Consider the following 72,089-nt stretch of genomic DNA (forward strand, 5'->3'; position numbering starts at 1 on the left):
AATTCTGGATAGTGTGTGTGTGTGTGTGTGTGTGTGTGTGAGAGAGAGAGAGAGAGAGAGAGAGAGAGAGAGAGAGAGAGAGAGGAGAGACACAGTTTATTAAGCCTTTAGTCTCTTATGATTACTGGACCCGATAGGAACTTTGAGGCTTCCTATGAGTACAATATTACTTGATATCAATTGGGATCAAATCATGTAAAAGCTCTGCCTCTCCTCCTTTTTGGAGGGAAGAATTGGTCCAAGAAGAAAGTTGTCATGATAAAAATTACTGATCGTAATCAATTTCTATTACAGCAAATTAATATTTGTACAAAAGCTGAAAAGTATTTCATCAACCAGAAACCAAAAAAAAAAAAAAAAGCTTTATTATAGCCTAGTAGTGAGCTAACCCTTTTATACCCAAGGGACCAGGCAAGGTAATCAATCCATGCGAATTCACTGCCCAAAAACGGCAGCTTAGAGGGCAGAAGCTTAGCCCCAGGGAGGCACTCTGCAAGTCTTCACTTCCTGATAGAACTCCTGGCCCACACCAGCATTCCCCTGGCCTTTTAGCTATTGAGGTTGTGTTTTGACTTATAAAAACAAAACAAACCAAAAAGAACAACTATTAAACCAAACTTTTGTTACTGAGACCTGCAAATTCGTTTGGTCAGAAGTATTTTTTTATGTGTTCTGATTTGAAACTGTATTTCATGTTGTTTCTCTTGTTCTCTTTCCCTTTTCTGCTCTTCCTACAGTTTCTGGTAATCATGGGAACCTGGGACATTATCATTCCACAGCCTCTCTCTCTCTCTCTCTTTTTTTTTTTTTTTTGCCAATTCCAATTTGTTCTGAGTCCTGAAGTAAATTAAATAAATAATAAATGAAAAGGCCAGAGGCAATGGCACCATCACTCCACACACCCAGGGGAGAACCCAGAGGTTGTAGGGAGCTCTCTGCAGAGAAAATGGAAAACAGTGTCTCCGGAGCCCAATTATTTACTGTAGCTGCTGAAATGAGATGATTTATGTCGATGACAAGGCTGTCCTGGAAATCGTAACCAACTGGTATAAATTTAGATCAATTATTTAAAAAAATGATCCTTGGACCAAAAAGAGCCCAACATAAATAGAAATTAAATGACTCCGGATTGTACATATACACACTGCACTTTATATGTATAGACGGGTACTGGCTGTTGAATGACTTCTGGATATTCTGATATTTAATTGGTAGAAGGTCAAGGAACTAAGAATATACATATTCTGTGTCTCAAATTCAGAAGGGCACACAGAATACCTTGAGTTAGACCATAGGTGGAAGAGGGCATCAGGTTGCTGTAAGGTCAAGATGATAATAAAAAATTTCTGGAGGTGTAGACAATCAGTTAAAGAAAAGGGAGCAATGTATTACATGAATGTATGTATGATCATTTACAAATATATATGTTGTACTATCTATCATATACACGATAAAGCACATGCAAAACTTAGAAAGCAACAATGAATACATATATGTTTCTTTATATTTTTCCAACATCTCACCACTGATTACAAAGATTGGGAAATGAAGGTTATAGAAATAGGACTGGGATAGGGGTGGCAGACAAGAAGTAGGAGGCATCAGGGACTGCAGACAATTTATGCTTGCTAGTACCTAATGCTCAAGCAAATAGTGAGTGGATATTAAGTACACCAGTGTAATTTCCACCCCTTCAAATAATACTTTATTGCTTTCGTTGTGATTGTCGAAGACTGTACCCACAGGGAGTACCATCCTGATTCACCCCCATTCCACCACTCCTTCGGCTCCACTTTCCTGCTAGCCACATGGCAGCCGGGAGGCCAATCACTAAAGTGAATAAACAAAGAAATAAAGCCAATTAACCCTCCCCTTGATTGTGGCACTAGCAGGACGGCTACCAGGATTTTCTCACAGACTGTCTGCCCATCTGGGAAGCCTGGTTCTCAGACTCAAACCACCTACTCAGAGTAATTGTTTAAAGTGCAGGTGTCAGAAATTCTGCCTTGGTTGGTCTGCTGTAGGCCTGGAATTCTGCATTTTAGACTTTTCACACAGTGCTGAGGCAAGTGACTGGCAGTAACAATAAGAAAGAGGCTAGACTTCTGGATCCTAAATCCTTGGGCATCCATTTCATCACACCCATTTTTCTAAAGACAGCAGATCAGAAGATGCTGACTTTGAGGTGTGGTCAGAGACCTTCCAGGGAGAGAGCATAGGTTGAGTAAGCCCCAATGTCCAGCGTTATTAAGGTTCACGCATGCCCTTTGGCACCACTGTAGCAATCTCCTCTACTGACCAATCTGTGGGTGCCGAGCTCAGCCATCTTACCCTTCAGCTCCATCCCTGACCAGGGGCATTTCTACACAACAACTGCAGCCCAGGAGGCACGCTGGGTGAGGAATTCTGGACAGCCTCGAGATACTGTGAAGAAGTGGCAGTATGAGGAGCATGGAGGGGCATGTGCGACTGAGAGAGGACTCAGGACTTTGGGTCTGTGGTGAGGAACAATAGGGGTGCTATTGACAGGATTAGAAATCTACATAGGAGAGACGTAGAGAGCATTGAAATGCAACTATGAAGCTGCATGTAATTTAGTAAGCAATGGGAGCCCCTAGAGGTGTTCCCAAGCGGGTACATGGGTACAATAAGATGAGATTGGGGAAATTACCAGAGCAACATGAATGATGTATAGGAGGCGTGGATTTTGAATGGGGGAAAAAAGGCACACGTACAGGTTCAATAATTCACTATTTTTGACATCTTATTAAGGAATTAACTGAAGAATTAATAAGGCCTTTAGCACCAAGCAACCTAGTGATAGGAATTATTTGCTTTCATATTTGCCTTCCCCATCAACTTGAACTCCTCAGGGTTCAGGAAGTTTGTATCTTCAGGGCCTAAAAGAATTGTCAACTCATAGCAGGCACACCATGTGCTACCAAACAAGTTGCTGATGCTTCCTCCATTGTGCCCCTTGTAGCATCTGTCAACACCACCTTCACAGCACTTAGCAAACTGCACTGCAATTTGTGTTATGTGTTCCCATGACTCTTTGGCTACTAAATTAAGGCAGGAATAATAGCTTATGTGCCAAATGCCTACCATATATTTGTCCGTATGCTCAAATCCCAACTTGTTCCAAAAATGATTTTATATGCTTTGTACCATATATAGTACAAACGGATAAAAAATAGATAATGAACAAAATAATCGCAAAGGATAAATAGGGATAGGAAAAATTATGTAAAGAGGACAAGGGTGAGACGAGTACATAAAATGACCGGCAGAACATCCTATCCTGTATCTGTGAGAAGTGAACCATGAACTTGGCTCTGAGCTTTCCAGTAGTCAAAACAAAGATGACCACATTCTACATTACAAAATGTAGTGTCTGAGACATTCAAGCAAACTGTTTTCTTGAGGCAATGGTGGTTTGTTCTTGTGCTTTGAATTTTTATTCATGTTTTTCAATTACCCATCAGATTTCTGTTTTGTTTTGTTGTTTTCTTTTGTTTTGTCAAAGCAGGTATGATCACCATGGGCACATGTTTGCTGGAACATTTACATATAAAACCAGGAACTGTGATTAAAAAGATGAAGTTCCAAGAGATTCACAGCCGACAGTGGATATCCACATGAATTACAATAGCCTTCCAGGGATCTCTTTCCTCTCAGTCCCCTGATGTCACCACTACAAAAGTGAGGGCACATGGACCCAAAGATGCCTTCAATGAAGATCCAATTAAGGAGGAAGTTATCTCTCCTACCTGGTCCAGAATGTCTCCCTAATAATGGCATTCAGACATCAACCACCAACTGGAGTGTATGCCACTGCTTCTCACATACTGGTATCAGACCAGCTACATACAAATTACCAAATGGAATGCATTTTTATTAGAAAATACCAGGAAATTATCATTTATTCTATCCCGTTGGGAGCTCAGAAATCTATATTATTATAAAACTCTTGATCAAGTGATTTTGATCAAGGCTAAGTTTGGGGGAAAAAAACCCATCAGCATATTCATTGATATAAGAATACAGGCAAGATTTCTACCAGAATTATTTTTTAAGTTTCATAGGTTCTGTAGTTTAGTACATTTGTTCCTAGAGCTACAGCTATAAGAAGTAACCCTTCCAGTCTTCAATGGGGGGATGGAGGGCCCATCGATTCTATAGCTCCGCCCTTCAGCTTTAGAAATAGTTAACTCATGGTCCCTAGATTACCCAAACAAACATCATGTGCCATATTAGTGAAAATATAATTTTCTACAAGAGACTATCCAATATGCTAGCAAATCAGTATAGAAATCAAAGACTCGGCTTGCATTATACAACACCAACAAAAACGGACAACTATCAAAGTACTTCATGTAGTCAAATATGGTTCAGGTGCTGTACTATGCATTTTTATAGGGCCTTCATTTAGTACCCAGAAGAGCCCTGTGAGTCAGATATAATCGTTCACACTTTATAGACAATAAAATTGAGATGTAAAAGAGCTCAGTAACTTGCCTAAAGTTATACAGATTGAAAGTGGCTGAGCCAGAGTTTGGATCCAGGCAGTCTGACTTCAGAGCCCGTGTTCTTAACTTTCTAATGATCCTGCCAGCAGCCAGGAGCAACATTTTAAACATATCAGATATTAGAACAGAAACCCCAACCCTACTTGGCTAAGATTTTTTTTACCTTTAACAGACTTGGGGAAAAATATTTGAAACCTTTAATAAAAGTGAATGAGTCTACTGGAATTTTGCAGACATATAATACTGAAAAACTACCCAGAAAATAATACTCATCAGGATATCTATTTCATCGATCCCAACTGGACATGTTTCAGGAAAGGAATTTTATAGAGCTTTAAATACTATAGGCTTCTAACTCACTCTTTTTTTATGTATGTTTTTATTGATTTCAGAGAGGAAGGGAGAGGGAGAGAGAGACAAGACAAAAACATAAGTGATGAGAGAGAATCATTGATCGGCTGCCTCCTGCACACCCCTTAGTGTGGATCGAGCCCACAACCCGGGCATGTGCCCTTGACTGGAATCAAACCCTGGACCCTTCAGTCCCCAGGCTGATGCTCTATCCACTAAGCCAAACCAGCTATGGCTAACTCACTCTTAGTAGTAAATGAATGTGTGAAAGAATGAATGAATGAATGAAAGATTAGTCATGTCAAACTGATAAGGGAGAAAATAAAAAGGATAGGGGGAAGAGATGTGAAATATACTGTATCCTAATCCAGTGGTCGGCAAACTCATTAGTCAACAGAGCCAAATATCAACAGTACAATGATTGAAATTTCTTTTGAGAGCCAAATTTTTTAAACTTAAACTTCTTCTAATGCCACTTCTTCAAAATAGACTCGCCCAGGCCGTGGTATTTTGTGGAAGAGCCACACTCAAGGGGCCAAAGAGCTGCATGTGGCTCGCGAGCCGCAGTTTGCTGACCACGGTCCTAATCAAATTGCTTTATATTTGCATACAAACAATCCAAAGCTTAGGATATCCATTTCATCACTCTAGACCTTCTCCATGAAGGGAAGGATTTGGCTCTTATGATTATTATGTTTTCTTGTAGCTTTTTTTACAGATGGGTTCTATTCCACTTAAACCTTGCATCAAAGCAATTTCCAGGAAAGTTAGTAATTTTTTCCCCTATTTTACTTACATCATCAAAACAAGTTGAAAGGGCAGTTGCAGTATGATAAATCCTTAGAACATTTTTGTTACACACACACACACATGTTCTCTAAGAATTGCTTTCACATAAGGCCAGAAAATTAAAGTTGCTAAAGAGAAATAATGATATTGGGGAACTATACTAGTGGGTTTATTTATACTGGGACTCCTGGGCTTTGGACACACAGAAAGTTCCATGTGTTTCACTCGGCAAGCATCTGAAATGCATGCAGTTTGTTCAGCTGATGCATTTAACTCAGAAATTTTCATCTGGACAGGTGCACTTCCATATGCTGGAGTTCTAGCTCCAGAGAATGTTTCTAGCATCTGGGATTCTCTAGGATCCCAGAGAAACACCACACATTCCATGAGACTCCAAGGGAATGAGTATGAATGAAAGAGGAACATGGAAAAGTTTGCACCAGGTGAAAGTACCTGGGAATCCTGCATCCTCATGTCTATCTCTGGGCACATTCACACCCATTCTCACACATGCGTAAACGTATAAAAACACACATCTGGCAAGAGTATGGGAGTGTCCCCAGAGTTAGGTGGAGACCTTGGGTCTGGTGGAAGAATCCAAGTCTGGGGTACTCCTAGCCTAAATCCAGATAGCACATTTGTCTCCTTCCCCAGTTAGCATCATGAGCTAGAGCGTGCTTATTCATTTGTATCCTGCACTGCTTGCATAGCCTGAGCACATAATCAGTTTTCAACACAAATTCACTGAAATATCGAATAAGTAAGTCAATGAATGAATGAACATTGGATTAGAACAGTCCACTGTAGGCTACAGCCCCCATACGAATGACTATCCCGGTCTCCTAATTGCGCTTGTAGCCTGGAGAGGAACCAGATGATAACAATGTCCTTCACTATAGACTGCTTTAAACATTACTGTGGAAGCCCACGTCTGTTAAGCTCAGCCCCGTAACAATCTCTTATGAAGGGGACAGACATCTTGACCTTAATTTTTACATGTTAGAAAACTATGGGCACAGAGGTAAAGCCATTTGTCTGAGTTCACACATGGAGCCTAGCGATTCTTTAATTAGGAACGGAGATCCCAAAGATAAATAAAAACAGAGACTTTGTCCTCAAACAGCTCAAAATGTAGTGGGTGATCCAGGCAAGTAGACGCAGACATTGGATGCGATACGCACAACACTTGAGTGAACATGCAGCACTATGGGACAGGGACACTGTGAGCCCTGGGCAAACAGTGAAGAGGGTTCCCAGGATGGCTGACCTCGAGCTGAGTCTTAAAAAGTGGGCAGACTTTGCCGAGTAGACAGAAGAGAAGGGTGTTCCCGAGAGAGAGAATGGCAGGTTCAAAAGCCCAGAGATGGAAGAGAATGCTCCCCCTCTAGGAACCCATCTGTTTCAGTATAACTAAAATGTAGGGGACTAGATGGAGGGAAATGAAAAAAATAAAGTCAGTGGGGGAAAAACAAGGTGGTTTTTTATGCTAAAGGGTTTGGGGTTCTCCTGAAGACAATGGAGAGACCATGAAAAGTATGAGCCCTAACCTGTTTGGCTCAGTGGTTAGAGCATCGGCCTGCAGATTGAAGGGTCCCAGGTTCTATTCAGGTCAAGGGCATGTACCTTGGTTGTGGGCACATCCCCAGTAGGGGGTATGCAGAAGGCAGCTGATCGATGTTTCTAACTCTCTATCCCTCTCCCTTCCTCTCTGTAAAAAATCAATAAAATATATATTAAAAAGAAAATAAAAGTGTGAGGCTGAGAAATAACAGATTTCATCTGTGTTTCAGAAAGGTTATTCTGGGATGAGTTTGAAGGCATGAGGTTAGAGTCAAGAAGGTCTGTTCAGGAATTGGACCTGCAGATATCTGTCACCGTTAAACTGGCTCTGCCGAGAGAATTAGCGGGGACCCTGCCCTCGGTGATCCCAGTGTCCAAGTTATAGAGCCCCAAATCACAATGGACAGAGAAATGCTCTTTCTTGAGATAAATGTGTTGTTTGCCAGCACTTTGACACAAAAAAAGAAGTGTTGGCTTCATAGAAATCATTAATCCTCTTTTTCTGCCACTGGGATAAAAAAAAAAAGAAGAAGAAGGAAAAAAAGGAATAGATGTTATAAAAAATAAAATCCAAGGCAGATCAAAGGGGAACTGTCACCCTCAAGTTGCAGAATAATCAAATTAAGAAACCCTCAAATAAATTGACTTCATTAGTCAGTGCTGTGCTCCAGAATATGAAAAAGGTACATATATTATGTACATTTACCTTTTTTCTTCTGTCCTCACAGGAGGATTTGTTTATTGATTTTTGTGTGAGAGAGAGAGAGAGAGACCTCAATGTGAGAGAGAAACATGGATCAGCTGCCTCCCATACGTGTCCTAACTGGGATCAAACCTGAAACCTAGGTATGTGCCCTGACTGGGATCAAACCCCAAGCCTTTCAGTGTATGGGAGATGCTTCAATCAATTGAGCCACCCAACTAGGACCATTTGTTCCCCTTTTATAAAAATATTAAACTATCTTTTTGATTTTGATACTCCCAACATTGGTTAAATCTGCCATCTGATTTCTGAAACCTTAGCCTCCATCTTCCTTACTTCAGCCTCTCCACTCCAGTTACTGATCCCACCGAAGAGAAAGACGATTTCTACCGGCTCCCTGAACATCAGGGTAAAGGGGCATCCACCAGGAAAGCTGCCTTTCACCACCAGTGGGCAAGGTGGCGACCGCCGCAGCCAGTGTCCCCAGGGATCTTGTCTTGTGGTCTGGCCACAGGGAGGGTTTTGTCTGCTTTCTGGGAGAGCGGGGCCCTGACCCTCCTGACCCCGAGCTTGCTGCTGGGAACTAATTACTAATGTGCGGAAAAAAGAGACTCGGCTCAGGTCAATGTTTCCTCCAACACTGTTTGTATTTGATTTTAACAATAGCAGAATTGACATTTGCAGCTCGCTGCCACATTCATTTACAAGGTTTTAGGTTATTTTATTCTCAGGTTAGAAATGTTTGAGGAGGCATTTATCATTAAAGCCGTGGCCTTTGCTCCTACAGCTTTGCCTCTCGAGTACAATAACAAAAACTGCTCATTAAAAGAGGGGGAACAACCCCGAGCGATCACAATGGGGCGTCGCTTCCTATGGGCGCAGAACAGCAGACCAGCTCCTTGCAGCGCTCCGTGAGGCTTAGCGCTGGGAAGCCCCTTCTATCCACCCAGGGCATCCGCCTAATTCTACTGTTTTAAGAACAGGAGCAGAAGGAAAGGCATTATTCTCTTATATAATAATAATCCAGGGCAGGCTAGGTGTTGCACAAAAGCAAACAACTCCTAAATCTCTGTGATTGAATCCTGCGCAAGTTCATTTCTCACAGTCACAACATCCACTGTAGGTCCAGGCAACACTCCGGAGCCACTTGCCCCCAGAGAGTGATCGGACTCTAGGCTGACACAGATGCCACTCTCTTGTCAATGTCTCATCGGGACTATTGTCCCCTTGTTCTGTCCAGCGGGGAAGAAAGCGTTAGTCTCACAAGTCATTCCATGCTTCATCCAGCAAGACAGACATGGCACAGCTCAACAGCCAAACTAGTCACATGATCCCAACTAACTGGAAGAGGGCAAGAAAACAGCACCCTCCCGGAAATTAGATGAAGAGACTCAGATAAAGGAGAGTGCAAGAGTCTATACACAACACCTACCTACATGTACGGTCTTTCTCAGTTTATATAACACTCATATACAGTGTGGGATAATCGTTTTAAAGAGGGATCCCTTTTCGTTTGTTTTTTAAATCGAATTTGTTGGGGGTGGCATTGGTTAATAAAACCACACAGGTTTCAAGTGTGCAACTCAATAAAACATGATTTCAGCCCTGGCCGGTGTTGCCCAGTGATTAGTGTCTGCCTATACATGGAAAGGTCTCGAGTTCGATTCCTGGTCAAGGGCATGCACCTGGTTGTAGGTAGCGGAGGCAACCAATACCTGGTTCTCTCTCACATCAATGTTTTTCTTTCTCTCTCTCTCTCTCTCTCTCTCTCTCTCTCTCTCTCTCTCCCCCCCACTTCCTCTTTTCCACTGTCTCTAAAAATCAATGAAAATAATATCCTTGGGTTTCAGAAAAACAAAGATGGTCACTGGAGAGAGACTGCCAGTACTCCAGAGGGAAAGTGAGGAGATCTGCGGGAGCGGTGAGTGGCCAGGAGTCACTGAATACGACTGAAAACTGTGAGAAGGGGTTGGAAGTGGGCCAAGAGGAGAGTGGCCGAGGATGGAATGCATAGTGGCTTGGCATGAGTGTGAAAGATCTCAGAACCAAGGAAGTCCCACCAAATAGTGCAAGTCTATGTCAGAAATGCAAACGGAGAGAGAGAGAGGCCAGAGTCACCTCCACCCGGCATGGCCCTACCCGTGATGAAATGCCAACTCACCTGGCTGCCACGATTCAGACACATGATTTAACGACACGTTTCTTCTTTAGAAGTGTTTCCTCCATTCCGTAGAACAAATCAAAGAGACAATGAAATTTGTCTGAGTTCTCTTTTTTTCCCCTGGGCCTAAGAAGTTTTAAACAATACTTAGTCCCCTTTCTGCTTTCTCTTCTTCAGATGAAATAGAAGCTCTTTGTTTTGGCCTTTACAACCTGTCAAGACTATTCTTTTTATTCTAAACTTTCATATGATAACAAAGAGTTGCAAACTCTGGCATCTAGCTTAAAGGGCATAAATCTGCTGGTCCGCCAATCCGGTGCTATTTAGAAGGGCAGATGGTATACTGACTGTAAAAATACTTGCCGGGTGTGCTGTACATGTGAGTGTTTGGGGGTTTCCTGGTCTGGTCTTTATAATTTTTGGCTTACTGAGTATTTTATTATTTCTAGCTAATATTAGAGTTGTTTCTGGTTGCACTTAGAGGTAATAGTGAGTTTGATTTTAAAAAAAAAAAAAAGGTTACTTCCCCTAGAAACTGGTGATCAGGTCTCAGCTAGCAGTTCTACAGAGCCTCCTATAAAAGAATTTAATAAGGGCTTTTTCCCCCCCTTTTGCAAGAGGTGAGGCATATTTTATTCCTTCTCCTCACCCCATCATAATAGCTTTTTTTAAGTTATTAAGAAATCGCCAACATGTGCATTATTCAAGAGCTGTGACAGATCACTCTCCCACCAATTAGTGCCACTAGAATGAGTGTTAGAAACCACGGAGGATAGGAGAGAGAGGAAGGGGAGTTTTCTTGGAACCGTTGTTGTCTGCATCTGAGAAGTGACAGATGAGAGCCGCCACACAGGCCATCTCCCCTCCCTCCCGCCAGGGTCCCTGGTAGTGATAGCATTGTTATTACCCTGGGTGACAAAGGGAAGGTACTTGTCTGTCAGTCACACCTGGGAACAGGCCATTGGCCAGGGTAGGTGTGGCCACTGCGCGAGCAGGCAGATTTGAGAGACTGAAGTTCCTAAACAAAGGAGTGAGGGCTCTTGCCTCTTGGCACATCGCCCTTAACTCCTGGCTTTCGGGGCTCTCATGCTCCTGCATTTGCCCACAGGGATCATGGCCATGCTGCACCCCACACACAACGGACTAATGGACCGCAACTAGCCTGATGCTCTACTGGATGCAGCCTGCAGGTATTACTTAAAGCATTGTCTAAAACCCGAAAGCGTTATCTCGGCACCCTTCCCAGCTCTCTGCAGAGGCACTGCAAACACTGACAAGCAAATTGGGAGAGCCGGATCCATTCAAAATTGAAATAAATCCAAGAGAATCTTCAAAGATTGCCTCGCAGAGTGGTTCGTGAAGAGCCAAGTGTAGGCCCTGGGAAACTCTGGTTTTGCGTCCAGCTCTGCTGAGTCCCCAGCTGTGCACCTTCCAGGACTGGATGAAGGGAAATGGGCCTTTGGAGACGGAGGGATATAATCCTATAAAAATAAAGCTTTCTACCACAGCTCATCCTTCTGTGAGGGCCTCCAGACATTCTTATTCCAGCGGTACCCCAAGAGCCCCACTCCCATTAGCAACAGAGAAAGACCATCCACATATTTCCCTGCTAACAGTAGGGCATCCAGGGGTCTACCTCAGTCATGAAGCCTGGAGATGGGTTCAACTGGCTGGTGCTCCATCTCAGCCACTTCGGGCCTGGATTGTCCCTACCTGCTCCTTGCACGAGCAACAGTTACAGAAGATGGTAGAAGGTATAGCTGGTCACCCGGGAGTAAGTTCCCACCTGCTGAAATGTGGGAGAGCATGGAGATTAGTTTTCTAGGGTTGCTGTCACAAGGTCTCACAAATTGGGTGGCCTAGAATAGCAGAAATGTATTGTCTTACAGTTCTGGAGGCCAAGAGTCTAAAATCAAGAAGAAGGCAGGGCCATGAACCTTCTGAAGGCACCAGTGAGAGTCTGTTCCAGGCCTCTCTCCTTATGGATGATTTGTAGCTTTGGCTTATCAATGTAACTGGACAATCAATGGGTCCAGGCTGCCTGTCACTACTTGAGCCAATTAAGCAGAGACAGGGTTGCATCCTATATAAGCATTTTTTTCCCAAATACTGCTGGCGGTATGGGAGAGCAGCAGGTCATCCACAAAAATCTGCTCTGCTCCCCACCATAAGCCAGCTGCTTATATTGGGACGAAGATTACATGGGGAAGCAGGCAAAAGGGTATGCCAAATGGGCGGTTTACAGTTAATGCGGGCTGGGGATTTGCAAAGGCCTGTGGGTATGCAAAGGGTTGGGCATCTTCAAAGGGCTGACAGCTCTGGTTTCTACAACAAGGTTGCTAATATTTCCATGATAATAGGCAGCTCCCAGATGGGGAAGATGGGTCACATTTCCAGGTGAGTCCCTAGGTCCTGTGTGCAACTCCCAGCCAGGTTAGAATGTGCCTTCTTTAATCAGAACAAAACAATCAGAGTTAACAGAGTGTGATTAATATTTCTTACAATTATAGCTGATCCCCAATATTCTATTTCTGTCCCATCATAGATAGTCATCTTCTTTCTGTGTCCAAATTTTCCCTCTTAATGAAAGGCATTTTTAGGGGTAAAATAGGCAGGTTTAGGAAGTTTTAGGAATTGGGGGTCCATGGGAGAGAACTATCAGGCTGCAAAGCTGGGAGATGCCCAAATACATTCACAGAATAAGGGAGCTGCCAGAAGGTAACATTTACAGAATAAAGGAAAGGAAGCCGCTCATTCAGAGAGGGAAGGGGAAGGCCAAAGGGAATAGAAAAATAAAAGGGAGAAGAGGGGAACCTCACATGAGGTTTGAGCTCTGAAGTTGCTATAGTGACCAATCAGAGGGGATATCAGGACACAAAGACCTGCAGCCTTTATCAACCTTAGAAAAGGGGGACTTAGTGGGACTCTCTCCTGCTCCCCACGTGGGAGTCTGTGCTTGTTTCTCAATAAATTTCCACCTTTTCCTGTACCACCTTTCATCCGTACTTTCATTCTTCAACTCCACCTGAACAAGAACCTGAAAAGCCATCATTGCATCCTTCCCAGGAGAACACCATGTGTTCCAGTTCCATTTTCGCAGTTCAGTAATAAGAACACCAGTCATATTAGCATAGGACCCGCACTAATGACCTCATTTAGCTTGATTACCCCTTATAAAACCCTATTTCCATATAAGGCCACATTCTTAGGTATTGGGGGTTAAGACTTCCACATATTGTTTGAGGGGGAACATAATTCATCCCACAGCAGTACACAAATGTTCCGGTTCTCATAATTGGGTAGTTGGTTTTCCATGGAGAAAATCCATTCAATATTGAGAAAAATCCAAGAGAATTTTCAAAGATCGCCTAGCAGAGTGGTTAGTTAAGAGCCAAGTGTAGGCCCTGGGAACCAAACAAAACTGTCTGCAAATCACAGGTCTGTGAGTTCCTGGTGAGCTCACCTCTCCCAGCCTCAGTATACCCAAAGGTATACATTCACAGAATACCCAACACACTGCACACTGGGGTGGATTATGGTTTACATTTTTCATAGAACTGTTGTCGTAGTAAAGTTGAAGTGAGAAAATATAAGTAAAGCTTTGGTATAAAGGTCTGGGCCCACGTTCTAGGGCAGATTAGCTCTTTTCAAACATAAAGGTGTTACCCTCTCTATAGAAGGAAAGACCTTCTAGGAGAACGACCTGCAGGTATTACTTAAAGCATTATCTAAAACCCACAAGAATTATCTAGGCATCCTTCTCAGCTCCCTGCAGAGGCACTGCAAACAATGGCAAGCAACTGGGTAGAGTTGGATCTTACCTCCCAGCCAATCTAAAGATCTATTGGTTCCAAGTCCGTCCACATTTCTATATTCCAAAGGTATACATTCCTTTAATTAAAAAAAAAGTCACTATATGAGTCAATAGATTAGAGGGTTATGGAAACAAATTACAGAGCTAATACAATGGATCAGAGAAATTGCTAATGTAATGAGATTTGAACAAGCTTTGGAAATGGTTCCTTATTTCACAACACCTAAGGTATTTTTCTAAACCATTGGTTGTTTTCAATAACCCCATTGTAAAATGAACTAAAAGTGAGAAAAAGCAAATTCAGCAGCAACTTATCATGTCAGGACAAATACGCCTTCCTCACCAGGAAGCTGTTTTCAGAGAAATATTCAATCTGGAATAATCCTATTTGGATTTTGCCACTCCTACAAGTCTTAGAAAGAGGGACTTGTGAAAGGAATTGAGCCAGGAGGGGTGATGGAGAGTGGAAGGGAGACAAGCAGATAGCCTTCATTGCTACCTACCTAGATACACAGAAAATATTTCTGGAGTTTTCATTGTAATGAAAATTATGGGAGACCCCACACCTCTGACTTTTAATAAAATATTTAACCCTCTTATAATAAAATATCACTGAAGACTTTACCTGCCCAACTAGTAAAGAGATACTACCGTATGGAAATCCCTAAGGCAGTGGTTCTCAACCTTTTTAATGCTGCGACCCTTTAATACAGTTCCTCATGTTGTGGTGACCCCCAACCATAAAATTATTTTCGTTGCTACTTCATAACTGTAATTTTGCTAGTGTTAATGAATCGTAATGTAAATATGTGTTTTCTGATGGTCTTAGGTGACCCTGATAGCGGTTCTCAACCTGTGGGTCATGACCCACAGGTTGAGAACCGCTGCTGTAGAGCCTAAGACCATCGGAAAACACAGATATTTACATTACAATTCATTAACAGTAGCAAAATTACAGTTATGCAGTAGCAACGAAAATAATTTTATGGTTGGGGGTCACCACAACATGAGGAACTGTATTAAAGGGTCACGGCATTAAAAAAGTTGAGAACCACTGCCCTAAGGTCTTGCTTAGCACATAATAAATACTCAGTTAATGTAAACATGTTATCATTTCCTATGTAAGGTGATTCCTATGTCCTAGTTGTCCTAGAAAGTCCAAGTTTACATTTGTTGCCTCAAGAAAAATATTTATAACTAGAGGCCCGATGCACAAAGATTCGTGCAAGAATGGGCCTTCCTTCCCTTGGCTGCTGGCAGCGCCTTTGCTCTGGCCGGAGCCGCCTTCCTGCCTTCCCATGCTGCCCAGAGGCCCAGAGCAGCCCCCAGCCACTTGGTGCTTGTGTATGCAAATTAACCCGCCATCTTTGTTGGGTTAATTTGCATACTCACTCCTGATTGGCTGTTGGACATCACGAAGGTACGTTCAATTAGCATATTACTCTTTTATTAGATAGATGTTTGCTTCCACTTTCAAAAATGACCCAGTTTGGATAATAAATCATATGGCCTACCCCTAGTGATAAGCAACCTCAGAAATGTCTGTGAATATCTCACCACTTAGGTTTCTTTTTATTTTTGGAAAGGATACCTGAAATTGTATTTAGGATTTTCTTTTCTTTGGGGAATAATTTCCTTTGATATTAGACATAAGCATTTTTCCTTATGGGATATTAAATGTGTATTTAGGGATTTTTTTGAATTACCATTACTGAGACGTTCTATCAATCTGCTCTGCAAATATTTACTGTCTACTATGCTACTATGTGCAAAATACCTTTACATCCAGTACCAGTCAATATTCAGAAACATACTGCCCTAGCTGGTTTGGCTCAGTGAATAGAGCGTCAGCCTACAGACTGAAGGGTTCTGGGTTCGATTCCAGTCAAGTGCACATGCCCGGGTTGCAGGCTTAATTCTTTCTCATCATTGATGTTTCTATCTCTCTCTTCCACTCCCTGCCTCTCTAAAATCAATCAAAAATGTATTAAAAAGAAAAAAAAAAAAGAAAGAAAGAAAGAAAGATACTGATACCCCAAATGGCAAGCTGGATTCCGGGTTCTTGCCCTATGAAGTCTGAAGAATAAAAATTCGCAGGCAAAAGGATTTTAAGTGAAAGTGTGGAAATTTATTGCAAGCTTATACAAATTCACCCCTGGGAAAGGATCCCCAAACAGGAATCCCCCCGCCCTGAGGAGGGGTCCCCAAAATGGAAAAAATCCAGTGAGTCTCTTTGTCTAAGTGTTTGTAAATGCTGGCAGCTTCTTTGTCTATACGTGCTGCTTTCTAATTGGATCCTTCCTCATTTTATGTCCCCCATGTTTTTTTCCAAATTGGCCGGTTTTCCCCTTCCCTAGCTGGTATCAATTTCAAAGTTTCAAAGCTCCCTGGGTGCTGCCCCCTCCTCTTGTAAGACTCTGCTTTTTTCTGTGCCTGAAAAATAAACATTCTAGCGGTTTGGAGCTGTCTCCGCCCATCACGTATGCATTCCTTTCCGATGGACCCTTCCCTAACTGCCTCTTCTTTTCTCTAAATCCTTTCAATACTTGAGAGCTCTCATTGGATTCAAAAAATATATTCTTCCTCTGCTAAGTTAATTTTATAAGCCTTTTTAAATTTGGAACAATATAAAGACTTTAAATCGGTATGAAGATGAAGCAGCCATCCAGACTAGAAAAAATACCAGGTTGGCCCTTTGGAGACCTGGTTCTCTGCCCAGCTGCTAATTAGCAATGGGAGTCTAGGAAGGCATCTTCACCTCGCTGGGGCCCCGTTTCCTCATCCATAAAACAAGAGAGTTGGATAAGATGATCTCTGAGACTCCTTTCAGCGCTAAAATTCTGTGATCTGATGAACCATCTCTTTCCAATTGATTAAAATGAGTGGTAAGAGATTTCCTAAAGTAAACAAGCCAGGCATGACTTCAATTTGTTTTCCCATTTTTACTTTTCATTCAGTTTTCCACCTCAGAGTATTTGCAGGGACGCAAAGGACATGTTTCTGAACTGTCATTAAGAAATGGCACCTGAAATCCCCATTTATGATGCCTAACACATTGCCATTTTTAAAGTCATTTAGACAGAAAATGTAAAAGGAAATAGAGTCTGTACAAAAGTTGACTTTGTTTTAGACATGTAGAGATTCAACGACCTTTTAATTAGTTATCTGAAAACTTGTAAGTTGGAAGAATATCAAAGCAAAGAGGGGTTGATGGAAAAATAAACCCTACTGTTTCTGCCACCAACTAAGGAATGGATCAGTCCAAACCAGTTTAATGTAACTGGTGAGCGGGCACCTTTGCGGATGGTCAGAATCACTCAGCATCAAATGACCTCATTTGTTGACTTAGTGGTTTAAAAGAAGCATTCTATTTCCCATGGTTGTGCTTCAGTGTACTCTCCTCCATAGGGATTGCTGTGGCATAAGATTTCAAACCAGTAGCTTTCGGGCACAATTTTCATCAGAAAAAACTCAGAGTCGATGATGGCCCACCAGAGAACAAATTATTAAAGTTGTATGTTGTATGATGAGTGGCAAAGTGAAGTGATCTCAGTGATTTAGTTTTCTTTTTAAAAATAATTTACATTTTTTAAAGTATTTTAACAGCATAAAAAAACAACTCAAATTTTGATGGAATAAAAAACAAATTTGTGCCCAGCCAGCATGGCTCTGTGGTTGAGCGTAGACCTATGAACTAGGAGGTCATAGTTAGATTCCCTATCAAATATGCACAGGTTGTCGATCCCCACTGTGGGGCATGCAGGAGTAAGCCAATCAATGATTCTCTCTCATCATTGATGTTTCTATCTCTCTCTCTCCCTTCTGCTCTGAAATCAATAAAAATATGTATTTTTTAAAATTTGTGGATTTTTTGTTTTGTTGTTTTGTTTTGTTTTTAAAGCATGGTATGGAAAGGGAGCAGAGGGTAGGGAATAAAAAAAAGATAGAAGAATGATCTGTGTATGAAAGTTTAAAATAAATGAGATAAAGTGGATGGCAGAATTAAAAATCTATGTACCCCACAGGAAGCAGGTATGGGAGCAGAAGAAGGAGCAATAGTCCCCCTTCAGTGGAAGGACCATGTGCAGATATTCTCAAAGACATTCATTACAAGTGGCCCCTCATTTCCACTTGTAATCTCAAATTAAAAATTTAGGGTTCTTTTAAGAGCACTAATACGTGCCTATTTTTGTCAGACACAACTGGCTACATATTTTAAGGGGTCCAGAGCAAAATGAAATTGCAAGGCGCCTGGTTCAATAATTACGAAGAGTTTCAAGATGACAACGGCAGAGCATTAACCCTTTGCACTCACTTGCTTTTTTCTCGAGCTGCTACCTATGCTAACCGTGTTGAGTCACATCGACATCCGAGTGCAAAAGGTTAAACCGAGGGCAGGACCCTGTGCAACTGTACAGGTCACAGGCTCATGAAGTTGACCCTGATGCTAGGCATATTCACAGGCATATTAGCTCCCATTCTCTGACTGAACTGTACAATAGCCCAGGAGTTGTGTACCATTATCTAGGCTTTATAGATGGCCATTGAAGTTGAGAGTTTTACTGAGGTCAATAGCTTGCTAGAGCTCAAAGTTCCTCCCAATAGGCCTAGTGCTTCTCACCACCCCAGCCACACATAGCCTCTCCACAAAATACGGAGGCCAGTGAAACAATTAATATTGTACTTGAATTTTTAGTCCTCCTTAAATCAGATAAGACTCTTAATCATGCCCTACCTCTTCTATTTGTGTTTGGCTCATGGTTTTTGCACAGAATATTAGCTAAATAAATAAGTAGATAAACATGGCATTCATTAAACTAATTCTATACTTTGGTAATTCATTTTCATGTATTTGAAAGCATTGTCACATGCTTTATTTTTCAGTGGTTGTTATTGTTGGGTGTTTTAGGTTATTCTTTTGATTTCTAAATCCCTGGCAATCTGAGCCTGATAGAGGACAAAAGAAATGTCTAGCCACATTCATTTAAAGTCTTTGCTAAGCACTGTGCTAGCCACTGGAAATAAGTGCACACATATGTACACACCTTTTCCCTTAAAGGCCTTACCGTCTATTAGAACTGCCATGAAAACCAGAGAAAAACACAGCCGTGTAATAAGCACAACAACAGGGTATGGACAGGCTCAGCACAGAAACAGAAATAAATCCGACTGAAGACTTTGAGAAGGTTTTCAAAGAGCAAGATTCTCTTCAAAGGTGAGTAAAAGGTATTCCGATGAAAAACTGTGGAAGAAAACTTCAGAAGTAGGAACAAAAATTGCAAAGGTCTATTAAATGCCAGCCCCGGGGAAAGCATGCATATGTGAAGTGAAGGCAGAGAGGGCGCAGACCATCAAGGGACCTTGAGTACGAAACCTAGGATGCTGGCTTCACTCCTAAAAGCTTTAAGGAATCATTCTAGGAGCCAAATGGCAAAAGACATGGCTCTCGATAAGAAGACACTTAGAAATGGAAATCCAAGGCTTCATAGTTAAAACCTGGCCCCAATCTTCCCAGCTGTATTCATCTCAGTTCTCCATAATCCTTATCTCACAAATGTCCCAAGGATCCTGAGAATGAGAAGAACCGTGCTTCATGGAAGTCTTATAAGAATTTGTTGCATGCCCAAATACCCCTCATAACCCCAGCATTGGTAATGCCAGCCCAACCAGCTTCACCATGGAACTATGGGCATACAATCAGACCTGCGTGATGGAGGATCTTCAGGTCTTGGAGGATCCAGTATCTTCAAAGCCAGAGTGCCCTTTGTGGCAATTCTGTAGGCTTAACGAACCTCTTCTAAGTCACCTTTTATGCACTTAATCAATCTAAGTCCTTCCCATTTAACCCATTAGTTATTTCTCAACCTTACCCCCTCCATATCTTGTTATCCCTACCTAGGGATTTGTCCTGAATAAGCATATGACCTCCCATCTGACCTCCAGCTTTTGTTCTCCTGTGCTGGAATTCACCCTGTGCCCAGCTGCTGGAATAACACACACAAAGCATGAATCTGACCAGTTCTATTTCCTGCTAAGATCTTCATCCTCTACTTGATGAAGCCCAAGTTCATTGACATGGCATGTAAGTCCACTCATAACTAGCTCCTGCCTTACCTCTCTGTCTGCATTCCTCAGTGACATAAAACTGCTTGTGATTCATGCATACACAACATGTTTCACCTTCCCATGCTTTTCTCGTTGATTCCCTCTACCTACAATTCACTGGACATTATTTTCCTGGCTGATTCTGACTCACTCTCAAAGAGTTGATTTAGTCAGCATCTCCTCCAGAAAACTACCTTTTACTCCCCCAGCCCCAGTGACAGGTGTCTCTCCTCTAGGATCCTGTAAATACTCTTCATATATATCTTCCCGAATTGCACCATCACTCATCGCCACTATCACTTACAGATCCATCTCCTTTTTGGACCGTGAATTCTATAGGACTCTAACCATATCAGAGTGCCTATGCCCTCTGATGTGCATGTGTGGGCATATCATGGCTTTCTCAATTTGGGTCCCAGGATGGAAAGGAAGAAGCTAGGGAAGACAGGTAGAAATAAGTGTTACATGACCATAAGGGACCAGAGAGGAAATAACTTCCTGTTGTTTTTCCCTGCTGCTCAGATCTAGAACGCTTAATGGATAAAGAAATTCCACAGAAAGTCGCGGGAAAGAAGGAGGTGATTCTCGCTCCACCTTGGATTCCCCACAGAAGAGGGTTTTAAAGCAACCACCACCCCCTCATGAAAATCGAAAAGCAAATCGTTTTCCATTTCCCCTGGACAAGGTAGGCCATGGGAGGCAACTCTATTAAGACAAAATTAACAAAGCATCAACAGCCCTAATGTGTTTTACTTTCTTTACCTAATGAGATCGTTCAAAGGCAACCATCAGTTCTGAGATGGGAAGAAAGTCTCACTTGAGGTGGTAAGACACAGCCAGGAAGATAAAGACATTTTTTTTTTCCTATCGTTTTAAAGTATAGCTCAGGACTAATTGGAGGACGAGAAACAATCCCAGTGCCTTGTAAATTGCAATCCACACTGCAACTCCTAGCACAGTTAGAAGTCAATTAAGGGAGGCCCAGGATTAAGACGTCATAGAGGCTAAATTATCTCACGCCAGCAGGAAAGACTCGTTTCTTCAGTTCAGGTTCCTGGTTTTTGGAGCAGAAGTGGTTTCAAAGGGGAAAGAAAACACAAGACGATTGTGGGTTGTTAATGTCTGCAAGCTAAGGAAATAGAAAAGATTCGAATCTAAATATGTAGCCAGCTCTTCGATAGTTCTTAATTAATGAATTTATGTTTTAGACACTTCAGCTACAAATTTCAGATCTTTAGGTTCATTGGAAAAGTTAAAAAAATACCAAAACATGGAATAAAGCACAACATCCTGTAGTTTCCTCCATGGGTTTCCCCCCGCCCCCCTATTTTATGGGATAAAATAGGTGAAATAAAAGTTTAATCAGAAGAAATAAAGTGTCAGCAGTGACGTTCACAGCCAATTTCTGTACTTGGAACCCTGTAGCATGTTTCTATAATATAATTGTAGGGTTTTGATTATGCAATAAAATAATTCCAACAGTAAAAACCATTAGTGTGCAGGTGTGCTACAATGTTCTTAGAGAGTTTTGCAGGAGTTGGCATGCATCTGATAAATGCACTACCAAACCCCAAGCTTCTCTGCAGAGACACGGGGTTTCGCATGGAAGAGGCTTTTTGCACACCTGCAGTAATCCAGCAAAAACAGAATGGGAGGCGAGGGGATTGGGAAACACACATCCCTCCCTCTTTAGCTGAATGCTGAAGTGTTAAGAAGACCTCACGCACAAAAAGGCAGCATTGTCCTTTGCTGACTTTGCCCAGCATAAAGGGCACAAGCCACACTCTCACCTCACTGCAAAACTAAAAGTTATACCATGACATTTAAAATAACTGTGTTGTCTTGTAGTGAGGGGACATTCAGTCAATTGGTCAACAAACATTCACTGAGCAAGTTTCTTACGATGACCTCTTGTACTGGGCTTCAAAAATAAAGATGATACCCTGACTGGGCGGCCCAATTGGTTGGAGTGTTGTCATGTACACCAAAAGGTTACAGGTTCGATTCCTGGCCAGGGCCTACACCTAGGTTTCAAGTTCGATCCCCAGTCAGGGTACATATGGGAGGCAACTGATCAATGTTTCTCTCTCTCTCTCTCTCTCTCTCTCTCTCTCCAATAAAAACATATCCTCGGGTAAGGATTAAAATTAAGATCAAGATGATGTGAACTCATACCTATGCCTTACCTTACACTGGATTCTCTGAGCCAGGAAATCCTTTCACGGGGTCTTTTTATGCATCACCCACATTTAAAGCAGATTGCACCAGAGCTGCCTGGTTGTGATGGGGGGCAGGAACCCTCAGAACAGCTCTGTAAACCCCTGCCGCTCAGCCTGTGTGCAGAGCCTGGGACCCACCTCTCTGAACCCCCAGCAAGAAAAAATCCTGATACAGCAAAAACAGAATGGGAGGCGAAATTATTGTGATACAGGTTACACAATAATTTCATGAGGGAAATGTTACATTTCTAGCTTTTGGATGTTAGCAGCATGTCTTATTTCTTTGCCTTTGTCTTGTCAGCCAGCGTTGACTTGAGCCAACTACCTCCACCACGTGACAACCTGGAGAATACCGCAGTTGGCATGAAGTCAATTCCCTTAGGTGATCGCCCTCCCATCAGCTCATTCTTACATTATATCCTGAGGGTCTTCTCAGAGAACAGAACAACACAGACCTGGAAGGGACATCCCTCCCGTCAGAGTCTGAATAGCCCTTGGGAAGGAGAATTATAATGTGGATTGAAACGAAAGAAAGCTCTTCTGGTTACATCCAATTCCAGCTCCAAGAATTTTCCCTGGAGGTGCTTTCCCTGGAGCCCTTCGTACAGAAACAGTGCCCTGTCAGGACCTTCCTCATCCCTCCCTGTTCTGTCTCCTTTCCTCTTCAGCCCACCACCACTGCCCACCATTTTTGTGGGCAAAAACTACTGATATTCTGAATTCCTCTCACTGGGGGAAATCCTAACCACGTGGCAAGTCCATGAGGAGCTAAAATTAGGTCAGGGTATCCTATCCAAGAAAACTCGGAAGAAAAATATCTGAAGGGTGAGTCTAAGCCAACTTATGTCCCAATTGCTAAGGGTCCAAATTGCTAATGCCAAGTTCAAAGGGAAAAGTAGGCTGCAGAGGGGAAATAAAATCAGAGGTCAAGATCCAGGAGGACGCGGGAGCAGAGCGGAATCCGATCAGGAAGTAAGCCAGGTGATTCTGGGCAATGGTCCCATGTCTCACTGGCCTCGGTGACTCATCCACTTGGGTTATTAGGCCCATTGATGGACAAGAGCACTGGCTTAAAGGTACAGAATTGGGGACAATGTTGACTGCTTTTGAAAACTCTTAATTATTTTTTAAATTGTCACCTCTTTAAGTTATAGGTACTTCTTTACTACCCATTGAGAGTCTAACAGCAAAACAGATAAAAAATTTGATTCTTTCTGATCCTGAAGGCCAGTGGTTATAGACCAAAAAAATCTTTCCCCTATTGGGGAAAGAAAGGTAAGAGGGGAGCAGTGGACACTATGATATGTCTAAGCTACCCAAAAGCTTTTCTCCTGTTATTCTTTTACTAGAGGCCCAGTGCATGAAATTCGTGCATGGGGAAGGGGGGTCTCCTCAGCCCAGCCTGCACCCTCTCCAATCTGGGACCCCTCGGGGGATGTCTGCCTGCCGGTTTAGGCCTGGGGATCAGGCCTAAACCAGCAGTCAGACATCCCTCTCACAATCCTGAACCACTGGCTCCTAATCGCTCACCTGCCTGCCTGCCTGGTCACCCCTAACTGCCTCCCCTGCTGGCCTGATCACCCCTCACTGCCTCTGCGTGCTGCCTGATCACCCCTAGCTGCCCCCTGCTGCCGGCCTGGTCACCCCCAACTGCCCCCTTCCTGCCGACCTGGTCTCTCCTAACCGCCCCCGCCCGCCAGCCTGGTCACCCCTTACTGCACACCCCCTGCCGGCCTGGTTGCCCCCAACTGCCCCACCCACTGGTCTAGTCACCCCTCACTGCCCTCCTTGCTGGCCTGGTCACCCCCAACTGCCCCCCCCCTCCCAGCCTGGTCACATCTTACTGCCCCCGCCCCCACCACTGACCTGGTCGCCCCCAACTGCTCCCCCTGCCAGCCTGGTCACCGCATGCAGCCTGCTGTTCAGTCATTTGGTCGTCCCTCACTAACCCCCCGCCAGCATTGTCATAGGCAGCCATCTTGTGAGGGCATGATAGTCAATTTGCATATTACCTCTGTATTATATAGGATTTTCAAGCCCTGTGTTTTCAAACAGAGGACTATGAGCTTCTAGTACATAAAAAGCATTCATACAGCATCAATCTGAATTCAGCCCTGAGCTAAGTGTTGTAGAAGTCAGGAAAGTTGCAAAATACAGTCACTGCCCTAAAGGCTTTTACAATCTCAGTAGAAACACAGGAAATTTATGGATGAAGCTGTAAATGCAGGTATGTTTCAACTGGATTTTACTAGGTACCAAACCACAGCAAAACTTCATGGCTTAAATGAATCATTTATTTGCTTACTATTCTGTGGTTTGATGATGTAAGTTGCACTCTAATATCTAGGGCCTCAGCCAGGACAGCTAGCTGGCAAGTCTATATTGGATACACCTTTCGCTCCACAGGAGAAAGAGGGCTGGCATGTCCACAGAGTGGACACATTGCAAGAGTGGAAAGGCAGAGAGAGGCTGCAAGACCTCTGGAGGCTTAAAATTACAACTTGCACATCGTACAGCCACATTCTGACAGTCAAATCAACCAGCCCTAATTCAAGAGGTGGAGAGCCAATTCCATCTCTTTATGGGACAAGCCACAGAGAGCTTTTGGCCTTATGTATTTATTTGTTTATTCATATTGATTAAGGGAATAGACATGTAAAGGGTTGGCTTCTCAGGTTGTCCACCCAGCCCAGTGCTTCTGGATGAAGTTACTGATTCGTAGATTGTCCAGCTTGCCCATGGATACTGTAACCCCCACAACTGCGTACGGCCTAGTTTCTATAATAAATCTCTTATCCCCTAATACTTACAATGGCTCTGCTTCTCTGGCTGAACCCCAACAGAATCAAAGTATGTCAGAATATGACATCACAGGATACGCTCCTCAAGAGAATCTTCTAAATGGGCTTGCTATTGAGGAGTACTACGTATCCCCACTCCTGATGTTTCTTTCCATGTAGGGGGAGCTCCACCAACAAAACTCTCCTGGCCCCTCTCCACCCCCAGGCTCTCTCCCAATTGATGAGCTTGGGATAAGGCAGTGGGGCTGTACAGCGCTATCTCCTCCTCCTCTTCCTCCTGGGAGCGAGCCTGCCCACAGAGCGTGCATTCTGCCACTCTGACGGGGCGCTCTCTGCAGTGGGCCAGCTCCACCTGTGACAGAGTGGGTAGTTCTTCCAATCCTGGGTGAGGAGATCCGCCTGACACCTTCTCCAGGCTTCTCAGAATAAAGACTATATTTGGGGGCTTCGCCTGCCCTATTTCTGTCTATTTCTCAACTGGTTCGGAAATCAGCCGGGGAAGAGAAGTGTTTCATTAGGGGCTCCCTGGCACCCCAGAACAGATTACTCAAGGAGAGCTGCCTAAGGAAGCTGTCCACCAGCTCTTGAAAGATGCCACGGGAACAGAATAAAAGAGAAATGAGAAGGCAGACAAGGAAAACAGTATGAGCAAAGAAAAGATTCCGTAGGCAGGAGAAGGAAGATGCGTTCGAGGAATGGAACTGAGTTTTTAAGTATGTAAATGAGAAATAATGAGGGATGGAATTTGACAAGGAACAGAACAGTGAGGCACCTGCTGGACCTTAAAGACTAAATATAAGTTTTTAGCAACGGTTATTTTAATTTTGTGTTAATTACTATGCTTTCTCCTAAAATTAAATTTCATGATCATCTTCCATTCCAATTTAATGAAATGTGCAACTGGCTCTTTTATTGCGTATATATGCTTCTTAATAACTAAATCAGAGAAATAAACTATCAATGTAATAATGGTCACATACTCTGATTAGTAAGGGTCCCTTCCAGCAACCTTACTTTATTTGACTTTACTTAGAATATATTAAGCTGCCTTACAATATTAAAAATACTTATCAGGAGTAGAACCCCTTTTCTATACGATAAAAAAAATTAGTTCATGGTGCTTTAATAAGGAGGACAAAGGAAAGAGCAGACAGTGTGATAGAAACATTTTACCCTGGCTCAGTATTTGTCAGGAACTTAACCAATGAATTGTATCTCAATGTCTGATTTCATCTGTATGTTATGCATCACCCTGTTGGAAAATGTACCAATATTTCTCTTTGGTCCCCTTTCTCTCTTTCCCCTCCCATTCCTACATTTAAAATTCATTTTTCTTTCTGTTCCAAGCCTAATGAGACTATGATCAATGTATCTCGAACTGACCCTGTCTTCAAGTCTTCAATCATACCTTCTCTGTCTAATCCACTACCCTCTCCTCTTTGTCAACTGATGGATTTATTTAGTTAAGAGAACTAAAAATGCAGTCACGCCTCAACTCCACAAACAGGCCTCTGGTTTGATTTTCTTCATTTTATGAAATCCAGCCCACTGCGGAAACTCAACTATGGCTTTACAGAATCTGTCTCGGGGCTGGTAATATTTTCTTCCTTTGTGAAAACATTCTTGAGTCTGCCTCTTTCTCCTCCAATCACTTCATGGGTGGTGTACTGTGCTGGATTGCTTTCCTGAGGCTAAGGTTCTGAGGTTAGATCTCAGAAGCTTTGTTCCCAAGCAGTTTTGTGTTTGTTTGTTTTTTCATGAATTAGGCATCCACGGTCTCTTTCTCCTGAACGGGCTCCGCCGGGTCAGCACCCACTGAGGGAATGCTGGGGTGGGCCGCCTGGACACCAACTGCACACTGCCCGCCGAGGAGCCCAAGGCCTAAGGATGGGGAGGGTCGCCCTGACCGCAAACCTAGGACCCTTTCAGCCTGCCTTTCCTACTTCTTTTTTTTTTAATATATATATTTTTTATTATTGATTTCAGAGAGGAAAGGAGAGGGAGAGAGAGATAAACATCAATGATGAGAGAGAATCATTGATCGGCTGCCTCCTGCATGCCCCCCACTGGGGATTGAGCCTGCAACCCAGGCATGTGCCCTTAACCGGAATCGAACCTGGGACCCTTCAGTCTGCAGGCCGACGCTCTATCCACTGAGCCAAACTGGCTAGGGCGTGCCTTTCCTACTTCTGTGGTTGTACCAGCTTCACACTCAGCCTTAAGAGGACTTCATGTTCGCACACTGTTGGATGATTTGGACAGAATGCTTTTACATACACTTTTACGTAACTTGTTATTTCAGACTTTCCTGGAGGTCCCCCTTTTCTTTACACTCTCCTTTGGTAGATGTCTAGCCTGAACTTTTGACAGGCTCAGTTACTTGCCTTAGTTAGCATGACAAACAAGTGAGGGGCGGGTTCAGGCCAGCTTCATGATTCTTCCTCCTGGGCCAATTCCTCAACCTCCTGATTCTGCTCTGACCCCTGCCACCACCACCGTGCAGATCTCCATTGCAAGCCCCCACAATGCCATCTCCACAACCACGGCCTTTATCTCTTGCTACGCCTCCCATTGTGCTTCCTATTCTCTGGGCTACGGCGCATCCTCTTACATGGTGGTATACTCCAGAACACACTGTGATTTCTTCCACTGTCTATTTTCTTGCCTAATGCATCTCTCCTATCTTTTCAATACTTACACCCCTGCACCTACACCTACAATATCCATCACCGAGACCATCTCAGATACCTTGAGCCACCGACCTTCCCAAGTGACCTAGCTTCAAGTCTATTTCCCAAGGACGGCCTTCACCTCCTGGGAAGAACATGGAAGTTTCATCTTACTAATCCAATTGAAATGAAATATTCTCCCAAAGTAATCAATCTCAATTAAATTGATCTCTCTTTTGTCATTTGTAGCTCATTGCTTTGATAAAACAATCCTTCACGTTTGGAAAGGGGAAGAATCAAGTAAAGCCTAATTGAATTCTGAAGCCACTTGGGAAATATAGTCATAGCTGGGAGAGGGCTGCGGTGGTGCAAGGAACGCTAAGAAAATCATTTGTGTAGCAAGCACACTGTATATTTTATCTGGACAAGGTTCACGAGAGAAACCACTCTTGGGTCAGAAGTCATGCACATTTTCCATTAAGAGTAAAACACATCCTCCATCTGAGGGTGCTTTACAGCAGCAAAGCATTGGGGGAAAATAGCTGTCTCATTGCTGCCTCAATACTCAACCAGGAAGACAATAAAATTTTAATTTTAAAAAAGCTGGGTAGGGAATAATTAGGAGGATAGGGTTCTCGATGCTTTAAATAATCCGCATTGCATTGTTTCACTGAACCCCAATCCCAATTAGCCAAAAAAGAACGTTTGGGACTATCTCATCCCACTTTCAAAAATCACCAATAGCACAGAATTCATAAAAATAATGTTTTATATTATTCTAAATATTTTTATACATTCTTAGTATTATTCTCTCCACAACCCTGGGACCAGGCAGTTGGATAGCACATTATTTTTGCAAGTGAGTAAGCTGAGAGAGAAAACTCTTTTGCCAAGTTTGACATAGCTGGTTAGTGACAGCATTGAATGGAAACCCGAATTTGCTGAACATTCGTCCAGAACACCCAGATGCACATCAGCCTTTTATGCTACTTCCATACTCGTCATCATCTTCCAAGCATTCCTCAGAATCGATAAAAATTATATATTTTTTTAAATATATATTTTATTGATTTTTTACAGAGAGGAAGGGAGAGGGAGAGAGAGAGTTAGAAACATCAATGAGAGAGAAACATCGATCAGCCGCCTCCTGCACACCCCCCACTGGGGATGTGCCCGCAACCAAGGTGCATGCCCTTGACCGGAATTGAACCTTGGGACCCTTGAGTCCGCTGGCGGACGCTCTATCCACTGAGCCAAACCGGTTAGGCTAAAAATTATATTTTTAATTGAGATCCTGCTGCTTAATTGTGCTCTGCGTATGAGCAAAACAAAACAAAACTATAATTTCAATAAAACGGGCGTTTAAATGTAAATAGATGCAATGTCTTGCATGAAAGTCTCCTGCCTGGAATTGCTTGTAGCACCTCTCTTTCAAAGAGCTAAGGAAAGTCCACAGCCACTCGCTAATCCTCCCGACACGCCTGGGAAAGGCCCAGTGGGCAGTTTGCATTACGCCTGGCACACAAAGAGAAAAACCGAAACACAGATGGTGAAAAGTGAAGCTGAGGAAGAGATTTCCCAGAGCCACTCGACGGCGCAGACCCCGGGCCACTGTTTTCCAGGCCTCTCCGTCTGACCACATTTTTTAAGTTCAGATACTTCCAAGGGCAGATCATCATTAAAAGCTCTGTTTTAATTTGCAATGCACACATTCTTTAAGGAGCAGTAACATAAAGAGTTCCGAGGGTGGGAGTATGTACGCAAAGTGCTTGGCAAGAGTAGCTAGCGGGTAGCGTGGACATAAGAAATGGTAACAGAAATTAGTCTCTGCCTGAAAAAAAAAAATGAGGCTGCTGATGTAGATACTGAAATATTTATGGGAGAAAAGAAGGGAAAAAAGAAAAGTGAGAAAGAAAGGAAACTTTTTAAATGGAAAATCCGGCTCACTGTCCTTTTCCTGTGGCTTGTTAGTCTTGTAAAATGGTTTTTTTTATTTTCCGAAATATGGGGGTTTGGTGATCTAAATATCATTTTAAAATGTATATTTTGGCTGTAACATTTTTTAACGGTGCCTTTAATGTAAGTCAACTCCACCTCAATGCACAGACTTCTTTGTTTGAATTGCCAATAGTTACCTCAACCTAACCATAAACGTTATGCAGACATATTCTATCTATCATGGTTTGTTTCAACTTTAGTGTAAAAGAATTACAGGCATTTTAAAAATTAACTAAATACGTTTCACTATATTGCAATAGTCCCCCAGGTACTTTTTCTATTTTTTTTTTAATTCTTTTCTTGACTATCTCCCAAAATCAAACATCTTTTTTTTTTTTTTTAATGCCAACTACTGGCAGATTCACTCTGATGTATGTAGGGTCTATGATTGAGATGATGAAAACTTTGCTTCGCAAATTGGAGGAAAGATGTTAGAAAAATTCATGTGCTTCACTGGCCATTTGACTTTCTTTATGGCTAATGTCCATCTTGTACCCCTTTATTCTAATGCAGAGCCACCTGACCACTGAGGAAGCCTTAAAATGGTTGTCTGTCTTCTGGTTTGTCAGACTCAGTTACTCTGCTCAGTATGATACTACAGCTACCCAGACATTAAAAAAGCAATGCACAAACATGCTTTATTGCTTAAAGGGATGGATTGCTAAATAAGGAAGGAAAATTGAATTGCTTTTAACCTTGCCTAGGTAGTGTGTGCAACAAGGACTCTTTCAATGCTTAATCCATTCTTTAATGTGTGAAAATAAATAAATAAAATGAGCTAACAAAGGTGGCAATATAATATCCTTTCATCTGCAGTTCCCGGTGCACTTAAAAATAATGATTTTGAAAGGAACAGTTGAAAACATTGGGATCTTAAGAACGCATTATTTTGCTTATTCCTGTGTTTGTTGATTTGAGCGCTTTGCGGTCAGCCCAGTAAATATTCAGTTTGCTTGGCACAAACTGTGCAGGAATCTAATAGAAAGCAATATTGTTGAAAATGGATATCAATTGAAAACAGAGAGCAGTGTCAACTATTCCCTACTGGGAACAGACAACAATAAAACCAGTCGAGCATTACACAGCAGAGCCTGCCAAATGTCATTAGAATGGAGAAAAGAGGAAAGGAACATGGTCGGGAAAGAAGCACTTGCTTTATTTCCCCCTCCAATTTAAAGAAAAAAGGAAAGGAATATGGTAGGGGGGAAAACACGCTTTGCTTTATTATTTTTTCCCCTCCAATTTAGAAAGAAAGAAAAAGGACTGGTGAGGGGTAGGAGAGAACATCTAAAAGAATAAGGACAATAAAATTATTCCAAAATTGTGCAAGCCAGTTTCATCATTATCTTAGGGCTGACATATTGATGATGATTATAAAGATTTTCAAACAAGTTTTCTTTCTCTTCAGCTGGTCCTTTTGCCCCCCGTGACTCTTTTAAGCAGGTGCATTTGTAGTCACAGAGTCCCCAATTTTCAAACCAGCATTTTGATGTCCTTCATGGGAATCCTGTTTCTACCATCATTTTAGTAATTGACCTGAGTTCAGATTGGGGGGAGAGGGCTTTGGTAAATGTATATACATTTGTATGGTTACCATCAAGCTTTCGTGGAGAGCCTTTCAGAAGGAATGGGCTACAAAGAAGCTCTATTTCTGGGTGAAAAGAAATGTTTACAGTAGCTCTGAAATCTGTTAATTGATAGGAACATACAAGAATAATTGCTGGGCAACGGACAGGGAGGGCAGACACGTTACCCGCCACTACCCCCAACCTGAAGGCAAACTGGAAGCCAGTGGCTTAGCCTCAAAGCTGCTGTCATATCTGTGGCATTTTCATTGATGATTTGTAAATTTTCAAACAAAGAAAAATTGTCTTTCACAGACAATGGCCAAGCCTCTGAACAGCCAGCTAAGAGCTCCCCCTAGTGAGGTTACATGCATATTAGTGTGAACTCCCACCTATTCTCTCTCTCTCTCTCACACACACACACACACACACACACACACACACACACACACACACACACACACAGACTTGCCTCTTTAGTCCAAAATGATGTGCAGTCCCACATTCTTCTAAAAAGACATGGGGGTGGGGGGAATCCCCAAACTCTCCTGGATTTTTCCACCCATTCATTGTTAAACCCCACGCCCCGCGTTAGTGAGGTCTCCCTTAGAAGGCAAAACTGTCATCCTGATCATATCATTTTGGAATGGTAATCATCACATATTGGCTCCAAATCTGCTTCCTGAAGTAGATGCTATCAACATAGAAAGTCCTCGGGGGCAGCATATTATCATGTAATTAGCATAATAACTTTGTTGTGTAAACAAAATAAGACTGGCTTACATATGAGAAATAACGTCTTCTCCTGTACTGGTGTCTACAGCGTCTACAGGAAAAAAACCTCCTGTCCTTGGCCAGTCTTTTATTGTTGCTGCAGCACGGCTGTGATTAAACACCTACTAAGACATGCAAGCAGCCTTCTATGGAAGTGCCCTGCAGTTGTACGCATGCACACACATGCCCATGTATTGTGTTGAAGAACAATAAACAGAACACTCATCCTACTCATAGTTAACGGAACTAATTTGCTATAACAACAGCATTGCATCTCCCAGATCAACCTTAATTCCTTCAAATACATTTTGGCTTCCTCCAAAAAGATCGTTCATTGGTTTTATGAGCCTTGATAGGGCTCAGAAGGAAGAACAGGCATTCCTTAGGGGAAAGAAGGGAGCAAATGTAGAAATCAGATGCAGAGATGAAAGGCGTTTAATGTTTTACTAGAAATTCTTTGAAAGCCATCTCAAGATTTTTAGCAAAATGCAAATGATGGCCATTTTATAAGTAACTGCTGTGGGCATTAAGCATCTAGTTCTCCCTAGCTCCTGCTAATATTTTTTTTTTCTTAAACTACGGATGCACAAGACCAGGGATAATGGCTCTAAGATGACAAAGGTGACCTGTTTCCCTGGAAGTTTCTCAACCTGAATGCAATTTGTGAGATGCTAAACGTTTATATGCAAACCCTGAAGCCCTCAGACATCAAAACAACACAGGATAGGTTATTTTTTTTATGGAGTGTCACTTTTTGTCATCAAGCTCCTCTGAGTAAAAACCATGTGCATGTGGAAAACTAAATTTGAATAAATCCATTGGCTCATAAATACTACTACTTACCTCTGAGGAGGATGGCGATGGTTAACACTAAAGCCTTTGAAAAGCCTTAGTGAGCCCTAGCTGGTTTGGTTCAGTGGAGAGAGCATCGGCCTGTGGACTAACGGGTCCTGGGTTCAATTCCAGGTCAAGGGCACATGCCCGGGTGGCATGCAGGAGGTAGCTGATGATTCTCTCCCATCACTGATGTTTCTATCTTCCTCTCCCTTTCTCTCTGAAATCAATAAAAATATTTTTTTTAAAAAAAAGAAAAGCTTTAGTGAGACACACATACATTCATATAAATATAAACAATACTTTTTTGTTTTATTACAGTATTTTCTAGTTGGTGTTTTAATAAGTCCATTTAATATACTCAGATCTTTGTCCTTTCCATGATTCGTACCCCTCTACCGGACAAAAAGAAAATTGGTGGGGTGATTGGGGTATCAGGATGGGGAAGGCAGCACTAAGCCATTCAATGGCATAAATGTAGATATCACCAATTTTACCACCATTGGCCAAATTATTAGCCCAGAAACTTCACTTTCATAAAACCCTCACCCATGATGAACTCCTCTACAATTCATTGTGAAACTGTGTGTGTATAACTCAGCCTTTGAAGACTGATTTTCTTCCTTACAAAGGGGGAATTATAATCTTAACACCTCCCTGAATCAACAGGAAGCCGCTATATAAAGAACTGAAATTAGACCTATTAAGTTAATTAAAATTCTGCGGGCATCTCTGAGAGTGTAATTTGGCCCAATGTGTTTAAAAAAAAAAACACATGAAAATTAGCTAATGAATATCGTGCAGTCGCTTTCCTAACATAAAATAACTCAACCATTTAAATTGCACAAATTCCAAAAATGGTCTAATTTATAATACATTGTATTTTGTTTGTTGTTGTGTGTGTGTTTTTTTTTACAAGTGCTTAACCTAATAATGTGGTGAGATTGTACTTTTTAAAGAAAATTCCAATCTTTCAAGAATTAACAAGGTATTTACAGCTGAATTTTCGTATGAGTTTAGCTACAACCTTCCTAAATACTGACCTCTGACAATATTTACTCCTACTTAAATTCATTGCTCGGACTTTGGTACTGCTGTTTCCACTAGGTGGGAATTCAAAAATCTCAGGCTTTCAAGCCAGTGTTGACAACTACCCACTATTGACCTTGAGCAGCCACTGTGTCCTTGGACTCAGCTTCTTCATCTGTAAATGATGGTTAACATCTCCCTTCAGGCTCCATGAGTCACTATGGGAATCAAATGAGATAGTATGTGTGGTAAGTGCTTTAAATATTAGAAAGTGCTAGAAAAACATTAGAAAATGCACTACTATTTTGAAAAATAATACCTTAATTAATGACCTGTGTAATCATCTTTTAAGACTTTCTCCCAATGATTTCTCTAAGGTTCTTTCTTTTCTTTTCTTTTTTCTTCAGGAAACCATAAATGTTAAGTTTTTTTTATCTCCACAGATTTATTTTTAAAAAAACACAACACTAAAAAACAAACAAAATACAATCCCTGGTACCAGTGGACATTTAGTTTGGAATCAGTCCCAGCCACTCTTCTCTCATCAGAATTGTCCCCCAGTGGTATGAGAACATGGTCCATATATATAAAAACATCATGCTCCTTCCGTTTCTTTGGTTTGGGTTTTCCTAGGCTTAAAGGTGTAGTCCAAGGGTTTTTCACTGGATAATTTGCAGAGAGGGTCCCATTGCCACCAGACAGAAGCTCTGTCTGCCCTTGACTCCACCATAAGCAAAATGGAAGGAACAGCCATCAAAGTTTTTTTTCCTATTTTATAAGAGCAACCATACGGAATACTATCTATAATAATAAAAGTGTAATATGCTAATTAGACTGGACATCCTTCCAGACGACCTTCCAGACAAAGCCGCCGTGGCGGGGGCGGCCAAGGCAGAGGCGGCCGCTGCCGTGGTGGGTGGGGGGCCAAGGTAGCCGCTGCGGCAGCAGGGCAGAGCCCCTTGCACGAATTTTGTGCATCGGGCCTCTAGTTTAGCAATAAAAAGAAATAAATTACTGATACACACCACAACATAGATGAATCTCAAATACCGTATTTTCCGGCGTATAAGACGACTGGGCGTATAGAAGATTTTCCTGGGTTAAAAAGTCGTCTTATACGCCAGAAAATACGGTATATTCATACTAAATAAAAGAAGCTAAACTCACAAGGCTTGGGTCATTTCATCGGTAAGACACGCTAGAAAATGCAAAACTATAGAACCATAGGACAGAGAGCAGAAAAACAGAAAGGCGGCTGCCAGGGGCTGGGGTGAAAGAGAGAGGATGGAGTCCGGAGGGGCCGGAGGAAGCTTCTGCAGGCGAGGGAACTGGGCTGTGTCTTGACTGTGGCAGTTACATGACTCCATGTGTTGGTCAAAGCTCTCACTCAAAAGGGGGGATTTTACTTTATGCAAATTATAGCTCCATGAACCTGACATTAAAAGAAGACAAACCATGAAAAAATAAAAATGGCCGAAACCAGTTTGGCTCAGTGGATAGAGCGTGGGTCTGCGGACTGAGGGGTCCCGGGTTCGGTTCCAGTCAAGGGCATGTACCTTGGTTGCGGGCACATCCCCGGTGGGGGGGGTGCAGGAGGCAGCTGATCGATGTTTCTCTCTCATCGATGTTTCTGGCTCTCTGTCCCTCTCCCTTCCTCTCTGTAAAAAATCAGTAAAATATATTTTTTTAAAAATAAAAATGAGTTTGTTCTCTTGCTTCCATTGTGCTTCTTTCTTTAAAGTCAAATTGCATTTCCAGTGGAATCGAGCTTTTCTGACACGATGAAGTCCGGTTAAGCTTAACGGACTTTTCACATTGACCACATTCATGATTAATTATCAGAGAGTCCGGATATTTTTGTATTTGTCTTGCAATGATCACCATTTCATTTTTATTGTTTTCTAAATGGTAGCAAAAGACTTCAAGTGTGAAGCATGGTCACATAGATTTTTAGGTCTCCTCCATCCTCATCTAGCCCCTAAAGCCGTGGTCGGCAAACTGCGGCTCGCGAGCCACGTGCGGCTCTTTGGCCCCTTGAGTGTGGCTCTTCCACAAAATACCACGGCCTGGGTGAGTCTATTTTGAAGAAGTGGCGTTAGAAGAAGTTTAAGTTTAAAAAATTTGGCTCTCAAAAGAAATTTCAATCGTTGTACTGTTGATATTTGGCTCTGTTGACTAATGAGTTTGCCGACCACTGCCCTAGAGGATGGTGTATAACTTTGTTTTATAGTTGCTGCCCAATAGGTATGGGAATATGTCCCATTATATGGAGCTGTCAGTAAAAAATTTCATTTTGGCTACAAGAGGTCACTTCAATTGAATTCTGAGCACAATATATACCCAGACATATCAGATCAAGGTCCCAAAGAAGAGAATATAAAATAAATGAATCAAAAATAGCCCCTAGGTTTCGGCCAAAAATTGCAACCCATATACTGCACAAGTGGGCTGTAAAGTGTTCTTCCTTTTTAAAGATTGGGGTTCAGCCTCCAGCTTCAATTCTTTTCTTATCAATAGAATTCTATCACTGATTAAACAGGCAGAGGAATCAGCAGGCAACTCCTTCCTGGGACATCGCTGCCAAAGGGACTTAAGTGGTGGTGGCGGTGGGGGGGGGGGGTGCACTTTAGAGTGGGGGGTTGTGAAGGAAGAGCACAGTACCCCCTCTTTCTAAATCCCTGTTCCATTCCTTCTGTCGTAAATGGCCATATAAAACAATGCCTAAACACTATTTCACTGGAAATACAATTATTTGCAGGTGTCTCAAAGCCATTTTAGGCTCATTCACTCTTCTCCTCACTGACATTGGTTTAATCTGTGAAAATCAGATCACAATCATGCCAGGCTTTTTACCTCATTAGTTTCCTATTGTCTGTTCTGAGGCATTGCATACATTTCTAGCTCCAGGCAAGACTGGCTCTTGTCTGCCCTCTGCTTCCATCCCTTCCCCGTTTTCATTCTTATAAGTAAGAAACCCTTTTAATTTGGTAATTTAATTACCTCTGGAGATAATTCAGAAAAATTTTAACAGCATTCATTTTCTTTTTCTTTTTAACTGGCAAGCTTGGGAAATAAATATATTTGTGGTTTTTATTCAAATCCTACAGGACATATACATGAAATCCATACTCCCAGGGTTTGCCCTCTAGATAAACAGTAATTCTCTGTAGAATGTAAGTTATATAAAATACATAAAATGCCATTCTTTTTCTGTGTGTTAAATCACAGCAACATGATTTCTTGGCAAATTCCAGTCTCCTGTATGTCTTTATCAATATGAGTGGTAAGAATTACCTAGCATTATTTAAACTAGATTTGGATTAGGGTTAGCCAGACCCATGGCTTCGTACCAGGGATGTTAATGAGAGCATGGCAAACCCTTGATGTTAAGCATTTATTACAGCAATTTTTACTTCTCCAGATGCCACTCTGTACACAGAGCAGATAAAGTGCTGAAATGTCTTGTCAACTGATTATAATATAATAAGAAAATGTGTCTCATATTTTGGCTTCTACGCTGTTCCTGAATGATTGTGATACATAGTTGAGGCTCTGAAATCTAATTTTCTAATTTGGGGCCCAGGGTCAGTGACTATAGGCCTCAGAAACTGGGGTCAATAAAGAAAATGGCTGAGAGTCATTTGAGTGACTGCGTATTTCAGTGTTCGTTATGCTATTTCATTATTAAAGAAATCTGTTGCATTTAGACTATGGCATGAGCGGTTACATTCATTGTTTGTTTCCTTATTGAATATCAGCAGATGATTATCTGCCATACCACGAGCTTCAGACCTCCTGAATAAACACGTTTTACTTCCTTACAGGGAAAAATACAGTGATAAGAGCCTTTGACTGTGTAAGAACATCACAATCCACATTGTCATTCCTGATGGGGCCTATGCCAAGAACACAGGACAATTTACATATGTGCTAATCAAATATTTGGGGGCTGGGGACTCTCACTGCGTAGCTCTAGATCAGGATTAGGTGACACGTCTTGGATTCCAGCCAGGCTGGCGGCTCTGTGTTTCTGAAACAATAACCACCTGCCTAAAGAAGCAAGCAAGCATTTCCCTCTTGCCATCCGTTAGCTTTAGGATCAGCGGAATCTTCCTGCTGCTCCGATTGAAATGCAAGAGCTGCGAGGTTGAAAACTGAAATCTTGCACTAAGCACTTCATTGCTGCCGGCTTTTAATTTTTTTTTTTTTTTCTCTCCGAAAATTACATGCACAAAGCAGCTTTAGACTCTGTAATCAGATATTTTGCCTCGAACTACTGTTGACTTGGGATGGTTTCTTTTTTTTCTTTTAGAGAACTAGACGTGCACCACCAATACTTTCGGGGCGTATGCTACAGATATGCTTACCCAGGGAATTGGCCGCTCGTCGCTGCCGTATGACATTTGCAGATTCTGACCAGGCTAAATGAGTAAGATAAACTCAGACTAGTTACCTTTCCTGAGGCCAAAGACCTTCACCTCAGATTAAGTCAAAACTCACGTTCCTTTGCTTGCTGTCCAGCACTTCAACAGTCAATGGACACATGTGTGGCAAGGAGGGGTCTTGGCAGGGGAGCAGCAAGGAGCATAGAGAGGCCAAAGCAAGCATGTCAAACTCAAAGGCTAACACGGGCCAAATAAACAGGGTTTAAGTGTATGTGGGCCGCAAAAAAAAAAAAAAAAAAAGCTTCAATTTTCGCCGAAACTGGGTTTGGCTCAGTGGATAGAGCGTCGGCCTGTGGACTCAAGGGCCCCGGTTCGATTCCGGTCAAGGGCATGTGCCTTGGTTGCGGGCACATCCCCGGTAGGGAGTGTGCAGGAGGCAGCTGATCGATGTTTCTCTCTCATCGACATTTCTAACTCTCTATCCCTCTCTCTTCCTTTCTGTAAAAATTCAATAAAATATATTTTTTTAAAAAAAAGCTTCAATTTTCATAGAAATGTAGGTTTATTTCGATAGAGACACACTGAATAAAAAGGGCTGAAATAAGTGAGTCATCGTCAACATGAAATAATAGAACATTTTAATAAAAATGAATGTTTTTTCTTAAACATTAAGTTACCAGACACTGAATAACTGCACAAACTAATAAGCGTAATGCAAATAAACCTATTTTTCTTGTTCTCCGAAAGCGAAATATTTCCTGTTGCGCACACCAAGTAAGTCAGTCCAAGACTAATGACGTGGCCATCGGCTGCTAAGATACTCGCTGCTAGTATTAGTGGGGAGAAATGGTGCGCCTGCGCGTAAGGTGCGTAAGGGAAATGAATGCAACACGATTATAGTAATCAGTCATTAGCGAACATTGTAGTTTGTTAATAATAATTATGTGTAACCGGATATTGTAAAAATTAAGTTACGAAATTTTTAGTAAAACGTTTCTTACATACCGTTATATTGGCTGGGCCGAAAAAATATTCGTTGTGGCCGCATGCGGCCCGGCAGGCTGCGAGTTTGACATGCTTGGGCCAAAGGAACCAAGGACTTGATCTCAGCTTCAAAGAGTTGCCTTATAGGAAGCTCAGATTTTGCAGGGTCATGGAGCATTCCCAGGTTAGCTGAGCGATGGGGATTTGCCCACGTGTCCTCTGTCTTTTCTCCATGCTGGGCTGACAAGGGTCCAAGCACCTATAGTGAGAGAGTACTTTATAAATATCAGGTATGTAAACTTCATAAACAAGCAACAAAAAACATTTTTTGGGAAAAAAATGAGGTGTTTTCATTGCAAAATGTCCAATTAAAATGGCATGGTATTTACAATGTTTTAGGCACCACCCCCTTGACACTGAGACTTTCTTCTCAAAATATATATTTATAAATATGCTCAGTGGTTAATATCAGTATTTCTAAAAGGTGAACATAGTACATTGCTTCAGTATACGGTGGTAATACACTTCCATGTATAGAAGTTTGAATTTACAAATTTTTTGAGTTCTTCAAAATCAGCTCTTACTTTAAGTATCTACTTTGTGTGTGTGTGTGTGTGTGTGTGTGTGTGTGTGTGTGTGTGTGTGTATTAGTCAGTTTTTTTCTTAAATGCCTTCTGACCTTAGACTTAACTTGCCAAAAAAAATATCATCCATCCTTTAGTTCTCAACTTTCCACATTGCACCTCATCTATTTGCCCAGGATTAAACCTTTGAAATCATCTCAGAATCCTCCCCTCCCTCCACTTATATAGCATCAGAGAATGAAGGAAGTAGGCAACAGAATTGGATCAGGAGATATTTAAATATCTTTCAACTATTTACCTTAGCATGCTTATAAAGCAACTACATAGCAAAGGAAACTGAAGCTAAGGGGCAGAGAGATAAGACACCAAAAAAACAATTGGATGGGGCTAATGGACGGAGGCGTGGAAGCTGCAGCGCGGTGGGTGTAACACAGACCTTCCAGCTGGATCGTGTGGACAGGCTTGCCAAGAGGGGTGGCTGACCTGGCATGGACAAGTGTTGGGGGTTATCGAACATCCAAAGTGCAGACTTCAAAGTCAAGTACGTATTGGTTTGAGTCTGGACTCTGCCACTCTGAGCACGTGGCTGAGCCTTTGGGAATAACAATGGCACCCGTTTGACAGGGCTGCTGTTAGAAGTAAACAGTGGCGCAGAGTGAATGCTCCAGGAAGTGGTAGCTGGAGTCATCACCACCCTCATCTTCTTTCTCATCAGAGACTGAGACGTTCCTTCTCCTTCTGCTGAAAGTGAAGCATCTGGTGCACTAATTCCCTCTGCTGACAGATTTACGTCCTAAAAGACGTTATTGGCTGCCTTTGATGGAACTCCTCTGTCATAACAGGCCCTCTGCTGAGAGCATTTCTCCTGTAATTGCCACAAAACCCCCCCACCAGAGAGATATTGTCTGCATTTCACAAATCAGAAACATCACTGAGGCTGAGGGAGGTCACACAGCTCATCACAGGCAGAGCCGTGCCGTGGCCACCATCACACACGGCCTCCCGCTGAGGGGGAGCCCCATCCTGGAGAACCTGTCCGTAGTGTGGAGTGTGGAACGTGGAAAGAAAATGACCATGTTGACAACGTGTTTGAATTATAATTAAAAAAAAAGAACTAAGTAAAAAGAACACATATAATAAAACACTTAGAATAAAAAAGAACATAATCATAAATGTAGCCTTGATTTTAGGTGAGCAGATTTCAACATATCTTTGATTCTAAGTGAGAAAATGTCAGTGTTTGGGCAGGGGTTGGGAGAAGGGAAGGATAGATCTGTTACCATGGACATTAGAGTCTATAGGGGGGAGACGATAATCAAATTTCTGACAGTAAAGTTGAATGTGGTCCAAGGGGGAAGCAGGAGAGGGAGGCAATGAAGAAGCAGGTATGGCTACAGAGGGATCTCTCCGATGAAGTTGGAACTAGCCTCAGCTATGTCTGTAAGTGCCCAGTGTGTTCCAGAAAGGTGAGAAGTTCATTTGGCCTTGACTTTAGATTCATAGGGATGCAGTGCTAGGAGATGAGATGGAGGGACAAGGCAGGAGCAGCATTTAAAGGGTCCTGGCTGCTTTGGCTCAGTGAATAGACCGAGGGGTCCCAGGTTCGATTCTGGCCAAGGGCATGTACCTCAGTTGCAGGCTCGATCTCTGGCCCAGGTCAGGGCGTGTGTAGGAGACAATCAGTCGCTGTGTCACACTCACATTAATGTTTCTCTCTCTGTGTCTCTCCCCCTCCCTTCCACTCTCTCTAAAAATCAATGGAAAAATATCCTCCGGTGAGGATTAACAAAAAACAAATAAAATAAAATGCTCAACATTTCAACAAATTCTATGAAAATCGTTAGATCAAACATGGACATTTTATGAGTAAATAAATAAATGGTGCTCTATGCGACACTCAGAGTCTATTAGGGAACAGCGGAGTTTTGTGAGATGTCTGCTGGCTTGTTCTCAGATGGTTCCCTCCAGCCACAGAAAGGAAGATAAACCTGAACGGAGACTGATGAGAAATGATGTGGGCCAGGGCAGCAGGGAAAAGACCTTGCCAACAAAACTGGCGAGGCTTCCATGTGCAAACTTTCCTACCCTGAATGCATTCCCTTTCATCTTTGCATCTCATATTCAGTCTAGAAAGTCTCCTGTGGAGCTTGTTAAAAAATACATTTTTCTAGGGCCCACCCTGTGGGTTCTAACTCAGTCAGGAGTGAGGAGAGAGGTTCAGGAATCTGAATTTTAAGCAAGTACCCCCGGGGAGTGGCTTTCCTGCAAGTGACAATTGAAGACCTACTGGTCCACATGACCGAGATTCTACCCTCCTTCTGAGCACCTCTGTTGTCCTCCGTAAAACCTTTCCCTCAACTCCAGTCAACGCCGACCAGTCAGAGTAGTTTCCCCTGGTGCTCACTGTTCATATGTGAATTTCTTAAACTTCCATGCGCAGCTCTTCTTAAAATGCAGATTGCATTTCTAGCAAATCCCCCGGGGATGCGGATACTGCCGGTGCATGTTTCTCGCTTGGAGGACTAAAGTCACTATGTTATGTGTTGGTACCACAGTATAGTGACGATCTCCTGGTTAATGTAAGTGTCTTACCTCCCAACTTCACTGTCAATTCCCAGAGACCTGGTCGGAATGCCTTTGGGAACTCACATCACTACAGACTGGATATACAGCTGGTACTTTACCAACGCAAATGGACTTGAATAGTTCAAAGTAAAACAGCAATGACTTCTAGACTTCAGGTTGGAAATAAAGAATAAGTAGAGAACCCCAGCATTAACTCTTTATTACTGTTCCCGTTGGGCACTTTTATAAAACCACTCCCCGGAAACATAGAATAGCCAGAAGAAGAAAAAAAGAAAAAGAAAAAGAAAAAGAAAAAGAAAAAAGCATGCTCAATGGGGAATTCAAGATCAAAAATCTTAGATGCCTACATTGGAAATGCAAAATGGAGAACATACAGCTTTAATAACTTAGAAGGGAGCTGTACTTTTCTCAAAATTTCTGGAGTGTCTTCTCAAAAGTTTTACCAGTTCTGTAATTGGAGTCCACAATTTTGGGGCCCTCCACAAGGTAGACAAATTACTGGGTTCAGTGACCTACAAACCAGGTCCCAGTCTCAGAACGTTGTGGGTTTTTTGTTGTTGTTCTGTTTTGTTTTTACCTTTTAGAGTCGGGGAATTACCTAGACTCAAATAGGAATCCCAGACACCCATGTGTGGCTATGTGCTGCTTAAGTGAATTTTTCATATTTTTATTCAGACACAAGTGTAGAATTCACCTAACACTGAAGTAGCATCAGTGTTGGGTAAATTGGGTAAAGCCTGCTAAAACCAGGTGCTGCTAAGAATCAGAAGGACTTTATAAGCAAGAGAGTATGGGAGACAGTTTCCTGAACAGAAGGAAAAGGTATAGACAAGTAAGACAGAAGAGACACGTTTTCACCACCCAGAACTGTTCTGCCATCCTGTCCAAACACCAGGACACAATTTATTATCTTAAATTATATGAGCATACAGCATTACCTAAGGCCACTTTGAGTACTTTACATCATACTAAACTTGGGTCTTTGGTTAAGAAGACATGTTAGACATCAGAAGAGGGAAAATGGAATATAATAACATGATCCACCTCTGAGCACCACATATGTCAAAATTCTAAATCCAAGGAGAAGAGCTATACTTTGCTGTTAAAACAATGTATTGCTACCTCTATATAAAAGGAAATTATTGAAGTCCCTAGGAAAATATGCCAGACATTACATATTCTTAATATAACAAAATATTTTAGGCACGATATTTTAAACCACTGTTGCTGGTGAAAGGATGATTTAATTTTAGCAACTGTTTATAGGATGTTGTAAGGAAATTAATCTATTATTATGTTATAAAATGCCTTGTTTCACAATATCAATTTTGCTATTAGGATTTGAAACAAGATTTTTTGCCTAGGCATATAGATTTTTACATGACATTAAGGTCATTTGTATTATAATACAACCATAACTGTGATAATTATTCTTTTGTGTAAAAACTTTAAGTAATGCTCCCAGCAGAACATTAAAAGATTGTAATGTGTGAGCGAGAGACTAATTCACCAATGATGCTAAGCCCATTAGGTTACCCCAAGAATCTTGGAGGGTAGGTGATTTGACACGAACGGGCCACATCTAGCACAGTGAGTGGAGGTGGGACTATAGGGAGCAAAGCCAAGCTTGAAGGACATAGAAACTTTTTTCTGCTTCTCACGTTAGACGTTTGAATGGATGGCATCAAAATCAATGTGCCTCCGACAAAGCAGCTTAGTTTGGAAAACCCAATTATGCCATTTGTTTGTAGTTTTCTAAAGATATCTCTCTGCATTTCCATCAGCATTGCGTGGCAGGAAGCATGATAGAGATGGGAGGGACGGTCAACTTCCAAGTCTATCGCAACACCATGCTTAGATCCTGCGGATGGGATGGGAAGCTAAGGGCAAACAATGTCTTTTCACCAAGATGGTTACCGAGTTCTAACCTAGTCATAGCGCCAAGACTCAGGGCCTGCCTAGACAAAGAAAGATATCTAAATTTAACATTGTGTCTGCTCTGATCCAGAAAGCTTGCCATTTTAATATAACATTATTTTTTAATGGTAGCTCTAGGGAGACTTTGGAGAGGAATCTCTTTAGGGGTTCTATTTCTAGGCCTCTACACAGTTGGGTAAATTTAGTCATGTGCATTGCAAAACAGAAGCCGCTCTGGTGGCTGGCACTTTGGCCCTGGGTTGAACGTTTTTAGGGCATGAGAAGGCTCCCATCCATCCTAATCAACTTCTGTGGACACGATGCAGCATCCGGTGCTGCCTCCGATCAGCACAAGTGTCAGTCACTGAGCAGCTTCTTGCCCACAGCCCTGTTGGCAGAGTGCATGTCGGTTCCCCGAGACAGTCCCCCTTTGCCCGCATTCCAGTTGTGCCCACCCCTGACAGGCTCGCCCCGCTGTGGCACTAACCATATGGCTCAACTCCACCCTCTCTCTCGATAATTCCATCTCCCTTGCTGTCCAATTCATCCTATTTTCCTGGAGGGCATTGATGTATGGGCTCCCCCCCACACACACACACACACACAATACCCATCCTTACAAAGGTATCCGGGGTTCCAGTTACACGAGCGATCTCTTTGCATTCGCACACTCACTGAGATGTTTCTTGCTGACCATGGCTTGTGTAGTTTATTTCTGAAGGGAATTAATTTAAAACTGCAGTTTCCTTTAATGTCCCAGCTTCAATTTCATACCATTTAATTTCTTACATTGTGAAATATAATTGCTTTGCACTCCAAATTGTCTAAGGCTGTTGATTTTGATTCTGGCATATGTTAAATAAATTGGGTCTTTTCTCGATATCTTATTTTTTTAACTTGAATGTCATTTTTAAACGCTTTCTTTTACTTGCTATCTGCCCTAACAGATATATAAACACACATTAGCATATTCGAGGAAATTCAAGTCGATGAAAGGCTCCAGGAAGCCCTGAAATAAAGTAATTGCTAACATTATTTACCCCCTACCTCATCCCCCAAGATTTCCCAAACTTATTTTTTAATAGACCTTTTTTATCTAATACCTATTGTCTTCATCTATTTGGATTGCTATAACAAAATGCCACCAACTGGGTAGCTTATACACAGCATAAATTTATTTCTCAGAGTTTTAGAGGCCAAGAAATCCAGGCTCAATGCACCAGCATGGTCAAGTTTCAGTGAGCACCCTCTTCCGGATTCCCACCTGGTGCCTTCTGCCTGTGTCCTCACCTGGTGCGAGTGGCTAACAAGTTCTCTGGGGCCTCTTTTTTAAGGGCACTAATCCCATTTATGAGGACTCCACCCTTATGATCCAAGTACCTCCCAAAGGCCCCACCTCCAATACCATCACATTGTGCATTATGATTTCACATATGAATTTCGGGGGATGGGACACAAACATTCAGACCTATTAAGAAATGCACCCATTCCTCAATGAAAACCTAAAGAAACTATTTTTAAACACCCTGCTAGTGGAGAAAAAATTCTCAAACTCTGCTGGGCTCTTAATTTTAATTTAATTTTATTTTTACTGATTTCGGAGAAAAAGGGAGAGGGAGAGATAGAAACATCAATGATGAGAGAGAATCATCAATTGGCTCCTCCTGCACAACCCCTACTGGGGATCTGGAGCCTGCAACTCAGGCATGTGCCCTTGACCAGAATCGAACCTGGGACCCTTCAGTCCGTAGGCTGAGGCTCTATCCACTGAGCCAAACCAGCTAGGGCTCTGCTGGGCTCTTAACTCACTGCTCCCAGGATGATCTGGTACACCATGAGCAGCTGTGAGAGACCAAACCCCACGAGCCTTTGCATCACTCTCTGGACCCCCACTTCTGGAGAGGCAAAGTTTGCTTGAGTCGCAGCATAGCTGACATGTTAACATGCAGGGCCATGAGAGAAAGGGGGGAAAAAGGATGACCCATCGCCCTGTGTGTTCCTTACATATCTCATTCCTGCATGTTCTCCCTGGAAGTTCACGTATTTTGGCCAGATGATAATTATTCTTTTAGATTCACCTCAACATATTGCTGAAGTGATAAGCAAAGCAATTGTTTGAGGGCAGACTACCCCTTTGGCCACCACACTCTCTCAATGGCCTTCTTCCGGATCTAAAGCACATCAAGCTCTTTCCTGCCTCAGAGACTTCACATACGTTGTTCCCTCAGCCTAGAACCTGTGGGTTTTGTTGCTGGTTTCTACCAGTTTTGGTAACAGCCTCACTGAGAGGCTTTCCTTAATCATCCCACCTTCTCCTATGATTCCTTGCGTCTTGCTCTTTTCTTTCACTGCACTCTCCCCAATTTACAATTCCACATTGATTTGTCTCTTGTTCTTTGCCTGTAACCCCTTTTAGGCTCAAGCTCCATAGGACAAGGGCCCCATGTCTCAGTTATCCACTAGTGTATAACAAACCTAGCAGCATACCTTGCCCAAAAGAAGCACTTTTAAAATAACTAGAGGCCTGGTGCATGAAATTCATGCATGGGTAGGGTCCCTAGGCCTGACCAGCAATCAGAGCCAATCTGTAGGGCAATCAGCAGGGTGATCAGGGGCCCCCTGCTGGCACCTGCCTTGGCCAGCCTGGGGCCTGTGGGCTGAGGGCAGCTCCTGCGTTGAGTGTCTGCCCCCTGGTGGTCAGTGTGCATCATAGCGACTGGTTGTTCCACCGTTCGGTTCATTTGCACATTAGGCTTTTATTATATAGGACAGTTGGACAAATGAATAAAAAGTCTGACTCTCTGGGAAGAGCAAGAGTGCCATTTCTCATGCTTGCGTTGGCCTCTCAGAGCCTTTATAAAATCATCACTTCATCCGAGGGACCTCTTTTCTGCTGATCCCAGATAGACCCTTCCAGAAACACATTCTCTAGGCTATCTCCTGTCAGCTAGCATCATTAATTTGGGGGCTTTGCAGCCAGCTTATCCCATCGGTGTTAATGACACAGTGAATTCTGGCCAAACGCATGCTAAGAATTCTCAACATTCTAAATTTTTAAAAATTCAATTATGCTCCATGTCATCCCATGCATTTCCCTCGGGTACAAGTCATTTACCTCTAATACGTGTAGCACACAGTCTGTTGTGTGAAAGCAAGAAGAAGCAGACAAGATTATATGGAGTTCTTTTTCAGTATAAGGAATTAGGCTGTGAGATTTGTCTATATTGTCTCATTTAATTAATTCTCACAGCAACCCTATGAAATGGGCAATATCCCATTTTGTGGGGAAAAAGTGAGGCTCATCATGAGAAAGAATCCATAAACAGGAAGGGCTCGGGTTCCTTCTGCTACACCACAGTGTGTGAAACAGAATGAGCGAGGGCACATCACACAAGGACAAAGTCTTCAGTTAGGCGCCGTTCCTTTGGATATTATCCTGGATGTATCTGAGCAAAGTCTTTTTGGTCAGGTACCTCTCAGACTTGATAGGTCACATTTACGTGATTCTAAGAAATTTTTTATACTTTTATGCCTGCAATCAAGATGTGCTTTATGACTGGTTCGATGTGTTTATGTGTTTTTGTCTCCCCAAGAGTTATGAATTTGAGGATATTACAATCAAAGGTTACTTGGAATCAAAAAAGTTTTGACAGTTCCTGTGACAGTTCCAAGGTAAAAGAGACCCACACGTTTTTTCCATCTGCTCCTAGTCATATTTAAAATAAAATTATTACTAATAGAGTATTTACTACATACCCAAATATTATACTAAGTTTTTAAGCATCTTATGTTATCATCATCATCATCATCATCATCATCACGATAATACTACAGAGTGGGTTACTACGTCAGTCCTTGTTTTATAAGTGATGAAACTGACCCTCAGAAAGGTTAATTAACAAGCCCAAAGTCACACAGCCATTCAATGTCAAAGACGGGATTCAAACACAGGTCCACCTAACACTGAGGTCATGTTCTTAACCACAGTGATGCACTGGTTCCTAGTCTAGCAGCTAAGTGTTCAAGGCCTTCCACACTCACAGCAGGACCCTGGGCAATAGTGGTTCAATTTCTGTCTAACAAGACACCCATGAGCATGGTCAGCATGATGGCCCAAAGCAAAGAAAGAAAAGCATGGCGAGGTAGCACACCCTCCACTGAAGCATAATTGCTCTCTACTCAGCAATGCCAGGGCTGCTGCAAGCACCGGGGTTACTGAAAACTTCATGGTGGTCAAACTGTTACTCCACCCAACACAACCAGACACCAGTTAAAGAGGGTTAAGAGTCCCACAAGGACTCGGGCATCTACTGCTTCAACCTTTTCCAGAGTCTACCTGTAGGTGTTTGTGTAGGAAGCAGCTAAAAAATCATAGATGTCCCTACCTATGATTGCCAGAGTCCGCAGGGCTCATGTACCAGAGGAGGCATATGTACTGATGTTTTTCACCTTGAACATAGCATCCTTTCATCGTGATTACACTTGATACGCATTTCACTCTTCATAAATGCCTCTCCTGAAGAGACTGCCTGAAGCACCATGGCCAACAGGGGGGCAGGGTAGGTAGTGATCAGGAAAGTGGGCTTTTCACTCAGACTGCTGGTTTGGAATTCCTGGTTCTGCTGCTTTCCAGCTGTGTGGTGTGGGCAACCACTAATGCTACCAGTTTCTCAGTTTTCTCATCCATAAAATGTTGGTTATTATTGGGTCATATCCAATATTGATATTATCAGGTATCACAATATTATCGCATGGCTATCATGAGGAATTGATGAGATCATGTGTGTAGAGCAATCTTAGGCATTATAGACAAATTAATATCCAAGTGAACTATCTAGCCATTCCAGTCTATGTTTAGTATTCTCCACTCATATATACATTTGTCCTTATAAAGTCCTCAATTAGAGGAACCCTCTCCGGTGTTCAGGAGAGCTAGATAAGCTGGATAGACCCAAATAGCATTTAAAGTTACTTTTCTGGAACCCAGATTGGGTAGACAAAGTAAGTAAAAGTGTTAACACTGCCTCTGGTCTGAGGGTGGGAATAACATGGGAGGCGTAGCGATGGATTCCCAGCCCCTGATAGACGTGATCTTAATGGGGGGGGGGGGGGACCTTTCCAATTCGTTGAAGTGTTAATCATTTCCACCTGAACCAATATGGGCATCAAGTAGATTATAAACCCACGTCTAAATGACTACTTATCCACGTGTTGAATTAATTACGCTATTGCTCCCTCCCGCTAGCAGTGAGTTTTGGTCTCCCAAGGCATGGCTTGCTTTCAAGTTCACTGCCAGCATTCACTCGCTTTAAGGGCCTGTTTTGCTGGCATCTGGGAGAACCACTATCAACAGGGATGTGCGTAATTATATCTGTGTTGACTTCTCAACTCTCTCTATTCCTTTGCATGGGTAAACCTTTGGAAGCTCAAACACCTCATCAGCTCTTGGCCAATGTGGTTTTCAAAAGAGAGAGAAAATCTTATTCATCATTTTAAGAGAACCTGGAGGCAGGTTCTGGATTCAGACCTCTCAAGTTACTTAACTCCTATTGTGCAAAGGAGATAAGAATGGTACTCCACTAGTCGGGGCAGTGAAGAGGTTAAATAATCTAATATTCAAAAAAATCAGCAGTAGCAGAGTAGTAGTAAATCACACATGTGTGTATCGATTATTGAGGGCTTCCTATATGGCTAACCAGCATGTAAACATTTCACACGTGTTCTATCATTTAATCCTCACAACTCTGTGAGTTAGAAATTACTGATTCCCTACTTAAGGAAAAGCGTGGAGGCTTGGAGAAATTTACAGTTTAACCGTGGGAACCCAAGGCTTAGCAAATTCAAGTGATTTGCCTGAAATCACACAGCTAATACATAGGAAAATCAGCATTTCAATGCAGGCAGCCCGACTCCAGAGCCCATGTGTCTCCATATGGCTGGGGCATTCGATGAAATGCATGATAGACAGGAAGATGTCATCTTAGTTGGGAGGAGGCACAGAAGGAGCAGTTTTAAATAGCAAACCCTGAAGTATGCTAGAAGTGAAAAGAGCCAGCACCCAGGAGGAGTGCAGGTAGGAAGACGCACAGGGGGACGATCAGTGTGAAGCAAAGAGGATCCAAGGTAGGGATCAGGCCACAAAGCTGGAGCATCATGAACCCAGGAATGTTCACCAGGATGGGGAAAATCTGTGTCTGAGATGAGAAGCTGGAGGACAGTGAGCTGTCCAACATGATGGAAGGGACAGTGCACCAACCATGGCTGATTATCCTATATAATAAAAGCCTAATATGCAAATTGACCAAACAGTGGAACAACCGATCTCTATGACACACACTGACCATGAGGGGGCAGATGCTCAATGCAGGAGTTGCCCCCAGCCTGCAGGCCCTGACCAGCAGTGGCGGTGGGAGACGGGGCCGGCAAGCAGGCGGCGCCAGGCCAGCCAAGGCTGGTGACAGCGAGCACCCCCTCCCCCGCCCCGATCACCCTGCAGGTTGCCCCACAGATCGGCCCTGATCGCCAGCCCGGCCTAGGAACCCTACCCGTGCACGAATTTTGTGCACCGGGCCTCTAGTGAGGAAATAAAGGCTGACCATGGGCAGGCCCACTACCATCTCTATGATGTCTGTTTCCTGATATCAGGTGGTCAAAGACCGAGACGTCCCTGGGAATACTCAGACAAGTTGGAGGGAGTCCCTGGGGACACTGCATCTCTCTTGCTTCCCCAACACATGTCTCAGGTTAGTCTCCCTGGTCAGGGCAGGAGCTCGGCACTGTCTTCCACACCCAAACTGAAAACCCAGGCCTACCATGGGGAATGTGAAGTTCCTCAAATACTTGCAAACACTCTAAACATGGGCATGCTTCTTCCATGAGGAGAGATTCTCTAGTTGAAGGATAAATAAAAAATAATAATTAATAGAGCATCAGCCTGAGGACCAAAGGGTCCCCAGTTCGATTCCAGCCAAGGGCACGTACCTTGGTTGCAGGCTCCTCCCCAACCCGGCCCTGGTTGGGGCGTGTGCAGGAAGCAACCAATCGATGTATTTCTCTCACGTTGATGTTTCTCTCTCTCTCTTTCCCCCTCTCTTCCACTCTCCCTAAAAATCAATGGGGGAAAAAAGATCCTCGAGTGAGGATTAAAAGGAATAATAATAGTAATTGTTAACGTCTTCCCTTTCACAGGAAGGAAAAGCTGCCAGACCCTGCTGACATAGGAAATGGTCCCAGATCCTGTTCTTTTAAGAGGAAAAAGAAGACTAAGTCTAAAATTGTGCTTCAAAATCCCTGATTTACCTCTTTTAACTTAACACTTGAGTTAAGCAGGAGGCTGCAGGAGACCATGTTATTACTAAATTATGCTTTTATTTTCCTTTGATATGCCTGATGTGGCTTGCTTGCATCTATCGGGGTAGTTAGTAAATGAACGCTGGGCCCCGGTTATTTATTTATTTGCCAATTTCCCTGGCATTATCAAAAGCGAGGAGCAGCTGTGATCTCCCTCGTTCAAGCACACAGCGGAGTGTTTAAAAGGCCTGCCTTTGCCCAGGCTCCTGCGTAGTGTAGAAACGCATTCACGCACACGTGAACAGTGAAGAATGGATGCCAAAGCAAACCGGGGCTTTTGGCTTCAAGAGGGTCTGGTGACGAAAACCTCTGGGCTGGTCATGGACTACTGACTGATCAGTAAATGGGAAGGCAGCTGACTGCGGGCCTGGGGAGCCTTAGACTCCTGGCTAGCTCTTCCGTGAGTCAAAGGGAAGAACAAGGAGGGATTTCTACCTCCCTACTCCCCCACCAGGGTCTGTGCCTTGTCATTCGGCTGCTACTTCCCGAAAACAGCTCCTCTGATCTGGCCGGGGGCTGGCATTGAGGTGGGAGGCACGAATGGGCCTGCTGACTGTGAAAAGATGGACGTACACAGCCGATGAGTCCCTCTTCCCTGAGCTCCCCTAGCATCGGGATGTTGCCCCACCGTTTCTCCCAGAACAACCTGAGCCCTCCACAATTCAGCAGCGCGGGCACCGCTGCATGCCTCTGGGTGGATGGTGTCTGTGCCAGCCAGATTCCTGAGATATTTTTTATCATTCCCTCTTTGTTGGCCTCGTTTAGTACTCCTTACAGGATCACAACACACATGGAGCGTTTCCCCAAATTCCTCTCTCTAGCAAGCAGAATTATAGAAAGACTCCTGTGTGTTTCGGTTTTCCAGGTTATATCCGTAGTCTATGCCCTAAGACAGTGGTTGGCAAACTCATTAGTCAACAGAGCCAAATATCAACAGTACAACGATTGAAATTTCTTTTGAGAGCCGAAAACCGACTTCTGCACATGGGCCACGAAGTTTCAATTGCACTGTATGTGCGCGCCCGCACGTGGTATTTTGTGGAAGAGCCACACTCAAGGGGCCAAAGAGCCGCATGTGGCTCGCGAGCCATGGTTTGCCGACCACTGCCCTAAGATATAGTGGGTTAGAACTACACTTCTTTCACAGGCTCTGGGCGTTGGGCATCTGGGGGTGGCTCAGCTGGATGCTCTGGCCGAGGGTCTTTCATAGCTCAGCATCATGGCCCCAGCCCGCCCCCCCTCCCCACCCCATCCCCCGGGGCTGTAGGCATCGCAAAACTCGGCTGCAGAAGAATCTGTTCTCACATTGTTGGCGGGATTCGGTTTCTCGCGGGGTTTTGGTCAGAGGGCCTCCGCTCCTCCCGGCTACTGGCCAGAGGACACCCTCAGTTCCTCACCATATGGACCTCGCCGTAGGGTGGCTCACAGCGTGGCAGCTGGCTTCATCAGAGAGTGAGTGGGGGCTGGGGGTGGAAAAAAAAAGGGTAAGAGGGGGAAAGAGAGAGGGAGAGAGGAAGAGGAAAAGGAGGGCGAGGGGGAGATGGAGAGGAGTCATTTAGATCAAACCTACTCCCCCACCCACTGCACTATGAAACTCCCAACTTATTGTTCATAACAGAGACATCACATGATATCTCCTACAGATGATATCCAACTTGTGAATGAATCAGATCCCAGGTATAATCACACACACACACACACACACAAGCTTTTTCATTCCATTAATCCAGCCTGAAAATTGTCACTTTCCCACCAGGCCAGGGACATGAGCTATTGGGCCTTTTTCGTTTAGAACATACAAGAAGCTACCATCACAGCGGGTCGTGGAAACGCAACGGGCTAGTGTTAGGAACACATTTGTTTCTGCTGCAAAAAAAAAAAAAAAAAAAAAAAAGAGCTTATCGTGGAACTTGCTTTTCCCTTTTTCTTCCACCCCACCCCTTCTTTCTCCATTCCTGGTGGAACCCACGCTCCCATTCTCGCCACGTCCTGCGCTGGGCCCTGCCATCCCAGCAGGCCCGACATTGGAAATGAAACGGGCTACACGCAGATGGGGGTTAAGCACCTGGAACACACGATGCAGCAAGCGGCAGGTGAGTGCCATTTGGAATTTCCTTCGGATGTTCCTGAAAACGCAGAAACCATCAAGAAATCCAATGGACTGTCCGACGTCCGTGTCCGTTCCGGCTCTGAACAGCCAGCCGGGCTTCACCGTGTCTGTACAAAACCCGGAGACGATCCAATCTATGTTTCTACTTCTTTATTCATCAACTAACATCGGATGGGGTAATGTAAGGAGATACAGACAAAGAAACAAAGCAGGCGTGTTGAACTCCTTGGCTGTGGGGGAAGGGGAGGGAGCCCAGGAAATGCATGTGAGCCCGGCTCACCTGCCTCTGCTCTGGAGCAGGTAATTGCAATAAATCATCCCTTGCCCTGTGATGCCAGCCTAGTGAAGATTAATGGCAGGAGACACTAAAGCTGCCAACTTGGAAGATTTTGGTGGTGGAGGAGAGGAGGCTGAGCGTAAGGCGTGTGTGATAAAATGCTTCGCTGGGACCGTAATAAATGTAATGGACGGAGCCGAGGTCCTCTTCGGTAATGCAGAGGCATTGGGACCGGTCTGAGTGTGATGACAGACAGGTATTTGACGGAGCGCACGGGCAGCTATAAAAAAAATAGCTGAAAGCTAATGTCAAGATGTAATGTAGACCTGCCACCTGCCATCAGGAGTAATTATGGCTCTGGCCACTGGCTCAGAGGGGGGGCAGAGGAAACAATATTGTATCTGACTGCAAGGAATCGGCGCCATTGGATTTGTGGCCCTGATGACATGGCTGGTCCAACTGTCGCCCTTCGTGATAAAGCAGCGGAGCCAGACGCTGGCAACTGTCCTTGCTGGAGGGCACGTGTGGCTGACTTGCTTTCACTCACTCCCGTTAGGAGGAAGCGGGTGGAGAGAGGGAAAGATAGTCTGGAGACATTAACCGAAAACTCTAGGCCAGTGGTCGGCAAACTCATTAGTCAACAGAGCCAAATACCAACAGTACAACGATTGACATTTCTTTTGAGAGCCAAGTTTTTTAAACTTAAACTTCTTCTAACGCCACTTCTTCAAAATAGACTCACACAGGCTGTGGTATTTTGTGGAAGAGCCACACTCCAGGGGCCAAAGAGCCGCATGTGGCTCGCGAGCCGCAGTTTGCCGACCACTGCTCTATACTCAGTGGAAGACGGGTCGGACAAACAACTAGAGATGTGGACATCAGTCCCAGAGCCCCTTTCTGAGACGTGGGTTTCAAGAAAGCAAAGACGTGTGCGAGGCGCAGGCCAAACATTTCAGAAAGCTGTTCGCTGTGGACGTGGACGTCAGCCTGCCCACGTGGAAGGCAACGTGCTCTCGGGCGCAGAAAGAGTGAGCGTCACCACACGGGCTCTGGGCCTTGGAGTCCTGATGAAGCACCAAGCAAAGGAGCTGAGAGTTGGCTTGGAAGGGGCCCCTGTTTCATTTGCTGGGGCCGCCCTAACAACGTACCAGAAATGAATGGTCTCACAGTCCTGGAGGCCAGAGGTCTGAAATCAAGGAGTTCACGGGTTTGGTCCTTCTAAACGCTCTCTCCTCGGCTTGCAGATGGCCATCTTCATGGACACCTGGCGTTCTCCTTGTATATGAGTCTATTGCCAAATGTCCCCCTCTTTTAAGGACATTGGTCATATTGGATAAGAGTCCACCCTGATGCCCTAACTGGTTTGGCTCAGTGGATAGAGCATCGGCCTGTGGACTGAGGGGGTCCCGGGTTCAATTCCAGTCAAGGGCATGTACCTTGGTTGCGGGCACATCCCCAGTAGGGTGTGTGCAGGAGGCAGCTGATCAATGTTTCTCTCTCATCGATGTTTCTAACTCTATCCCTCTCCCTTCCTCTCTGTAAAAACATCAATAAAATATATTTAAAAAATTAGAGTCCACCCTGATGATCTCATTATAACTTGATGATCCCTATGATGACCCCCATCTCCAGATAAGGTCACATTCTAAGGCACCAGGGATGAGGACTTGGGCATATGAATTTGGGCTGCAACTCAAATAGGCTGCAACTCATACCAGGCCCTTTGAGGAACCCGCCTGGCCAGTGCATCGGGAATAAAAAGTTCTCACTAGTCTGAGGGGAAATGGCCAGGTGTTGTTCCAGTGAAGGGGGCTCAGGTCAGTAGGATCTGGGGTGAGGCAAAGATGGCCAGGTATGTGGCACAGGTGTGGGTGTAACGGCCACAGGCAAGGCCAGGCCTGAGAGGGCAAGAACCACTGGCAGAGCTCAACTGGAAGCAGGCAACAGAAGGAGCGGTTACCAACTGGAAAGACAGACTTGGGGTCCCAGGCAGTATCAGTGGACAACCTAGAGCTAAGCTCTGATGTGGTACAGAAAGACCCAGGAGTCTTTTTAATAAAGATCGTGAATTTTAATAGACTTCCGTTTTCCCTGGCTTAGATGTTTTTTAGTCAACCCCTTATAGGGTAGGGTTGGTTACACAGGCCAGATAAGCTCTTGCTTATCTACCCAGAGTCCATAGGGTTTGTGTCTCTGGGGGTTGGGCATTTTCACTAGGAGGATTTGATCCTCCATGAACGAGGTAGGAGGTTCCTTTAAAATCCTCACAATTCATTTCATGGAGGTATTTGTCTTCTGGGCCTTCCTGGGCAGAGGGCAGAAAACTGGTATGTGGATTCTTGACCAGTTTTTGAAAGCCCCATTATGACTAAGAGGTGACATTACCATAGAAACATTTGACACTCTCACTCTGGAGATCATTGGAAACCCTAAATTATGAGGCCAGTGGTAGGGGAGGAGAGGGGGACGGAGAGAACAACTTTGCCATGAAAGGGAAGAAAATACAATCACTTCATAGGATTTATCCCCTTCCATTGCTAATCATTACATTTGAGTAAAATAGTAGATTTTCAGTGATTTGGTCTGAAACATTGTCTTGATAGCGCACTAGGAAAATGGAAATATAACAGGTATCTCCCCTTCAAACTATGACTTCTCAACAACTGTTTTTCAGAGAAGGAAAACATGTTAAAGGAATTGTCTTTAGAATATAACTGGTACTGTTTTAATTAACTCATAACTTTTTGAAATGTCCTTTAGAATGAAAAGTTTTTATTTCTTGCCAAGGTGTTTTGGGGGTTTAACGATGAGATCTGAGCTTAAATCATTTCAGCTATTAAATATTAAAGAGAAATATTCAATTTCTGCTTTTGGTATAAAATATTCTTTTTAATAATGCAAGTAACTAAAGTATCTAAATTTGAAACGTGGAAACTTTCTTGTCCATAGTACTCAGTGTAAAATAAATTCTACTCAAGTTTGAAAGTATCTGAGTGAACATTTTTATCATTACAAGTACTATACAATCAATGACTGAGTATGTAAGTGAAGCATTTCTCTGAATTTCATCTCTTTTTATCCAGACAGATATTTATGGCACACACTGACCTGCAACCAAGCTCTTATTTCATTGAACAAGAGACTAATATCAATTTTTTAAAAATCAAGAGCAAAAGTAAGATAGTTAAAATAGTTCCCCCCAACAACAAAAAAAAATCTTGATGTAAGTCCCCTAAATAAATTCACATTTATGTATTAATTCAACTTACTACTATTACCTTTTAATACTGTTATTTATTAAGTACCTCACGTGACCTTAATAAGCTTGGTAAGCATATTGATGGGTTTAACAAGCACTGTCACATAACATAGTTTCCAGTTATTTTTTTAATAAACATACTATATGGCAGATACTAATATTTTCAATTTGAGGCTCAGAGGGGTTGGGCCCCATGACCAGGGTTACCTTATAGATGCAAGCTGGATTCTCACCCCTGGAATTAGGCTCTGAGTAGAAACCAAGACAACATGGAAAACAAGGCTAGAAAGTGATGCTTTGGAAAGCAGCAGAAAGGGAAGAAACAGCGTTTGGTGGTAGAGAAATCATTGGGCCAGGGGAGAGGAGGTCTGGATTTTCCTCGCCTTACACTCAGGCTGGCCTTCCTGGCTTGCCTTTGGCCAATAGGAAGCAGCTAAAGTGACATCCTGAGCCTACAGAGGAAAGACCAGAAGGGACTTGCAGCTGTTGTGTCTTGAAATGCTGGCTTCTGGGAGCTCAACTCCCACGGCTGTGAGCAACTCAACACACATGGAGAGGCTGCTACAACAACTGGAGGTGCTCCAGTCAACAATCCAAGCTGCACTCCCCGTCCAGGGCCACCATCAACATTGGTGAGTCATCCTGGTCAAGTCTCCAGATGGGAGAAACTCAAGAGCAAATCTTCCAGCTGACCCCAGTCAACCCACAGAACTTGAAAAAGAATAATAGATTATCTGCCGAAACCGGTTTGGCTCAGTGGATAGAGCGTCGGCCTGCAGACTGAAAGGTCCTGGGTTCGATTCCGGTCAAGGGCATGTACCTTGGTTGCGGGCACATCCCCAGAAGGGGTGTGCAGGAGGCAGCTGATCGATGTTTCTCTCTCATCGATGTTTCTAACTCTCTATCCCTCTTCCTTCCTCTCTGTAAAAAATCAATAAAATATATTTTTTAAAAAAAAGAATAATAGATTATCCTAACCCACTACATTTAGGGATGGTTAGCACATGACATTAGGTAACCAGAACAAGCATTAAAACACTCCTGATTTGTTATTCTTGTTTTTATTTACTAGATTTTTTTTTCTACTGACACAAGAATAGTCAGTCTGTGTGTAATAGGTCCGTTGATTGAACAATAGAAGAAGTGATTTTAACTCCTTCAGGCCATTAAATTTTCATTTAGGTGTTTTTAACTTAGTCTACATAAACATGTTCACTACTAACCAAAGGACAGGATTTGTTTAAGGCAAAGATAAACCTCTTACTAAAAAGTAGTATGTCTGGGAGTTGGCTTCCCACCATGACCTGCCCAGTTAGGAATTTCTGATCAGATCACCCTGAGAGGTTACCTTCAATAGAACCCCTTATTTTTTTGTCCACACCTTCAATGCATTTTTGGTAAAATTCTAGTCTATTACTGTCAATGAGAGTTTGTGTCTGAAATTAAGACCATTCACCACGAATTCACAAACAGCTTACAAGTTCTCCAAGTCAGCAACTATCAGATCTGTTGCAGAAATCCTAGCAGACGTGATTTCTGGAGGACAGCCAAGAGGGCTGAGAATCTGTTGTGAGTTAGCCAGACTGTTTCCACTGAGCACATCTGACTGCTAACATTTAAGAGCAGGCACTCCCTAACGTAGAACCTTTGACTCGCCAGCAGGAACCAATAGGCCGGCGCAGTCCCTGAGTCTGGCCCTGAGGGTTATGGTTTATGTACAGAATCAAATCATGGACTTGGACTTTTCTTCCTCCCAAGGGATAACGATGATTCAGGATGAAGCAGCTGAGAAACATGGAAATCATTAGCAAGCTCAGCTGTACACAACAACCAAAGTATTAAGAACTCTCGTAAACAAAGTGACCAGCATTTCACACACACACACACACACACACACACACACACACACACACACACACTCCACCTCCAAGGTGCTCAAGCTGAGAAATGTGGCTAAGAAAACAGCCATCTCCGATCCAGTCCTTTCATTCTGCAGGTCAGGAGAGAGTGCTAAGATTACACAGTTACCTGTGGCCCAGCAAAGACTAGATCCAGATGACCTCTCCCCTTGCCCAATGATTTCTCTACCACTAAACGCTGCTTCTTACCCTTCCGCTGCTTTCCAAAGCACCACTTTCTAGCCTTGTTTTCCATGTTGTCTGGGTTTCTACTCAGAGCCTAATTCCAGAATGACCTTGTAAGCTGGGCCTTCCATGGGATTTATGTGCTCCATGGCGGGGTGGGGGGATTGCTGTTTTCCTACTGTCTTCTCTTCTTCCCTGACCTATTTGCTTCAGAATGCCATCTTAGCCTTAGTAGGGGCTGCTCTATTCATACCAGCCTTCAAACTAATTGATTAGAAAAAAAAAGAGGATTTATCAGTTCACTGATCTTATCTGCTCATCTCCATGGACACCCCTCCCCAATAGTGACCTTCGGGTATGCATGGGGGTATTTTATTGTTTGCAACAATGACCAGAGCACATACGAACAGCATTTCATGAGGAGGACCAGGGATGCCAGACACCCAGGACAGTTCCCTGCAGCAAATGCTCCCACCCAAAATGTCAACAGCACTCCACTCAGAAGCCCTTCCTCCTCTCTGCTTTCCTACACAGATCCTTCAGTGGCAACTGGGCTTAGACAAATCACAGTGTTTCCCAGGCTTTTTTTTTTTCATCATAAAATGACAACAAATCATCTAATTCATAGAGTGATGGCTAAGGGTTAAATGACAAGTGATGGCTAAGGGTTAAGTGACAATGTCTATAAAATTGTTGAGTACCTCTGAGTGTAGAAATGGAGAGGATTTTGTTCACCAGATTTCCAAAGAAAGAAAGACAGAGAAGGAGAATGGACACTGCTTCCCGGGGAAGCGGCAAGAAGAGGATATCCCATCGGGACTCGAACTTGGCCTTGTAGAAGACGCAGGAAGTGTGTGTGCAACTGTGGTGTCTGAGGCTAGGGAGCCGTGGAAGGAGACAGCGAGCTTGAGGGCCCACGGCCAGCAGGATACGAGCAAAACATTGTTAATGGCCAATGTGGCCCCAAACCTTCTGGAAAAGTACGGAAAAACATGATCTTGTGAGGTCACATGTCTTATGGACACCTGCAGGTCAACAATATTTTAAAAAAGGAAAATAATATTAACCATTTAAAAAAAAAAGAAAGAAACTTGCAAGGAGTAAATTCAAGTCACCTCAGAAACAGAACCCATGCGAAGGCAGGAAGAAAAAGCTTGGAATCAGAAGAGATGTTAACACAAAGCTGGTGACTCCAACCTGGTTTATCTGAATTTCAAAGGTATAGAGAAATGGCAGGTCACAGTGGGATCAGGTAGGTACTATATATATATATATATATATATATATATATATATATATATCCTATCTAATAAAAGAGTAATAAGCAAATTAACCATCACTCCACTACACCCACAAGACACATCCACCAGCCAATCAGGAAGGAATATGCAAATTAACCCAACCAAGATGGCTGTGGCTATGGAGCAAGGAGGAGGCTTGGGTTTCCCCGGCAATGGAGGAAGCCAAACTTTCTGCACACCCTGGCAGGCCCAGGCCTCCACTCAAGGCTACAGTGTTTCAATAATAAATGATAAATAAATCCCAACAAAAATGGCAGCAGCCACGGAGCTGGAGAGAACAGGAGGCTTGAGTTGCCCCCAGCGATGGAGGAAGCCAAGCTCCCGCAGCCTGGCCTGCCTTGGCCTCCACTCAAGGCTACAAAGTTTCAATTATAGAAGATAAATAAATCCCAGATACCAGGGCCTCCGCTTGGGTCGCTAGGGGGTGTGGCCGGCCTGCAAACCACCACTGGCCCCTCGCCCAGGCCGCCCCACGCCCCAAGGGAACCCCACCCTGATCTAGGACACCCTTCAGGGCAAACCAGCTGGCCCCCACCCTGGCACCAGGCCTCTATACTAGTTAATAAAAGAGTAATATGCAAATTGACCGTCACTCCAACACAAAATATGGCTGCCCCCATGTGGTCAAAGTTGGCTGCCCCCATGTGGACACAAGATGGCCACCACAAGATGGCCAGCAGGGGAGGGCAGTTGGGAGGGTCCAGGCCTGCAAGGGAGGGCAGTTGGGGGCGATCAAGCCTATAGGGGAGGGCAGTTAGGGGTGACCAGGCCGGCAGAGGAGGGAAGTTGGGGGCGACTGGGCCTGCAGGAGAGGGCAGTTGGGGGGACCCAGGCCTGAAGGGGAGAGCAGTTAGGGGGGACCAGGCCTGCAGGGGAGGGCAGTTAGGGGTGACCAGGCCTGCAGGGGAGGGCAGTTAGGGGTGACCAGGCCTGCAGGGGAGGGCAGTTAGGGGCAAACAGGCTGGCAGAGGAGCAGTTAGGCATCAATCAGGCTGGCAGGGGAGTAGTTAGGGGGTGATCAGGCTGGCAGACAGAAGCAATTAGGGGCAATCAGGAAGGCAGGCAGGCAAGCAGTTGGGAGCCAGCAGTCCTAGATTGTGAGAGGGATGTCCGACTGCCCATTTAGGCCCGATCCTACCAGCAGTCGGACATCCCTCGAGGGGTCCCAGATTGGAGAGGGTGCGGGCTGGGCTGAGGGACACACACCCCCACCATGCACGAATTTCATGCACCAGGCCTCTAGTATGTGTGTGTGTGTGTGTGTGTGTGTGTGTGTGTGTGTGTGTGTGTAGCATAATATGCTAATTAGACCTGACAGCCAAACAACCTTTCTGACCACCTTCCAGATGAAGACGGGGCTGCAAGGGCCAAGCCCCTTGCACAAATTTCGTGCATCAGGCATCTAGTATATATATTTTTTAATTTGAATTAAAGCTCAACTCTCCCATTCCACACCCCATTCTGCCATTGAGCCTCAAACATAACATTGACCAGTGCTTATTGAGAACCGTGGACAAAACATTGAATGGACTATAAAGTGGTTCAAAGTGTCATCATGCCCTCGGGTAGAGTGGTTTAAAGAGTGGGCTTTGGGGTCAAACACACCCACATCCAATTCAGCTCTATCGTCTTCTTGCAGCCTCCTCTGGGGCTGGTCATTTTAACTCTTTGACTCCTAAAACCTCACCTGCAAAATGGTAATAAATAGAGTACCTACCCATAGAGAGCAACGTTGTGAGAAGGACATAAAATAATTCGTGTAAATGTACACTATCGCTCACGGTACTGCATGGGACGTGGGACTCAACAAATGTCTACGGAAGTGAAAGGAACGAAGGTGAATGGAGAATTCTGTGTGTTTGCCCCTGTGGACTTACTGCCGTTGCATATTCCGGTCATCTATGATGGAATTAAGTCAGAACAGATTCAGAGACACGGAAGCCTGGATTTGTAAGCCCTTCGATTCCTTGGTGTTTTACTGCAATCTCGACACAGCATTTTTTGGAAATGAAGAACAGAGTCCCATTAAAGGATTTTTTTTTTTTTTTTGCAATCATGTAAATTCACTAAACAGCACTGCTCTCAAGCAGCTGAGTCTCTTCCTGGAGAACTGAGCAGACCCTATGCTTCCAAAATCCTTCCAGCGCCTGGCACAACATGGGCACTGCAACCGTATTTGTGTCATGGACACTTTAAATGGATACTCCAGCTGTTCAGATCATCAATGACGATGCCAGTGAAGGTGATTTCCCATCTTTAGAGGCCGAAATGCATTCTATTTTGAAGCAAGTTCAACAGAAAAGTCTGGATAAAATGAGCTGACCGCTTGTGGGACCCAAATATGTGACTACTATGACCTTGCAAGGTTCCTCCTTCCCCTAATGGATGAAATTATGCCATGACACATGCAACCCGCCATTAAGTTATTTTAAGTGAACACAGAAAAGTTCCTTTCGCATGAGAATAAAAAAAAAAAAAAAAGAGAAGCTTAAGCATCTAATCTAAGAAAGTTCTCTCAACTCAACCCGTTTTTTCCACGCCTGTGGGCTTCCTCAGATGCTGCCCTGAAGAGAAAGGATTTCTGGGAGGTGACCAACGTCCTGAAACCCGGGCACATGACATCCCCGGGGCTCAGTCACCAGGCAACATGTGTAGACTTCAAAGCTCCTTAAAGGTAGCTGTAGACTCTTTTTTTCCACCTCCGAGTCTCAGTGGCCGGCACAGTGTCTGGAAAGTAGGAGGCGTGCAATCCATACGTTAGCATTAATATAAAGAGCACCACAAGCCGAATCGGAAAAGCCAGGCTTGCCCTGACCGGTTTGGCTCAGTGGACAGAGCATCGGCCTGCGGACTCAAGGGTCCCAGGTTCGATTCCGGTCAAGGGCATGTACCTTGGTTGCGGGCACATCCCCAGTGGGGTGTGTGCAGGAGGCAGCTGATTGATGTTTCTCTCTCATCGATGTTTCTAACTCTCTATCCCTCTCCCTTCCTCTCTGTAAAAAATCAATAAAAGAAAAGCCAGGCTTGTCTTCAGCGCCATCCCTGCACCGAGCCGCAGCTGCTGGTGACCGAGGGTGGCGAGGTCTTCCCGCGGGGACCCGGAGCAGACTGTCTGGGAGGCACCGTTATCTTCCACATGCCTGTCTGTCCGGAGGGGTGGGGAGGGGGGATGGGGGGGGGGTCTGAACAGCTGCTGGGCTGCTTTGTAAACAAGTCGGGGACACACTTCTTTAACCTGGAATCCTGCAGCTAAAAAATATGTTTCCCTCTCCGAGGATTTGGTTGGAAATGCTTCAAAGGTTTCTGCTTGCCCCAGCAAGCTGGAGCTCAGTAGGAAGTGATGTGTTTCATCTCGCAGAGCAGCGTTCTCCTTGGGCGAGGAGCGCAGTGACAGTAAATAACTTTCTGACTTGGGCGAAAGCGCGGGACCAGATGACCCGGGGGGAGAGGAGACGCCGCTGAGCTCATGTGCCAGCGCCTGGGCAGAAAAGGCTCCCACCCGCGGTGGGGCCGGCGTGGCGCTGGTGAACCGCGCGGGGGGGAGGCATTGCCAGGGCCTGTGGTGAGGGCTGGATCGGTTCCAGAGACCCGTGCCAAGGCGGGCCTCTGGGCAGCTGCAGGTTTATGACCGCCCCCTCCCTCCCGCCCAGCCCTGCAGGCTCGTGTGTGTGTGTGTGTGTGTGTGTGTGTGTGTGTGTGTGTGTGTGTGTGCATGTGTGTGTGCTTGTGTGCGTGCATGTGTGTGTGTGTCTGTATGTGTGTGTCCATGCATGCACCAGCCAAAAACAGTAATTAGCATGCTTTTAGGTATTAGAGCTTAAAAGCCAACGGGGCAGCTGCTGTCTAGAAGCCAGTAAACTAAATTCACGGCGCGGCGCTGTCATTTGGCCACAGGACCTCTGCCAAGTCGTCGTACCCCTCTGAGCTTCGGTTCCGTCATTTGTAAACGGAGATGATACTATCTAAACCAATTAGCTCGGGGTTCTGATGTAGAGCCAACTTGCAATGAGAGGGCCAGAGGGACGTGTTCCTCAAACCCCAAAGCCCTTCTTTTCGAGGCGCGGACCACAGAGCAGCAGCACCGACCTGACCGGCGCACTCGCTAGGGGTGCCCCTTTGCCGGCCCCACCTGGAACCCGCTGGATCGGAACCCGCATGTTAACACCGGCCCCCAGGTCAGTCAGAGGCGCCTTCGAGTTGGAGAAACACAGCTCCAAAGCTCTCTAGAAAGGGACTTACGGACTCGTTGCAAGGTTGAATAAAACCCATCTGACTCCTGGCTACCAAACTTCCAGTCACACAACTGACTTCCCGCCCATCCCTGCTTCCTCGGGGAAGCTGACATTCCCAGGGATCAGCAGCACTGTGTCAATTCTTGGGGACACCCAACACAGTATGAATGAGGCTTACCTCCTAATACTATGACAAATAGAATTCTGATGCAAGATTTGTGACTGTGTGGCTTATGCGTTAACAACAGCAACAACTACCCGCCTGGCGTGGCTCAGTGGTTGAGCTTCGACCCATGAACCGGGAGGTCCCGGTTCCATTCCCGGTCAGGGCACATGCCTGGGTTGTGGGCTCCATCCCCTGTAGCGAGTGTGCAGGAGGCAGCCGATGGATGATTCTCTCTCATCATTGATGTTTCTATCTCTCTCTTCCTCTCCCTTCTCCTCTCTGAAATCAATAAAAACGTATTTGAAAACAAAAACAAACGTACGCAGGCTTTAGAAATCCTACCAGACGATCTGGCCTGCCAACACTGACGGCATCTACTGCCCACCCCCATTTTCCATGGCTGGCCTCCCTGCTGGTCCTCAGGTATGCCAGGCAGCTTCCGGAAAGGAGGCTTTGCATTGCTATTCACTCTGCTTGCAATGTTCTTCCCCTCAATCACCACAGAGCTTAGTCCCCGGTCTCCACTCAAATGTCACCTGTAGAGGATGCCTTCCTATTTCCAATGGCAACGCCTCCTTTTACTCACATGTATTTTTCTCCATGGTACTTGTCCTTTTCTTTTTTAAAAATATACTTTATTGATTTTTTTACAGATAGGAAGGGAGAGGGAGAGAGAGAAACATCGATGAGAGAGAAACATCGATCAGCTGCCTCCTGCACACCTCCTACTGGGGACGTGCCCGCAACCAAGGTACATGCCCTTGACCGGAATCGAACCTGGGACCCTTGAGTCTGCAGGCCGACGCTCTGTCCACTGAGCCAAACCGGTCAGGGCTGTACTTATCCTTTTCTAGCCCACTGTATACTGTAGCTATTGACTAAGCTTCATTCGCTCACCCTTTCCTACCCCAAAATACAATAAGTTCGTGGAAGCAGGAATTCTGTCCATTCTGTTCACTGCTATATTTCCAGTTCTTGGAAAAGTGCTGGCACACAAATGCTTGGCATTTATGGAGTGGAAGAATGGGTATACAGGAGGATGGCTCTGAACATGGGCTCTGTAATCAGAGAAACTGGGTTTGAATCTCAGCTTTGTCACCATTAGCCATCTGACTCTAGGAAAATAGTGCGTGTGTCCTGGGACAGCGCCCAGCCTATAGGAAATGGCTTCGTAGGTATTAGCTGTCATTATTACTAGTAAAACGTAATTATCATTATCATTAAATGTCAGCCTCATTCTTTCAAGAGAATGATTAAATTAGCATTTATTTGAACAAATAATCAGACTTTTAAAGAATATTTTGCACCAACAAAAACAGGGGTAAGGACTGTGACTCATTTCTTAGCAGCCAATTCTTTCTGCATCAGTAAAAAATAATCAAAAATATTAAAAATTGCATGCATGGACATATGTCACTTAAAGAAGAAAGCTCCTTATCTTCTTTTTAGGGACAGGTCAGAAAATATTGTTTTTTTGTTACATTTTCAAATAAAATATAGTGTCTCACATTAGATGAGTGAAAACTTGGGCTGAATATCAAGGAATCAGTTGACAGGGTCATTAGACTCTGACACTGACCAGAAGATGAGGTGACTCTCGCAACTGATGAGTCACTAAAACATACAAGAAAGGGAACTAGAAACTTTTCCCTACCTGCTCAGAATCATTGCGAATATTCATAAAATAAATGGCAAGTTTCTCAGGATAGTTATTCGAGGTATATTTTCTCAGGGGTGAGAATTAAATATAAATAGACTCTATCTTAAGCCTATTGCCTCATCCTTTTGGTCTTGAACAACATTCCTTTATCTTTTTTTAATATATTTCTATTGATTTTAGAGAGGAAGGAAGAGGAAGAGAGAGATAGAAACATCAATGATGAGAGAGAATCATTGATCAGCTGCCTCCTACACGCCCCCCACTGGGGATTGAGCCCGCAACCCAGGCATGTGCCCTTGGCTGGAATCGAACCTGGGACCCTTCAGTCCGCAGGCCAACGCTCTATTCACTGAGCCAAACAGGCTAGGGCACAACATTCCTTTCTTTATCTGTACTAAAATAACTATTTGTGTGGGTAAAGCACCTTACCTCTTGGAACCTCAATTCTGTTTTCTCTCAAATAGGTAGTTGAATCAGGTAGCATCTAAGATGCCTTCTGTCTCTAACAGAAACCCAATGACTTTGAGCATCTCATTCTCCTAAATCCTTTACCCTGGCTCCATCCAACTCATCAATCAGTCCTACTGATTTGCCTCTAAACTATATTTTAAATCTGTTCACCTCTATGTTGATCACGTTGATATGCGTTCACCTGGACCAACTCAAGAACTTCTAATTGGCACTTTACTCACCTCTCCAGCCTATGCTCCCACAAAAAAGCTGGAGTGGTTCTTTGAAAATAAAAATGTAACTCTATTTATTCCTCTGCTTAAAGCCTTTCAATAGTTGCCCTTTGAACTTAAAATAACATCTCAAATCCTTCACGTGGACAAAAACCCGATGCACCATCCGGCAGGGGCTCTCCCTGCCTCCTTCCCCTCCCTCACTTTGTAACACTCTCCCCTCTTACTACCATCAGGCCACGCCCTCTTCTTTGCAGGTTCTCAGCTGCATTCTGGTCATTCCCGGGTGCTCATTCATCTGCATGCCCCTCAGCCTGTAACTCTTCACTTCCAATCCCACAGCAGTGTCTCCTTAAAGAAGCTTCTTGGATTCCTCACTGTAACACGTCATCATCTGAAAATATGCGTCCCTTTACGTGTCTCCTTGTTTATGTCTGTTTCTTGTTTTAGTCACCACATTCCTAATAGGACAGGAATAGGAATAGGACAGTTTGATTTGCTCATCACGATATACTGTATCCAGCATCCAGCAGAGTTCCCGGCATACAGTGGGCAATCAACCGATATTTGTGGAATAAATGAATGGGTGGGTGAAAAGTATGATCAACTCCATCTATGAAGGGGAAGACAGGAATACCAGAGCTCTTTTCCTTTCCATTTTATGAAGTCACTTAAACACAAAACAATATGCATTCATGAAGAAATATTTTTTTTAATCCAGGGCATTATTTTTTGCCATTATATTCACAAGGAAATTGTTCATAGATTAACTGAAAATCAGTAGGGTTTTACTGGGGAAAATATTCTAAAGTTCTGCTTATATAAACTTACTATCAAAATATGTGAATTCATATTCTGATGACTCAAACACTATGATTACAGCATTATTGAACCTGTAACTTAAACAAGTCACTTAGTAAATAACTACTATGTGTTTAGCTTCTACCTTGTATAATCTGATAAAGAGTGATGGAGGATATATTAAAAACATGCCCATTTCCTGTTTTATTGGAGTTAACAACCAATAGAAAGAATAGGCTAGTCTGTGAATAGACCAAATGCAATGAATATACCAAAAAGGAAATCTGCAATTGCAGTAACTTTAAATATCTCTTATGGGAGAGGAGTTAGGTAGCATTGCAATTATTACCAGAAAACTGGCCTCAAGTTAATTTTGCATAGTTTTTTTTTTTAACCTTTTCTATTCCCTTTTGGTTAGGTTCTCTAAATTTCTGGGGCAATAAGTTAGAAAATAAGTTAAATTTTTTTTTTTTACTTATAAAAGGTTGGCAGTGTGCTATGACAGTAGAAGCGGGGGGGAAAGGTGAGGTGGGAGTAGAAATCCACTCGGAGGAAAGCCTGGGTCAACATGAGATGCAGCCACAGGGTGTATGGCTCAGTGGTTGAGCTTCGAGCCATGAACCCTCGTATGGCAGCGAGGATGAATGGGCAGGCCCACTTCCAGGCCCGGGCAGCTGAAAACAGAGATAATGATCCCTGGTCCTAGCAACCAATGAGGATTACGGTGAGAATAAATTACACACAGTTTTCCTTTGGAGAAAAAGCACTATATAATTTATGATATTGTTATTATAATCATTAGTTATCTTTGCCTAGATTTATGGAGTGGCTCATCCTAAATTAAGCCTCTGGAACAATGAGAAGAGGAAAATTTATGAGACCTACAATGATTTGCTGGTCTCATAAAAGATCATAGTACTTGATTCTTGAGATGTTGAAATATCTCTGCCTCTTAACAGGAGGCTACAGGGACCATCCTTTGATTCATTATTTGATAAGTTTTTCAGGTCTCTATCCTCTTGCTCCTCTGGGACTAATAATTCAGCAAGCATTTTAACGGTCACCCTGGCTGTCAATAAATTATTTTAATTTACCTTTAGGGTATTTTCTATTTCTCTCCTCTTCCTAAGAGAATAACAGTTATTACTTTTTTATTCCGCATAGTTTCTCTACGTATTCACTTAGTATTTCTGAGCATGTATAACATGCAAAGCAATGAACAAGATGTAGGGAATAAGATCCTGTCCATCCTCAAAGAGTTCATCATCGAGGTGGGGAATATATCTAAGAGGATCAGCCCTGGGCGCCAGTTTAAGGAAGAATTTTTAAGTCGTAGGGACTGATTTGACTCAGAGAGTGAAAGAGAGGGGAGAGTGCAAGGTTTTCTCTCCTGGCAGATTAGATGGAGAATGATTTGGAGAGAAGTCCGCTGTTTTAGGCACACTGAGCTGAGGTTGAATAAGATATCCAACAAGAAGCTTGGTCCACGGGTTCAGAGCATGGGAAGGAGGCCAAGAATGGAGATTCAGATTTGAATTCCATCCAAAGGGAAATCCGGGGGATGAAATACTCCGTATGAGAACATGAAACAAGAAGGGAAGACAAGGGAGTCTGCTGGTTAAAAGGGAAAGAAGAAAAGGGACAACTAAACAATTCTGGGGAGAAATAAACAGGATCAGAAGAGCTAAGGAGAATAAAATTAAGGAGAGGAAAAGATAAAAAACATAAAGAGGATGAGGATGAGGAGGAGGAGGAGGAGGAGGAGGAGGAGGAGGAGGAGGAAGAGCAGGGATTGGAAGAGTCACCCTTAGAAATGCCTCCTTCTCTTTCCTATAAGCAGGAGGCAACGAAGAGCAGACAAGCACAGACAGATTTTGAGATAAGATACAGTAGATCTAAAAGAGAGAAAAGCTACTGGTCGAAAGTGTGAAAAGCTGAATAGGAAAGGTTGTGATGCTCCAAGAAAACCACCTATGGAGAAGAAAGCATGGACTTTAGAATTGACTAGACCTGGATTCAAATCCCAGCTCTTCCACTTCTTATCACTGAGACCTTGGCCCAGCACCTTTAGCGAGTTGAGCCTCGGTGTTTCTTTTGTGGAAATGGCAAGTAACAAAGGAATACTCTAGAAGGTTGTTTTGAGGATTAAGAAAGAGCATGTGTATGACAGGCCTAGCTCTGACCTGGGCTACAGTGTGTGTGCGTGTGTGTGTGTGGGGGGGGGGTGATCAGGATAACCCGGACCAAAAGACAGATCAGGAGTCCTCACACTTGAATATACATCTAATCCTCCAAACACAGATGTCTGGCCTCACTCAGAATCCGTTTCCTATTCAGCAGGTCTGGAATGGGGCTTGAAAAATGTGCATTTCTAGTAAGTTCCCAGGTAATGCTGCTGCTGATCTGGGAAATACAGGACCTCTGAGGTAGAGGAAGCCTCTGAAAGAAAAGATGCAAAGGAGTCAGGGAGATTTTTTGACACCAGAACGTATGTTCCAGACCAAGAGGGTTACATCTCAGACGAAGAGGGTCACATCTCTTTCTAGAGTTCATTTTCCACGAATGCACTTCATCACTTCCTCTCTAGAACCCTGGCCTCCCTCTCTTAAGAGCAGGCACTCTCTTTTACCCCAGAATGCCCCAAAGCAGAGCAGTACCTGCAATGTCACAGGAACGTAGCCAACGGAGTGGCTGGCGTGGAGGGTGAAGAGAGAAAGGGTAAGTTGGGTTGCCTAAAGGCTTTGAGCAAGGACCACCAGGAAGTGTGAGAGCCAGGCTGTGGCAGCATGGCTTTTTAGGAAGTAGAAACTGTCAAAATTTATATATTATTTTAATTTTGCTCTGTGTTTTCAATATTGCACAGGCCAAGTGTTTAATATTTCACACTCTCCCCTTTTTCGTATTAAGTTACTTTTTTTTTCATTCTTTTCCCTTGCCCAAAAGTACCTTTATTGATGAAAATGGTAGTTTATAACCCTTGGCCATGGATCAGATTATGTTTGAGCACTCCCTTTTCCTTTTTTGGCTCCAAATTCCTTCCCATTCTAGTATTCAGTTGGTCCATTTTATTGCACCCATTATTCACTACTTTTTTTTTCCCCAAAAGTTGATGCAGCAGGAATTGAACACCCTCATGTTTCATCTCTTGGTTGGAGTGACTTTGCAGAAACTCAACTAGATTCTGACTCCTGATGCACGAACGCTCTGCTGAGTGCACGCTGCCTGGCACTTTTGAGTTCTCAATATAAAGTCAAGTCAAACCCTATCTCTATTCAGGATTCTCCTTTCATATACCATTTCAGAAAATTGCTCAACCAAACTAGCTTGCTTCTACTTAGTCCCTGACTCACATCCTGACTCCTAAGTGCCCCATCATCCTTCCGACACTTACATTTTTAGTCAAGAGAAGAGCAAAGTTAAACAAGACATATAGATCCAGAAGCTGTGTTCTGCAGCCGGGGCCTGGGGAACAGCAGGGGCATAAGGACAGCACTGGTGAAGACATCAGTCGGGTAGCAACCCTTTCTCCTCTCTGCATCCAGCTCCAGCTCCACCTCACCTGGGATCTCTTTCATCAACAAACATAAAATTATTTTAGCGCCCTAACCGGTTTGGCTCAGTGGATAGAGCATCGGCCTGTGGACTGAAAGGTCCCAGGTTCGATTCCGGTCAAGGGCATGTACCTTGGTTGTGGGCACATCCCCAGTAGGAGGTGTGCAGGAGGCAGCTGATTGATGTTTCTCTCTCATCGATGTTTCTAACTCTCTATCCCTCTCCCTTCCTCTCTGTAAAAAAATCAATAAAATATC

At 43.6% G+C, this 72,089-nt stretch overlaps 1 long non-coding RNA gene across 1 annotated transcript; it reads right to left on the minus strand.

Annotated features, from left to right (window-relative positions):
* Positions 1-11,800: 11,800 nt before the first annotated feature.
* Positions 11,801-33,083, minus strand: LOC307114273. Its single transcript, XR_013814968.1, has 3 exons — positions 32,882-33,083; positions 13,915-13,984; positions 11,801-11,882 (listed from the first exon to the last, which is right to left on the minus strand). It is a non-coding gene; the product is annotated as an uncharacterized lncRNA (long non-coding RNA).
* Between the last annotated feature and the right edge of the window lie 39,006 nt (positions 33,084-72,089).

This window comes from Cnephaeus nilssonii (assembly GCF_951640355.1).
Source record: "Cnephaeus nilssonii genome assembly, chromosome: 18".
NCBI lineage: Eukaryota > Metazoa > Chordata > Mammalia > Chiroptera > Vespertilionidae > Cnephaeus > Cnephaeus nilssonii.